The sequence below is a fragment of the Ylistrum balloti genome, unplaced genomic scaffold (genome assembly GCF_031769215.1).
Source record: "Ylistrum balloti isolate Yb309-2 unplaced genomic scaffold, AGI_CSIRO_Ybal_v1 Utg370924, whole genome shotgun sequence".
NCBI classification, from domain to species: domain Eukaryota; kingdom Metazoa; phylum Mollusca; class Bivalvia; order Pectinida; family Pectinidae; genus Ylistrum; species Ylistrum balloti.
This window is the reverse complement of record NW_026782523.1, coordinates 261085-319966: the sequence shown is the minus strand read 5'-3', so window position 1 is coordinate 319966 and position 58882 is coordinate 261085. Positions and strand designations below refer to the sequence as shown.

General features: G+C 34.8%; 1 protein-coding gene across 1 annotated transcript; it reads right to left on the bottom strand.

Moving 5' to 3' along the window:
• Nucleotides 1-5844: 5844 nt before the first annotated feature.
• LOC132559486 (histone-lysine N-methyltransferase 2D-like) lies at nt 5845-57094 on the bottom strand. The gene is made up of 23 exons (XM_060224113.1): nt 57017-57094; nt 46711-46785; nt 39137-39268; nt 34980-35036; nt 34245-34499; nt 32836-32840; nt 28558-28764; nt 28185-28254; nt 27401-27545; nt 27044-27115; nt 24552-24656; nt 23373-23525; nt 22010-22144; nt 20793-20882; nt 18543-18634; nt 18123-18180; nt 15095-15169; nt 13471-13629; nt 12142-12252; nt 11081-11269; nt 9252-9440; nt 6434-6487; nt 5845-6035 (listed from the first exon to the last, which is right to left on the bottom strand). The coding sequence occupies exons 1-23, from the start codon at nt 57092-57094 to the stop codon at nt 5845-5847; spliced, it is 2697 nt and encodes an 898-aa protein (XP_060080096.1).
• Between the last annotated feature and the right edge of the window lie 1788 nt (nt 57095-58882).

The window sequence follows — 58882 nt, the reverse complement described above, 5'->3', positions numbered from 1 at the left end:
GAAACAGCTGTATGATGTAGCATCACTGACGAGTTCTAGAAGGACGGAACAGCTGTATGATGTAGCATCACTGACGAGTCCTAGAAGGACGAAACAGCTGTATGATGTAGCATCACTGACGAGTCCTAGAAGGACGAAACAGCTGTATGACGTAGCATCACTGACGAGTCCTAGAAGGACGAAATAGCTGTATGACGTAGCATCATTGACGAGTCCTAGAAGGACGAAACAGCTGTATGACGTAGCATCACTGACGAGTCCTAGAAGGACGAAACAGCTGTATGACGTGGCATCACTGACGAGTCCTAGAAGGATGAAACAGCTGTATGACGTAGCATCACTGACGAGTCCTAGAAGGATGAAACAGCTGTATGACGTAGCATCAATGACGAGTCCTAGAAGGACGAAACAGCTGTATGACGTAGCATCACTGACGAGTCCTAGAAGGACGAAATAGCTGTATGATGGGATATATTTGACTCTACTTTATCCAATTCTTATCAAAGTCTAGAGTCTGCGATTGATATCCAAAAGATTGAATATCCCTATCCTAAATACAAACACGTAAAAGAGTATGTTTCTCTCACTTTAAATGTGATCTGGAGGGAACGCCATTTTTTCATTTTTTCTCAGGTGAATTTATTAGAAAAGAAGAAAAAACAGCAAAATTCAAAATAGCAAACAGCGCATGCGCCCAAAAACGTAAAGATGATGCTAAACATCGATCAATATTCAAAGTCAATAACTGTGTCGTGTTTTGTCACGCGACATTTAAATTAATCAAAAAGAATCCGTCACCCAAATGTCAACTCAAGAATTACATGCACATTAAATCATAGAATTATGACACTAAAGTTCATTTTTTATTTGATCCGTTTTTTAATGAAATCGTGGATAGATTACACTATTTCTTGTAATTTCTTGTTTTCTGTAATTAGCAACCATAGAACAACTTTTCATATCAATACGCTTGCGAAGCTGTATAACTCAGACATCCTTTGCAATACACATCCAATAGACAGGAATGTATAGTCCTGTAAAGACCAATATTACATAGGTATACGTGAGACAAGTATTGAAATGTGTTATTCACTCTTGTGTGTCTTGTACAACCCTCTCTTTATGGTTTATTTCACAAGAGTGATAGAATATACCTATTGTCACAAGTTCTAAGCACCAGTGTAAAATACCGAGATATTCGTCAATCAATAACTATGGGATCCTCGGGAGGTACTGCTATCAGCCAATTAAACGCAAACTAATAAAACAAAATGTTGCATAGTTGTTGCTCTCCAGAAAAAGACATTTTCAAATAGAGCAATTGAAATCAGCACTCTCATACAGATTAGAAAAAAGCTGTTCCTGTTGAATTCGTTACAGGGAAAAAATTAATCAAGCGATTCAAGAAGAGTTTGTCGTGTCGTTGATTTCCAATTCAGGTGTGTACATGCATGTACGATAGACACATTAATTAATTTTCTTATCTAAAGTCAAGAAATTGAAGGACTTCTCATGATATTTGAGACCACTTTTGATAAGCTCCTCGATAAATTCATGGTATGAAAACAAAAAGCAGTCAGATAAAAGAGGGACATTGTTTGTTCCCATTGTATCTGTTGGAAGATCTCCAAAGCCGTCAAAAATATCGTCAACAAGAATTCCGATCATTTTACCAATTTCATCCTCCGTATTTTCACGCAACAGTATAGAATGAAAGGCGTTCCGTGTACAGAGTGGAAAAATCGAATTTTTTAAATGTGTTATACATGTGTGTCTTTTTTTTTTTTTTTTTTTGTACAATCTCCCAGGTGGTAGACAGTGGTGGAAACTGCAAATGGGCTTTTCGTCCCCATGGTTTGTTGTCACCTGCATGCCACGTTTTCATTTATTCGGTCCAGAATATACACATGTACTTCGTGTTCTTACGTGAATTACGAAATTTTATTGAAATCTGTGGTCAGTGCACCTCCCCATCTAGATATGTCTTTACTTTAGATCATTTTGTCTTTTCCTCAGTCGCTTTCGTGGCTTCAAATTTTAAGCCCTTAGCGTCATTGATGAATCTTGGATGGACGAAACAAATGTATGATGCAGTTACTTAATTGTTTAGCTCTGCTGCATCTGACTCGAAGTGTGTATCTTAAAAGTGGGTGTTCAATCTTTTTGAACTTCTTTTAAATCCACATTTCATGAAATCCATTTTCAGAGTACACAGTATCACAATGCTACTGCAACCATGATTAAATAGTACTAAGAATGGAAGATTTTATAAACTTTAAGCTGAGCAACTGGACGAGCCAATAATAAAGCATTGTGTAGATGGATTCTTGTAGAGTTTAGGAATCCAGTATAAAGAAGGGAGGTCCATATCTTTATCTTTAATTTGCATACTGATTTATTGTTATATTTAAGTGTGTTTAGTCACTATTTATTTTCTTATCGGTGGGATTTCCTCCATTCATGAGCAAGCCTACTTCTTTTTATGTAGTATGTTATAATAACTACAAACATGGACCAGGTAACGTATTATCTGGTGGCACAACAACACACCAAAAAAAGGACCGTCAGACACGGGATATGCCCTCCGAATTGGACAAAATTAAAGCATAAAAATAAAGGGAAATAAGAGAGTTATGATTCTTGCGCACTGAATTCCTCCTCGTTGAGATATATCTGCCTATGAAGTTTTATATCAATACCTCTTTTAAGGTTTGTGTTATGCTCTGGACACAAGTTATGAAGGACGAATGGATGGATGGACGGACAAAGCGTCGACTATATGTTCTACCTTCAGAAGGCTTGATAAAAAGTCAACTTTACATTTTAACCATGCACATATAAAATGAAGAAAATACCACTTTTTAAATATCTTAACTTCGGTACCATGTTCCATGAAAAATACCGTATTGCGAAGAGACTGGACAAAGGGAGATAAATCTGGATACAGATTTAGCTAAATAACAACCAACAGTTCTGATATGTGTTTTATTAAAATAAGAATTGATGTAACGTATCTTAAATACTGACATTACAACAATAAGGACAAACAATAATCAATATCACAAAAACTTACAGTATCATAAATAACTGAGACAAGAATATCAAGTAAGATATTGAAGGATTAACATTAATTATATCTAATGTTATAGAATCATGACACCAAAACGGAGCGTTCCCTAAAATCAAGAAAGGAATATCAGCATGCTAGGAAAATCATAATCCAAACTCAAATTTACTAAAACTTTGCCATAATATGAACCAAAGAAAAATTTACACGGATACTCGTTAAAAAGGTACAAAGAGAATAAGACAATGTGTTCTGGAAGAGTAAGCGCCTTCTGCATCATCGACGGCACCCTCAAGGTAAGTCTTGTTCAATCTACGTAAGTAAAAAGCATCTAAATGAATCGATTTATACATATATAATAGTCTCTTTTCAAATGATTGATTATTCCGCCGCAATGGCCAATCAAATGACACGTGACAAAAAAAAGTGTGACCTTTTATGTTATGGGGTAGTGACTTAAAAAAGGACCAATGGAAATAAAGAATCAAAATGACAAGCTTTTAATTTCCATCTAAACTTCAAAAAGCAACGTAAGAGAGTAATATTTCACCATGAGCATTGTATTGAAAACTCTGTCATAGTAAACAGTCCATCTATTAGGTAGGTGTAGAAAGCTTAACAAAATCAGAAACATGAATATAGAAATGAACTTAAAAATACACATTCGCATTATCATGAATATCAGGGTATATCAAAATCATTTAATCAAAAATAACATGAATATTGAAATGAACATAAAATACACATTCACATTATCATGTTTATCAGCCTATATCATATATATCCCGCAATACTTAAGACTTTGGTGATTTTCAATATGTATATATAGGTATTAAAGAGTAAAACATGAAGAAAATTTGTGTATCGATTCGATAATAAAAAATGCATTCAACAACTTCCAGGCCAGACGACCATTTGTTTGTATATAACTGACTATTACAATCATGGACTGTCATGCAGTAACATTGGCAAAACTAGTTATAGTATATTTATACTACACAAACTTATATCTTAAACGGCTGTGCTTGCTACCCTCAAACTGTTATATCTGACGTTGGATAGATGGAGTATAATGAGTTTTACTACATGTAACAACCCAAACAGAGACATCCCGAAATTGACATCAGATAGCCTTACAAAAATGAAATTTTTAATATCGTGCGAATTTACTCAAACAGCCAATCAACAATCAAAGCAAGTACACGAAGATGTGACTTTCATTTAGAAGTTTACCCGAATAATACAACGACAGCATGACGTACTATTGTGAGTACGATGCATTTCGAAATAGGTTCACGAATGCCCACGTGACCTGTCGACCTGCCGTTCTAATAAAGAAAATTTAGCTACTTCCCTATTTGACCTTTTCTCCAAAATTTAAAATAATTGCATCAACAATGGTTAAACCCTGTTTTTCTGTTCACTAAACAAAAACATTGTCACTTTTAAACTATAATACTGAATATGAACTTTTCACACCAAGCCGAGGCTAGATGATAAGTTTTGCTTGACCTTGAAAGTCCAAACCCTGTTATATGTTCACCAAATAGCACTGTCATAAAGAAATCACAATAAATTGTACATCAGTCATAAAAACGAGTTACCAAAGTATGACTGACCTACATAACCAGCTGGAGGTGTTCCTCAGTGGTTCTGTCTGGGCATGATTTGTAATTAATAGAATGGCTGAACTGATAGCATCAAGATTAGGTCTAGAACATTAACATCTGTTAATTATGGCACAATTTTCATGCACTTATATTTTGTCATGTTTCAATTAAATTCAATTTTGAAGTTTTATGATTTTCCTTTAATATTTATTCATTTAATAAGTTTTTAGTGACAATTTTTGTTTTTTTTTAATTTTAATCATTATTTTATTAAAAATAATTTCAATATTTTTTTAATATGCTAATGATTCAATGGACACGTACTAAGGAGATTTTCTGGTTAACTGATATTGTAAATCACGATGAGTTTTTTTAATATATTTCTTTTCAGAAAGTTGAACAAATACACAACATATTCAATTTGACTATTTTCATTTTCTAATTTTGTATATCTGGAGTTTGTTTACCTTTTTCCATGCATCAAGACCTGTCATTTAAACAGTTTTATAGTTTATTTTTTCGAAATATCATCCATGAATCTTTATTAAAAATTATTAATTTATTAATTATTAATTCACAAAAAAGGTAGGAGAGAAACATAAACCATGAACTAAGTTTAAATTTACCTACCTAGATTTTTAAAGCTTCTGAAGACATTGATATCAGGGGTTTCATGTCAGGTTTTTTTTCGTAATTGTTTTCGCGTTGAATCATTCCATCATGCTATCAAAATCTTGCCCTGCTCCTAGTCAATAGTTTGTCGCTCGTAAAAATAGAAAACCATTCCAGTAATAGCGCATTGACACTATTCATGCAAAAATTTCCAGGACACCAATTGAGGTATAACGAAAAAACAGAAATAAAACTTATACATCAATCGAATTCAGTTGATATCATTCTTCTTAACACAAATGATTCCTAATAAGAAATAAATCGTCCAAACTAAAACGTTAATCTTGCTGCAGTTATTTTATTCCTGACAATTTTACCATATCGTGAGTTTTATCGCTAGAGAATAAGTAAATATCACAGTTTGTTACCTTAATCAAGTTATTTTAGGGAAACGCACAATCGTCCATCAGTTGTTATTTATAAGTATTGATGGTTTCGTTGCTGTCTACATAGACAATGGCCTCGCCAAAATCGTCCTTATCCAACTATGTATCACTAACCCACAATATCGTAAATTTCGTCTTTCGTGTCTTCTGCAGTTTCCACTGGTATTGCTGGAAGTGGAATGTCTCTTTTGTTTCGCACTTCAGGAGAAGTAACTTTCGGGGAAACTTTTGGCAAACCTGGGGACCCCAGCACCTTTTCTAAATCAAGTTTTTTCTTTAATGCCTGCACAGACGGATTTCCTGTTAAATAAAAAAAAACAGTTTCAATAAGCTTTCACTAAATACGCAAACACAATGACAGTGTATTCAGTGAGTATCACAAACTGAGGAAATTGACGATAAGATCTTGTGTCTCAACACGATTACTGCAATGCATTTTGTTATCAAACCAGACTTATTTGTTACAGTATAACACAGAATCCTAGCATATGAAACCAAATGACAGTTTTGTTTTCAAGCACGTATCAATTAATGAAACACTTTTATCGCAGTGTATGTTACAACTTTCAGTGAAACAACTATCCTTATTCCAAAAAATATTAGCTATCAATATTTTCATTTTGGAATCTGTTTATACATTGGAATACTTCAGCTTTTCTTTTCTGTTATTTTCTTTTTCAGGAGTAAGATATATTTACCTGACGTGTCCACACAATTGGTTGTTGTATCATTTCTGATCTTAACAGGAAATTCTGAAGCACAATAATGTATTGTGATATTAACCAGAGGTCCTGCTACTTAATCATATTTTTGTTGTTATATCTGAAGGTCATTTATCGATCGATTTTCCGATTGATGAAGTTCAACGGAAACCATTGACTATATCACAATGAATATACGACGTCTGCGTTATTGCACAACTTAATTGACCTTATGGTAATTTTGATTAGAAAACAACAATAATTGTGTAGATAACACTAAAGAGTATCCATCAATGGCTGAAAGAAAGATAAATCAATGTGTGGATATTTCAACGCAGAGAACGGAAATCAGTATTCTGATTTGTCAATTAGTGATTTTAAACAGCTAAAACGTTTCGTGTATTACAATGCACTCAACACAGTGTATATAAAATCACCCTGGTTAATTAGGGTTTTTCACAAACTATTGAAAAGACCTATTGTTTTTGTTATGTTTCTTATTCTTATCTTTATTATTCTTTTTCCAATATTGTGGGTTCGTAATCTTTGAAATTGTAAAAGCTAGACATACAGTCTATTCTATTTTTTAAGTAGGTCAAAAATCCAATATGGCCGCCATGACGTCATAACTTAAAAACATAAAAACGTCAATATCTCGAAAACCATTGATTATACAGAGCTTGTGCAATAATATTATTTGTAGAGAATTTCCTTATCTAATTTTTTGTCATGACATGTTATCAGAAAGTATGTCGAATAAAAAAAGCTCGCTGTTGGGTAAAGTTTTAAATTTTTTTTTTTCTTTTTTTCAATTTTGAATTTTCTTGAAATTTTCTTCTTCAGATCGATGCAGAACATCCTTCCGATGAATTTAGTGTTTTGTTTTTCGGTGAGTCTGTCCGATATCCAAGATTGTCGCCAAAGAAGTGAAAAGCCCGCAAAATTGTTAGCAACTTGTTCGTATCTTGAACATACGTCATATGCAAATTTGTTATTCCGTGAAAAAAATACATATTTTTGTCATAAACTCTAAAACCATTTGCTGAGGAACTAGGAGAGGAAATATGATTACAAAAAATCATTATAAAAAGTGTGGAATGTTCTGGAATCCGTTCTTCGATTGCTTGTCTATAGATGGCTAAAGGCAATAAAGTACAACAGCAGTTAAAATATTATTGTTTTCTTCTTGTAAGTTAACTGAATAGTGCCGCTTAGTAATGTTAATATAATACCACTATTAGGACATAGCGATGCGGGTGTCGAGATAACTATAATTTGTTAGTCTGTTGAAACAGAATATTCACATGCAGCTAACATATACGATTTCGGTGCAGGTTATAGGTTCGAAATCTGACAATGACAAACTATACGAATACAGTTTTCAATGTCTATTCATTGATTCCAGAGTATCAATATGAAATTTGTTGCGTTCTTTTCAAATGTTCAAATGTTTCCTTAAAGGAGTGAAAAAAATAATCAAGACTTTGAGGAGTAAAATACACAAGTTTTCTTAGAAATATATTATGATTATAACAAATGTATAAAACAAAAGAATTATGACTTTTTTCAAAAAAAGTCTCCAGCTGCTTTACCCGAAAACAGTGCCATGTCGTTTCCTGGTTGTGGAAAGGTAAAGACACTGTTTCTTTAAACTACATCTTATTCGTGGAACTGATATTTGAGAGTCTATCGATCACGTCAAAGGAAAGGAGTATCCGATGTGTTTTATCTATTACATTTATTTTCAATGTTTAAAGAGAAATGGAAACCAATCTTATCTATTACATTTCTCTTTAATGTTTAAAAAGCAACGAAAACCAATTGCCCATTCAAAACAATTCTAGCTTAACTTTTGATATTCCTGACCCCGATGCTCTTTAACCTACGGCAATATGAACCAAGGTCTCTTCATCCTGGTGCTCTTAACCTGCAATTTTTATTTCTTCTACATAAAGCAATGACTTGTTGTTTGGCAGTGTTGATTCCGCGTATCATCGCGTTCGTACTGATTTTATTAGCTATCGAGAAGAAAACAGGAAGAAAACACAAGGAAAGGATATTTCTTTTATAGAAACGACATCCGTCGACATATATTGATAGTGTTATTAAACGAGTGCCTGGTATCTTCAAACAAAATTCAGCACAAGTATATGATAATTATCATTTGTAATTTCAAATACATTGTTCAGTTATACAATGTATCTTTTTTGTATCAATACTTCTAAGATGTTTATCCCTTTCTTGCGAATTATGAAAATTCTTGTATACAATTTGTAATATAGAAAATGTTAACCTACAATTTTTTACCTATGCTTCCGTGTCATCGTATTATAGAACTAAATAAGTTAAACAGCGGTAGCGTATCTCAACATGTCTGCTATTTTCTAAATGATTTTGTATGTTCTTTATAGTGTTAGCATATAAGATGTATAAAACCACATAAGTGCTGCCATGTGTTGGAAAACCGGAAACAATGGCAGTTACAATTCTTACTCTGTATTTTAGTCCTTTTGTTCATCGCTTCGGCATTCTATTTCCGGTTCATCGTACAGTGACGATGATACATATTGGTTGATAATCAGTGATATTTCATAAAAAATCAAAATCAGTTAGATATGACAGCTACTTATCAGCACTCTTCATTATGGTTATTTTCTCCCTGATATAATTTTGTTTTCTTTCTTCGAGGTCAACACATTAATAGTTAATATAACCTTTATCTTACTATAGTGCAATAATGAGATCTAATTTTAACTAAAGGCACACGTTTTGAGATCAGACATGCCCACAACATTAAGCAAAACTCCATGCTCACCTTGCTGAGTATTGACATATTGACTAGGCTCATGGAAGCCCGGTATTCTAGTGACGTCACTCACAGCAACATTGACGTAAGAGTCATCCATCTGATCATTCCTATATTTTTCCTCCTTTACTTCGTTTACGTAAAGTTGACCAATCGCAGAAGAAACGTTTCGTGACGTGTGCACTGGTGGTGAATCGGCTGGTACATAAGAGTTAGTGTTAAATACAGAAGAGGGTTTGTTGACAGAGAGGAAACACGTGTAATTAGGACATTCAGTAGCATAGTCATCCAGGTTAAGAAAATGTCGTGGTTTTAGAGGAGTAGATATGTAGTTAGTACATGGAAAAGACTGCAACTTTAACTAGTACTTTATAGTAGTACTGTTGATGGATGGCATAATGCATATATGTGAGTGTGTGACTGTGTTGGGAGGCATATGTTTTTAAGGGGTGGGGGTATCGACAATCTATACTAAATTCTGTTATTTCTACACAAGATAGATAGTGTTAAGACGGTGTATCAACAAATAAACATAAATTAATGACTAATGTTACAAACTACGTGTTGACAATGTGAGCCATGTCCATTGGTGAAAATATTTAATTTTGTATTTTTCAAAGATAACTGTGTACATTTTCCTTTTGTTACCCTTGGTTTACGTTTTGAATTAAAATTAAGATGTATATGAAATATCTTATTTCAACAAAAAATATGAATTTTATATGTTTCATCAACCTTTTTATTATTAACATCATCATGATATAAGGCATTTTGGGCTACAGGTTGTTAATTTGTTAATATTACTTTACAAGCTGGATACCACAAGTAAAGGTGCATTGAAAAGTATGTTTTACTTGTATGTATTTGATAAATTGAAACAATGTTCATCAACTTTTACATAATCTACACAAATGGAAATATTGGTGTTTTGGAAATTTTCAAAATATGTATCAACACGTGAAAATATTCACTTGTGGTGAGGATTCAGTAGATTAATAATCCGTTTACTGAATTTAATAGCTTCATTCTATATCCTAAATTATACAGCATTTTTACATATGCAAGCAATACATATATTAGCTTTCCTTTTTCCTGAAAGCTCTATTTTATCACTGGGGTACATAATATATATGCTCTATAATGTTTGTTAAATACAAAAGAAACGTTTAACAGCAAAAACCTATTTTACGTTCTACATGCGGTACAAAACGAAGTGAATTTTCTACATTTAAAACGGTTCGAAATATTGGCAAGAAACCTGACTTCATACGATGACCAGAGCATCAAAATCGTGACTAAACACGATTACTAGAACAGCAAAATCCTGACTTAACACGATGACTGGGACAGTAAATCCTGACTTAACACGATGACCAGAGCATCAAAATCTTGACTAAACACGATGACTAGGACAGTAAAACCCTGACTTAACACGATGACTAGGACAGCAAAATCCTGACTTAACACGATAACTGGGACAGTAAAACCCTGACTTAACACGATGACTAGGACAGTAAAATTCTGACTTAGCACGATAACTAGGACAGTAAATCCTGACTTAACATGATAACTGGGACAGTAAATCCTGACTTAACACGATAGCTGGGACAGTAAATCCTGACTTAACACGATGACTGGGACAGTAAATCCTGACTTAACACGATAACTGGGAGAGTAAAATCCTGACTTAACACGATGACTAGGACAGTAAAATCCTGACTTAACACGATGACTGGGACAGTAAAATCCAGACTTAACACGATAACTAACACAGTAATGTATTACGATCCCAGGAACAGAAAACAATTGTTGATTTCGTTTCTTTATTGTTAGCTTACCGATTTTCCTTTTCGCAAATTCGATTTCTCCAAATTTTCTAGTGAGCGTTCCCACGCCACCAGGACGAGAGTCATCTATCTCTGATTCAACAGGTTTTGCTTCCGCCCGATAACTTCCGGAGTCAAAACTTGCACTCGACTTTGGGGGGACGGACTTAGGTGGATGTCGTTGAATCATGGAGGTAGACACTGACCATGAGATACCCCGGAAATTGATATATTAAGGTTTTGTCCTCATCTTAATTTTCAATTTCATATATATATGTACGTTTATATTTTGTCTTTGATAACGTGAGATATTTCGGAAATGTACAAAAATATAATTTTCGAATGATCCGGCCGTGTGGATCAGTTTCATACGTAAGATTTATGTTAGCAACGCTAATGGTAGATTTGTTTATTAGCCTATCAACCTAATTCAGACAAATTTAATCATCTTTCCATCTTATTTAGGCCAATCTTTATTTTCTTTAAACGTCTCATAGGTCCAACACATTTGGCAATTAGCATCATTGAGAGGTCATGGAGGAACGAAACGACTGTATGTTTCATTTATGATTTTGCACCACTATATCCAATTTCAAAACAATGAAAATGCTATTCATATCCTTATAGTCATACGTACAAAATCTCTTTTAGGAAATAATTTAGAAGCTATTAGTGAATTAAATAGTCTACATATATTGAAAACTACCAAATGTATTATTGCATGCATTTCGCGAAGCAAAATAGTGAATATTAATACATCTATTATACGGAATGACCGACAAAAGAGGCCTCGGTTCAAAAATCGAATATAAAAACCTCTTTTTCATTATTCAATAATACAATTTTAAAATTAAAAAACTGTGCTATTTACATTCTGTTTTGCTTCTTTTCATTTTAACGGCATTATTTTCTAAAGTTTCTTACAAACAAAAATATTGACGTGGCAGATCATGCATAACTCAAACAATTCACGTCAGGTACAGATTGGATTGTGTGGAAATGTTACAAGCATCAAAGTCGATATATTTTGTTTTGACAAGTCAAAGTGTTATCTTAAGAAGCATTGGCCTTACCTCTGATATCAAGTGGACTTTGTGGCTTGGGTCTGAGTTTAACGTTCTTCAGATGATCCTCCAGGTTAGGCACTGACTGAGATCGCATTTGTTTTGACCTCTCATTCTGATCTGTGATATTAATAAATAAAACCAGCATATTAACATATAAATGTATACGCTAAAAGTGTCGTATATAAACTAAAACAATATCGGAGTATTTACATATAACTGTTATGATAAACGTGTCGTCTATAAAATATAACAAAATCGGAGTATTTACATATAACTGTTATGATAAACGTGTTGTCTATAAAATATAACAATATGGGAGTATTTACATATAACTGTTATGATAAACGTGTTGTCTATAAAAAATATGTCTTATTAGTAAACAAAGGCTTGTTGTGGATATATTAAGACTTACAGAAGAGATTATTTTAAATTAGGGTTTGAAATGAAAATTAAACGACGATCATTAAGCTGATTAAGCACCTAGCATATACATGATATACACGTTGACAAATAAGTAACAAATCTGATAACAGTCTAACCTCAATAAAACTAAAAAACAAACGCTGTACATTTCTTGTCATAGTTTTCAGCTCTAAATTTAAGAAAAATCAATTTGAGCGTAAAATTATATTTATGTCTTTGTTTTTCGGTTTTACATAGAATAACGTTTTTTCTTTAAATGATATTACCTAAGCTTTATATGGAGTAAATCCGTACAAATTACACGTTTATTTTACAATAGGGTGAATAAGAGTGGTTTAGAATTTTGCAAGAAGTCTATAAAAATGTTTTTATTTTTCCAAGGTAAATCTTTAGGTAATATATCAGATAAATTATAAACATAGACTATGCAAGATTTTCAATCATGAAGCGAATACATATAGCATAATCCTTTGAAACAAACCGCCACACTCATAGCGCATGCATAGTATTATACAATTCGCCATATTTCAAACACTGCAATGAAAGTAAACAGCTGTAACCAATTAACAAAATATACATATATATATATATATATATATAAATGATTCAACTACCAGTTATCACAATGTGCTGAAAAGAACGATTAATAACATACTGGTAAAAACAACAGGTGCTCGCAATGCTGCATAATTAGACAGAAAATGGATCAATGTTCAGGACTTGCTACATTGGAATAATCAATTTATGGTGATAACTTCGTGTTATATCACATTCCTCTCCAAAATCCAAGCAGGTATATACATATACCATAGGAGTTTATGTTTTACTGCCAATTTCAGCTAAGTAACCAAGGATATTTGATATACCAAGCACAGATGATATATTTGCAAGTTGCATGTGCATTTAAACTACCAGGCAGTCTCCAGATATGAGGAGCGGTTGGTCGACGTAAATTTGGAATCTTGTGTGCTACGTCATCATCATCTGCGCTTGATAACCGCCCTTTCCGCCCTGTTACTTGGATGGCATTACTTTTTGTATCAGGTGACTTACTGGGACTTCCCCCAGGTCCTGAAGATGGAACAATTTCAATCAAGACATCGAAACCCTAACATTGTTTCGACAATATATGTATATCATTGACAATAAATGGTAATATCCATTGAGAACTACTTCATCAAACATTTGGTTGTTTAAAATCTAGAAAACTATCAGATGTATTTCTGCAAAATTCAAATACAAATGAAAAAAACTTACTTTCATCTTTTTAATACTGACACTATCAACAAACATCTTTCTATTGTTTCAATACAAGTCCAACATAAAATTATCATCTGCTTAATCTGTAGTTCAAAAAGCACACCACAAATACAAACACTATCAAATACGAACACTATCAAATGCTTTCTATGTGGTTTCATTACACACGCTATCAAATATAAACACTATCGAATGCTTTCTATCTGGTTCTAATACACACACTATGTAATATACACACTGTCATATGATTTATGTGTAGTACACTATGAGGTGACTTCTATCTAGTTCCAGTATTCACAACATCCAATATTTATCTTCAAAATCAACGTCATGACATAACAATTTTTTAAGTTCAGGAAATTAAAGGTAAAGACGCAATGCAAATTGAAGGCAAGAATATCAAAAACTTGTTGTTTCTGATTTGTAACTTGACACATCAAAGGGTTAGCAAAGTATGAGTAGAGATCATACAGGCACAATTGACAAACTTCAGAATATCGAAAACCTGTTTCTCATTTGTAACTTGACACAGCAAAGGGTTAGTATTGTATGAGTAGAGATCATACAGGCACAATTGACAAACTACAGAATAGAAAAGGCTTGTTTCTCATTTGTAACTTGACACAGCAAAGGGTTAGCAAAGTGTGAGTAGAGCTCATACAGGCACAATTGACAAATATCGGATTAAAACAAATCTATTTTAAATCTGAACATTCAGAATTTTAGTTTTAAAGTGATATTAAATAACTAAATGTAAAAGCCATGAAATTGCTGTCCACCCGCTAGATTAAGACAGAAAACACCCTGAAGGCGTTTGAGAGCTACATATAGTCATTTAACAGGAATGAATAAATACAGAGTGGTTTGGTAGTTTGATGTCGATAGACTTTAATTTTTATTTATTTTTTTTTTTTTTGTCAAACTGTTAATAAGGAAACAGATAATGTCTATTCCTGTCAATTAAAATATTGAATTTTTTTTTGAGTTTTTTTTCAGTTTACTTGCCTTGGATAGACATTAATCCATTCATGTTGACATATAACGTCATCAACTTTTTTTTTAGAAACAATTAGGAAATCCCTCCATTTTAGCATTGCAATTAGCGGCTTTTGTCATGAATCCACAGAGGCCTATAGAAAACAATAATGGATGGCAGACTAACATTTCAAATCATTATCCGCTGTTCCTGTCTGAACGTTCGTTTATAACAATATTAGTATTGGTTAGTAATAAAAACAGTTTTAAAATAACATCTAAACTGCATATACTCGTATACCTATCACAGGAGGTGGAGGAGGTGGAGGGGGAGGCGCCGGGATCCCGGAAGCTGGAACAGGTCGTTCTTCTGTGTCTGTTAATGATCATATTATAAAGGTTTCAATTATTACATTCCTGTTTCTATGTTCTCTGTAATGTTCTATATAATATCACTGATACATTCCTGTTTCTATGTTCTCTGTAACTGTTCTATATAATATCACTGATACATTCCTGTTTCTATGTTCTCTGTAACTGTTCTATATAATATCACTGATACATTCCTGTTTCTATGTTCTCTGTAACTGTTCTATATAATATCACTGATACATTCCTGTTTCTATGTTCTCTGTAACAGGTTCTATATAATATCACTGATACATTCCTGTTTCTATGTTCTGTGTAACTGTTCTATATAATATCACTGATACATCCCTGTCTCTGTTCTCTATAACTGGTTATATGATATCACTGATACATTCCTGTGTCTATGTTCTCTGTAACTGTTCTATATAATATCACTGATACATTCCTGTTTCTATGTTCTCTGTAACTGTTCTATATAATATCACTGATACATTCCTGTTTCTATGTTCTCTGTAACAGGTTCTATATAATATCACTGATACATTCCTGTTTCTATGTTCTGTGTAACTGTTCTATATAATATCACTGATACATTTCTGTCTCTGTTCTCTGTAACTGGTTATATGATATCACTGATACATTCCTGTGTCTATGTTCTCTGTAACAGGTTCTATATGATATCATTGACACATTCCTGTTTCTATGTTTATGTTATTGGAGGTTTTTATTGTTAGGCTGACATATATATACCAAGTTTCATTTTAGAACTTCATTATTTCCTCTCACCCTTATGAATCTTAAGTTTCTCACTTTTCATAAAGAATGTTAATGTTGCTTTACAAATTTTCCTTCCACATTTGATACTGAAAACGTCTTTGACACGTTTCAAAATATAAATATATCATTGAATGACAAGAACTTTGTAAAGACAGACCGGTAAATTGCTGCTGAAACGAAAGTATTTCATTGATGTAACATCATGTGCATACATCTTTAAGGTCTCTTAGAGAAAAATGTGAAATTAAACTATAACGCCATGAATAACAATCATGAACGTCGTGCTTAATGAAGTTTGCATATTTGTTTAATATTTTATCACCATGCTCAATAACATACCCAATAATATGTCATTAATACATAACCATATATACAATATAAACAAGATATGTGACATCATATGAATAATACATGTATGCAGATTATAAAAATTTCCACATAGTGCGGTATATAATATCAGGAGAAGAATGGACATTGGGTAATATATTATTAAATGTTAATCATATATTTTCGTTGGAGTTTTTTTTATACTTTTTTCGTGGACACTTTATGTATAAATATATCTTAATGAATTGACATAAGAGCACCAATGAATCCAATGAAAATAAATCTCCATGATTTTATGGTAGTTAGTGTGCGAAAATAGCTGGTCACAAATAATGCATTGTACAATACAAAACCTGATACACGTCTGATATAGAAACATGCATTACCAAAACAAAACATAAATAGCAACATATCAACACAACCATAATCCAAACTCTAAGTCAATAAAACCAGGGCAAAGTATTTAAAAAATTAAGATTTACATCGATACTCCTGCAAAGTACAAGGAAAATAAGATCAGGTGTTCCGGAAGAGCAAGCGTCTTCTGCTTCTTGATTAATCCAAGTAAGTACTGTCATGTTCTCAAATGGGAACAAGATATCAAAACAACGGAACAAGATATACAACAACGTTTATCATACGGCTTGGTGGAAAGCTGTCCATGTTGATTTCGCTGTAGTGAAAGATCGGGATAAGCAACTGATTTAGAAGAATCTGGTGTGTATTTGATTACCAACCCTTGTTGTTATATACAAAATACGTGGTAGATACATTTCTTGTCATTTCAAGGCATGACGTCATCAATATAGCTGAAATATTATACTAACTGACTTTCCAATGCCTTTATCTGTTTTGATAAGCTTATAAATAAATTCATCAGTTCTCATAAATCTGTTGGAAGATCGTACCACCAAACTCATCGAAACCTTCATGAACCTTGTTCTTTTCTGATTTATAATTTCGTCCTCCGTATACATAATTTTTTATTTGGACGTAATTTTTGCGAAATACTCTTCAGTATAGCTCACAACCGTATATTTATACTGCCGCTTACCTTTCCTGAAGGAGATAGAACTCACAGGAGACCAAATGCGTACAGGGTGGAAAAAATCAAAAGTGTTTTTCAGAAGACTTCTTTTGTACAGAGTGTTGAAGATTGGTCAAAAGTTCTTATGAGACTTCAAAATCCTCATATCATGAATACCACTTATTGAGTTAAAAATAAGGCTGTAACTCAGGTGAAATAGTACTTAGAATGGCGGTAAGTTGTTGTGACAAAGACTTGGTAGAAAAGTTAGACGATAAAATGTTTTATATTGATACTTGTGAAGCTAAGGAATCCAATGTAAACAGGGAAGGTCCGTATCCTTAACAGTAAATGGGATTATTGTATCAATTTGAATACTTTTGGACGTTTTGTCAATAAACAGTGCACGACGTATATATTAAACAGCTACAGGATGCACTTTTATTCATAGTTTGACTCTACTGTTTCAAACTATAAATTTCATTATAGAGGTTATTCAGTTGTGTACTCTTTGTACAACTCTGAATAACAACCCCATGAATTTGTAAAGTATTGTGGCACTTGAAATACAACTAATACATGATATGTCGATTATAAAAAATATTCAATCAGTCAGGTAGTAAATTGTTTCCTGACAATGTTACGATGGACGGATAGAAGAGCGTACGGAAGATCGGACGGATTAACGGTATGAGTTTAACCAAGTACTTCTTCCCGTGTTATAGGTATATGGAAATATGTAGGGACGTGCTACGAGAGTTTGTTATTTGTATATAGAAGCAAATATTTTTAGTTGCATTGTGCCTGAAATAATTAACAATACGAATACCATTGCGGGCCGGAGGACTTTGCGGGGCTTTAAATGATGGAGGTGCCTTCGACGGTATCTTCGCGCCTGTAATTTTTTATTAAAAAAAAAAATATATATATATATATATAATGCTTTCAAAATCCGAATACAGGGGATTATTTTTTCGTGACAACGACATATAGCATATATATGAAAAGCAACAGTGAATTGTACACGCCAAATGTCTAAACAGAAAGTAATCAATTATTGTATACTTTCAAAAAGTGTGCGTTTATTTTGGAATAATATTGTATTTAACGTTAATATACTACGTGAAATGTTTTCTGTATTTTACAGAGAGAAGTACAAAATTACATTTTGGATAAACTCGTATGATATATATTCATAGAAATGATAACGTTAGTAGTACAGCTGTGTGTTATACAGTAATAGCTACACACCTTTGGAGGAACTTTGGGGAGGAGGTGGAGCCAACTGATCTGGCTGTGGCAGTTCGGGGCTATGCATACCCATTGTTTTTCCAGAAACCACTGTGAATTGATTGCATTTTTGTCAAGAAGTTTCTTGTGTACTTTTAAAATTAAATGATAATCCACAAGAATCCACAAGAATAATGCTGCTTTAAGAATAATACCAAATGTTTTTTAAATACAGGGAATTACACAAAGCATTTAAAACATAAAATAGCGTCAATAGTAGACAATGCCGTAGACTATGCTTCAAGTTAACACTATTATCAAATCTTACTTACATCTTAGACAAATTTTACAACAATGACAATTTATATTACTCATGTATTGAGCCGAAATGCTTCCTATTAACATGTAAATAAGTGAACCAATACTTAAAATATATAATGAAATTAACTTAATATATAACCGCCTAGAACTCGACATTCAATACCTCTTCCAGGCGGGAACATGTACAACTTATATCCGAGAAACTGTACAACCTCTATTTCAGAACCTGTACAACTTCTATTTGGGAAACTGTACAACCTCTATTTGGGAAACTGTACAACCTCCATTCGGGAAACGGTACAACCTCTCTTTGGGAGTCTGTACAACATCTATTCGGGAATATGTGCAACCTCTCTTCGGGATTATGTACAACCTCTATTCGGGAATATGTGCAACTTCTATCTAATAACCTTAATTCAGTAGCCTATACAACATCCCTTCGGAACACCTCTATAATCATAGTTTTGTATCCAACTTCCTGATTAAGACTTCTTAAAATCCCGCTAAATTTTAACACTTTCTAAACCCACATGTTTCACATATTCCATGGCTATGTTTACCCTAATGAATATATTGTAGCGGCGATATACAAACAAGCGTAAATAATGCTAATTGTTGACTGATTTCCTCTGGTATCTGAGCCCATATTCCACAAGTTCAGTCAAAGATAAAGTATCTGTTCGAACTCATAAGTTATAAAAGATATTTTGATTAATAAAGTTAAACAAATTTATGTTCTTTTCAAAATCATTTGGAAAAAAAATAGATAATTATAATGTGGCTATGATAAATGAGTTACAATAAGTATAATGACTAGTATTATGATTTACATGGACTGGGCATGACCTAACATTCTATGCATAGAGGCAATTTGATAGAAATACCCGTTAATTTCCGAATACGAATTGACTTTCTTTGGGAATGAGAGAATTCATTTCACCATTAAACCGGATATGGGGTGATCTATTCCATTTAATTGTTTGTAATATGAGCACTGCAGTGGATGTGATGTACATGTACCAATAAAGATGGATAAAACTGACTTTATGGTAACTTCAAATGCGTGCTGTCCTTTAAGACACAAAATGTACAAAGTAATTTTATGTTTGTCCGATATTTTAATTGAACTAGAGATATGTGTATAATACTTGCAAGCAGAACGTGAATGTGAATAGACCTTTGTAAATAATTCCAGCTTTTGACGCAGTTGGAGATAAAAGGAATCTGTATGTGATCCAGTTGCCATAGAAGCCATGTCATTTGTTAGGGCAAATGTACATATTAAATAGAAATTGTTAGTAATTCAATGAGTGTATGGTACCAGGAGATTTCGAAGGTATCTCTGCAGAATTTATTGAACATGGTTCCTCCGATGACTGCTTCGTGTCTGCAAATCGTAAATTGTATTTGTGAAGTACTTACAAAACGCTGTTACATGTTTTCCCTAATCAAGCTTTACATTCCATTTCACCCCTGATACCTGCTAATTCGTATCAGTCATAAATGACATGAAATAACATGTTTTTGTTAATCTGATGCCAAATTCTTACGGTGAAAATCAAATCGCAGGTATATACTTTCGACACGATACTAGTAACAAAATGGAATTACAATTATGATATTGATTGACTTCAAAATCTTCATCAGACCATTCAATACCTTCAGCAGACCATTCAATACCTTCACCAGAACATAAACAAATCCACATTGAACCCTGATCTCTACCAGAGTTATCGTTCCTTACAATCACCATAGGTTTTAGTAGTACATCAGAACAAATTATGGGGATGAAAATTGTGATTTCATACACCGTGAATATTAATATGTATGATAAATAATTTCATGAACAAAACAGAAGAATATATTGAAATACAGAGAGAGAATGGATAATATGACCAGGGTTAAGTAGAAAATATTAGGAGTAAGTAAACGATATTCATCAACACACCAGATAACATAACAGGCGGTGGAGCTGGTGCCTTATAATTTGGTGGTGGTATTTCAGAACTACTATCGTCCATTGTGTGCCTGGATATCACTGCAATTTAATTATAGATTTTGTGGTCAATTACTTAACGTGCGAATCATAGATACTCAAATCGGTAAACTTTTTACGGGGAATGCAACAGATCACTCCGTTGATTAAAAAATTATGTTGCTTACATTGTATGAAATAATTAGTATGTCTACTATATGCTCTTATAAAAAAAGTATACTTTGGCTGCAATACGCACAAATGGCATTTTATCATTTTTCGAAGCTATCACTTGCCATGTGTGGTATAAATTTCTCAAATTGTCTCGTTATTCTGAAACATCAAATTTAAACTTCACTTCACACAATATTACAACTTCTTAGAGCTCCCTGTTGAAGTTTTGTTTTTTTGTTTTTTTGTCTTTTTTTTTTTTTTTTTTGTTCTTTTATTTTATTCTTGATTAACGTACTAGAATTATGTTTTATGCTTTTCATGCATGTCACTGTCAACATAACAAAATATTCATGAAAACAATATGAAAATAGAAAATGGAGTATCTTTTGTTTTTTTTTTTTTTTGTTTTTGTTTTTTTTTTTGTTGTTTGCCTTTTGCGCTATAAATGTATTGGAAATAACTTGTTATGTTTTCTTATAGAGAAAACATCAGTCTTGTTTTCCAGATTTCTACTTTATTTTCTTTATTTTCCAACAGGCTAGATACGTTAATATCTGATAGATACGAATATTTTACCTTAGAGTTAAAATGACTTTAATTTCGTTTTCCTTCCAAAAAAATGTATGATGAAAATAAACTCCAATCATATAAGTTGATTTTTAATGTTGTGAGCTCGTGTATGGTAAATATTTGATTAAAAAGTAGTTAGATATGTTTTACCCAAGAATATTTACATGTAGCTGTTATCATAAATAGAAATATCATGATATGTTCTATTCTTTTAGTGTCAGTTTAAAATAGCACACGACAAGTACTGATGCAATAACTAAACTTCATCATTGTAAATCACAGGTATCATCCCACAGCTTTACTCAACATTCACATCCCTGATACCGATCAAGTATTTATCAAATGAGTGCATTTTAGATTTATAACATTATGATTGCCAAATTCTGATTCGTGAGTAGGCTGCGTGGACGAAAGAATTATTGAATTACATTACAAGGACTACAGACCTTGGTCAAATCCAGGTTTGTCGTTTTCATAGCCCAAAGGCGAGTTAACTGCACAAGGCGGTGGTGGAGTTTGCTCCCTTTGTTTCGGTGGAGTGACTACTTTAGTGTGAAAGTTGGGATCTCCTTGCCATGAAACTATTCAAGGAAAGAAAAAGTGTAAGTAAAAAACGTACTTGACAAATGGTGAAAATGAAGATTGAAAACGCCGCGCTATGGAAAAACATGAACGTGCTGCTCAAATACATTGAAAATAATCGTCTTTAAATTTTGTACTGCTTTTAAATTCCCTGTTAAAGTTATTATAATTTCACATGTAAAGTTGCCATGTTCAAATACGTAGTAATACAAAAAAATAATCTAATGCAAAGAAACCGGGTAGACTTATACAGGTAGGCACTCATGTAAGTCAGATAGTCCTAATTCCCGGAAGACCTTTCCTTGATTTCATGTCCGCGGAGACAACAGATCTGATCCGCTCATATATAGACATTGAAAAACTGTAAAATGTAGATAGAAAGCCCTACTAAATATCAGAACTGAATGAAATTAACATAACAACAGTTTGAAACTAGATACGCTCATGGAAGTAGTTTTGAGAAGAAGCTGTCTTCCTCGTCCTGTGTAGCGTGTTGTTCTTTCGGAAGTTTATTTATGCTTAAGACACATCGATCTTTGGTGTATTTTTGTTTTTGGGAACACATTTTTTCCATTTTTTTTTTTTTTTTCAATTTTTCTCTGATAATCAAAAAATTGATCCACCAATCGAATGTTTACAGAATCTTGATAAAAGTTTTCTGAAAAATCAAGAAACACTAGAAATACTCTTGTAAACTCATAAATATTACTAAAAATGCGTAGGAAAGAATATTCCGTAAACTAAGTTAAGGACAAACAATGGAATATTTATCAACGATTTCGATACAGAGATACTGACCTGAATAATATAAAATATAAAACGATATGTAAAATATATAGTAATCCTGAATATCTTCTTATCAAAACATTCAGGAATGAACAGTTGTATGATGTAAACAAATAATTCATATGTCTTATTTCATCCTCGTTTTGTTATTGCCTAATCTAAATACCTGGTTTAGTTTTTTAGAGCAGTATTTGATACCGAATTATCAATTTTAGTCATTTTTTTTCAAATTTTAACATCTAATTGCTATATAGCCATATGGTCATTACCAATATATATTGTATAAAAACAGGAGTAACTGGATAACTTTTGGAACAAAGCATATTGGTGTTATTTTGGTGCATGTGTTACTATGCTACGTTCGCTGTACGAAAATAAATGCGAAATAAAAAGCTTGCAAATAAAATGTCGTTCTAACAAAAAGAGCGCAGAATTACCTACCTGCTGTGCGTGGAATTTTGTTAAGCTGTCTCGGGTCTGGCATACTATTACGGACTCCGGGTGGCAGCTCAGAGCGGGCCACCCTCCTCATAGGAGCGACGGTATGGCTACCAGTCTTTTCATAGTGCAAATGTCTGTTGCTACGAGCAGGTTCTAAGGTGCAGATATGTGATATAGATGTTCAAAAATATAATAAAATGGAATAAGTACTGTTAATATTTTTATATAGCGTTAGGATACCTCGTCATTCCGGTCTTCAACATATGGTTAACACTACGGCTATTGACAATTACAATTCGTTATGAAAAAATTATTTTATATCACTTTAGTCATGACAATCTTGACAATCATACTAACTTATGATTGATTTGTTTTTGGAGAAAAAACAGAAGAAATATATTATGTATTTCTAAATAAAATACAGTGATCTAATCAAATATGTTGTTCTTGTAAATTAACGAAGAATTGAATATATCGGCTGAATAAACGAGGTTCTGTCATTCATTACAGTGTAAACACATATATCCTGACACGATCTACTTTGTTAATTGACATTGTTAGAATTAGTTTGAAATACAATAGTAGAGTATACAGGTAGTTCAATTCTAGAAGATATTCAAACTGTAAATTCGAAATACATGTCAAATGTATCGAATAATGAAAATAAAGCTTTCCAGATGTCTCATGTTTATATTACAATATCTCGTGAAATTCCCTTCAGCGTAATAATGCAAACTGAATAAATGTTCTATAATTATATAAAATCTGGTCGTGATATAAAAAAACCTGTTCAATCACATTGGAGTTTTTGTCAAATCCTTCAACTTGATAATGATTGAATGTAACCCCCAACCCCAATCCCCCGCAAGAAAAGCATGATGTGTAACTCGGTATTGAGATGTAAAGGGCGATAATAATTAATAACAAGTTTGTTAATGAAACAATATCATAAGGTTGAAATGCAGATGCTAATAGATAAAGAAGCAAGTTTAAATGTATGATAAATCTTAGACTATATATCAATTGATAAGTATATATGATATCAGATAAGCCTGAATATACATTGATATCAACAATGTACACACTTCTAATTTACTAACTAGCGGTACTAGGATTACATTGTAACAAAATGCCTTGAAATATTCTATAATATATAGTAATATTGAAATAAGACCAAACCTTTAGCACGAGCATGCTCCGCATTATACTTTTTCATCTCGTTTTGAAGTGTTGCACCCGTAACGGTTTTAGGTCGTGTCGACACTGGGGCCTCATAGTCGTAATCTTAAATCGAGAACGTGTAAATATTTTAAGATAAACTGAATATTTTTATCGTGTAATATGATGAATGTTTTCAAAACATTTTAAATATATATATATATATTTAGTGTCTTTATTCTCTGCTTAGACACAGATTGTGTGAAGTACACGATTTTTTATTCTATGCTTTTCCAAGAGCAGATGGTATGATAAATTACAGATTCGGGCTACATATATTCCTGTTTCCCTACAACAGAAGAAAATTATCCCTGTCTTAAGTAGTAATAGCATGGAGTATTAATTAGGCCCCCAGATTTAGGTCACGTTCACGGAAAAAATAGAGAGATCGAGTCTTTACTGTTATAAAGAGGCAAATACATTATTTATATATATCATAACCTGATAAACCCGATAAGGACACGGATGTTACTTATCTGTATAGACAAAACAATTTATAAAAGAAATATTTCCCACATTCTTAAAACTTGAGTAATTTTTTTTACACCTTTGGAAAATTATTCTTGTAATTTAGTCAAGGTGGTTGGTTTTTTGTATTTTTTTAAATCTGAGTCCAGAAACAGTTTGTTCTAAACCAAGGATCGTGACCTTAACCCTTATCTTAAAGTTTTACTGATTTTATTTGACTCCAGACAATCGGGTATTTGACCACTGCAACCTTGAGTATGGGTCAAGGTAACTTATTTTGACGAATGTCGATATCCACCCAGAAAGGTATCAGCCTGTTCTCATGACCCTGGTTCTTTGATTAATCAAAAATGATGAATGAAGATTTCAAAACATTTATATTGGCAAAATAATTATACCAATGTTTAATGTAGTAAGTATGTCACGATAACACATTGCCAGCCTAGAATTAATTACTGTGAAGTGATTTTTTTCTCTCATTAAGTAAATACAAAACGAAAGCGATGAGTATACGTAATGCTTTATGATAGCAAATGGCACTTCTAAATTAGAAATTCTTATTTGTCAATGTATTACAATTATCAATATCACTCAAAAATAACAGTGTAGCAAGTCTGCTCTTTGTGTGTCATTTACCATGCAAACAAAATCAGCAATGTATTTTCTTTACATATTTTAGATATTGATAAATATTGGACAATGTCATTATATTACCCTTTTGCCACCTACTTTTAATGCTAAAATATGTAATTGTTTCTTTTCATCAGCTACATGTATCATGCATGCAACTTTTAAAAAGAAAAGAAAAAAGAAGATTGTGTTTCAATTAATGGAAGTGAAATTTCTTAAATTCTGTTTCTTTCCTGTAGATAAGCTCTCCCGGAATTTAGTTGCGTATACAAGGTATATTTCAGTATATAGTTGTGAAATTATATAAACATATAAAATGTTAGTAACATCATTTGACAAAATGTGTGCTTTCAGGTATTGTCTAGATTTGTCGGATTTGTGGCACAGAATGATGAATCTGGTGTAAACATATTACATTTATACACATCTTAAATATACAAAAAAATATTTGAATATTTCACTCCTGTTTGAAGTTTTTATACATCGGTTACAGAAGTTATCAGGTGTACATTGGTATATCGCTTCCCTCTGTAGATTTCCTGTCAATTTATGCGGTATTTTTCCATAAATTGTGCTGAGAAGTATTTATTTCATAAACAAAGAAAAATTGGCGTTGAGGCTTGATGAAAATTGTAATCCTATTTACAGACCTAGACACTTAAATAATTTACACTGTTAGTGTTAGTGGTATTATTAGTGTGTCTCATTTTATACTTACCGCGTTGATAATGGTGTCCTTCAACATTTTAGTTCGTAATTATCAACAAGCATATAAAAGAGTGTGACCGACGTTTACCTTAATATATAGGACTTAAGTGAATGTTTATGTCACATGAGATTTAAGAAACGAGGCTTAGAAGTCTTTAATCTTACATCGAGACAAATGGTATTTAAATTCACATGAAACAAAAACAAAAACAATTAAAATAACGCTTTGACAGGTTTTGACTTCAAAATGTTGGGTGCTGAACTTAACGGGGGCAGCCATTTTGTCGCGCCATTTTCAATTCATGACGTAACATCATTGTTCATATCATATTACAATCAATTTCTGACTGGTGCAGCGTATTAAACTACTGACACACGCCAAGCTATTACATGGGCGAATTCACTACATAACAGATGGATTATGTAAAGAAGAAGAATAAAGTAAAATTTATAATTTACATTCTGTTAGTTTTATCTAACTAGTGTTAACAGGTAAAATATATATTACTTTAATAATGAAATATGAAAACAAAAAAAGCTCTATAGCAATATGTGGTATATAAAACTATCAAAGTTATGTTCCTAAAGTTACATAAAATTTTTAAGATTATAGAAAGATTTTAATAAATCGTACGAGCAACACTCACCAGGTGGTGGTTCTGAGATTTTCCGATCTCGTGTCTTCGCTGCAACTGCTGATTCTCCAGGATGCTGGTCCACTGAAGTACAAACAACAAATACACCGACTATTATACTGAATATTCCGGAAGGGTGAGCGTCAACAGATTCGTCATTCGAACTCGAATTCTGTGAAACTAAGGGTGAAATATGAACATGGAGAGTGCAGTAGCAGTGCAAGTCGAATAAAACCGGACGATAACGCAGACCTCAAATCAACCACTACAAAAATGACAATGAAATAAGATAAAGCGCGGATGCACCGCATCACCACAAAAGGCAATATACAAGTGATTATCAGTACCAACATTTGTCCAGTCGTTTACCATTTTTCGGCAGATATGTCGTGTAGTCGGAATCGGCCTGCCCGAGAAGGTTGAAATCATTGGTAGTTAGAGTTTGTGTACGATCTGATCCATTTAATTTGATGAAAAACATCATCACATCAGTCAGGTTGCTCATGTCAGGATGCTGGAAACAGAGAAATTAATAGCTTATAACATAGGTAAACAGTTACAAAAATGTATTTTTATCTTTACTACTTAGCAAATACGGTAATGAATGACAATGACACAACATCTCTTTTGTATGTCTAGGTCTCATCAATGACGCTACATCAAACATCTGTTTCGTCCGTCTAGGTCTCGTCAATGACTCTACATCAAACATCTGTTTAGTCCGTCTAGGTCTCGTCAATGATGTCACATCATAAAGCTGTTTCGTAAGTCTAGGTCTCGTCGATGACGCCGAATCAAACATCTGTTTCGTCCGTCTAGATCTCGTCAATGACGAGGTATTTGCCTCATATATCAATGGATTTCGTAATTTTCATGAATCTGATAATGTCAAAAGAATGTCAAGTGCATTGTATATTCTGGACCGTGCTGCTATTCAAATATACCACAAGGCGTGGCATGCAGGTAACCGGCATATTCGTTATGTTAATCTGACATTAGAAATATGAATATGAAACAGGAAGAAAAAAGTGGATGGTATAACAAATATTTACAACCAATTTGTTTATGGAACAGGTTTAATTTGGTTTAACATATCAGTCTAACTGATTCAAAGGAAAAGACTTTGATTTTTTATGGTTTTCATTAAACTTACCGTGGTATCAACATCGATTCTAAAACCTCCGACCGTTCTAAGGACCTTGAAGTGGTCACACACGGGTGCTCTGCATGTAAAAAACATAAATCAATTAAAATACAGTACATTAAGTACAGACGTTTTCATGGAAGCATGTAAACCTTGGTACCAGATTTAGCGCCAGATTTTTTTCCTTAATAGTCATTAAGATATGGAATAAAGTCGGATGCATAATGGCTTCTAAAGATTTACAATTGACGTTGCAAACCAGTGATGTAGTGAACGGGTCTTTGCTAAATCATGAAACTTGATATGAGCAGCTGTAGTATTTTATCAATGACTCGATCACTATTGTATCAGGTTTAGCGATGATACTAGCAACACAAATTACCTGTCTTTGATCTTGGAACAGTAAGAGATCACGTAGGTACCATGAGATGCCGCCTGAGCGCTCTCCCTCATCAGAGTATTTCCATAGGTTGTACCAACCTTGGTAAATATGGAAAGGGCCTTTTCGCGGGAACAGTTCGGAACGAACCAGCTGGGATACACATCGTCGCCCAGAGGATTGTTCGAAAACTTGTGCCTCTGTGAAATTGTTATCAATAACGAAAAGAATAAATCTTAATTATTATCTGTAATATATATGTATATAGATGAGATGAATTAACAGTAACAGCAAACAGAAATTCTGTCATGCAAGACGAAATGAAAGGAAAGCTTAAACCCATCGCAAAAAAAGGAAAGAATGCCATGAACACCTAAAAAGCAATCCATTGTGTGTGTTACAATATACAAAGTACCGTTTTCGGAATAAAACAAGTTTGTGAACTTATTTAGCTTTACCCGGTAGTATAAATATAAGACACATGAATAGACGTCGAAACTGAATTCAAACGAAAACCAAACATGTACTCAAAATCCGGTCCCATCGAGATAATTTGGAATAAAAAAAAAGAAATCTCAGAGGGATCTTTGCGTCCACCATTGTTTGTTATTTATTTGTTTTTTAAAAGATGGTGTTTTCCTTCTTTTCTCTTCTATTCTGTTTGTTTTCTTAACCATATGTAATTTTTAAAATCCTGTAAGAAATTATGATAATGATATTTAACTGTCACATCTAAGATGGTCTGCTGTCATCCATTTCTGTTTTTTAATCAAACAGCGACAACCAGGGAACAAGATGAATCTACATATGAAATTTAGCAAGATCCATCCAGCACTTCTCAATAGATAATGAAAACAAACTTTCATTGTAAAATTCTAAAATGACCACCTGTCAGACCTATTTTGAAGTGGATCACACCTAAAGTCAAAGGGTTACATGCAGAGACCAAGAGGAACCTACATATGAAATTTAAGAGATCCATCAAATGCTTCTCAATGAAAAGCGAGAACAAACTTTCATTAGAAAAATCCAAAATCGCCACTAGTGTCATTTTTTAGCTGATCACTCTCAAAATCAAACGGGCACCAAGAGCAACTTAGGTATGACATCTTAAAGAGATTAGTATTTTTCAAAACATACCGATAAAAAAACATTTACGGACGGACGGACGACTGGACGAACGGACGACGGTGTAGATCCAATAAGGACAGTTGAAGCAGACAATAAAACTAGAATAGAACAGATTCAATTATACTAAATTAGAAAAATTACTTACTGTTAGGATGGAAACACTAACGAAATTAAGTTTCTGAACATATTTATCATATTGGTATTATGACCTTATGAATGTGAAAACGTAAAAAAAAATCTTATAATTTACTTTATAAATTGCTTCCATGTCACAACCCCTACCGAACCAGGAAAACCCGCATTGTTTGACGTTTTTACATGGGAGCATGTCGGAGAAAAAATAGTGGGTTTTTTGTGATGAAATGTCATGATCGTACTAATCGTCTAAACAGCTGGATAGATAACTTAGAAATTTGTGATATTTACCCGAAGTTGTTAAACTTCAGTTATTCAAATATAATTACATCAACTGTCCATGGAGCAATGTGTTTTGAAAATCCACATAAACGATGTGATAAGAGCTGAAATAGCTTGGGGCGATTCGGTGCAGATAACTGCGAAGTGTATCACAGATAACTGCGAGGGTGTATCACAGATAACTGGGAGGTGTGTCACACTGCGAGGTGTATCACAGGTAACTGGGAGGTGTATCACACTGCGAGGTGTATGAAAGATAACTGGGAGGTGTATCACACTGCGAGGTGTATGACATATAACTGGGAGGTGTATCACACTGCGAGGTGTATGACAGGTAACTGGGAGGTGTATCACACTGCGAGGTGTATGACATATAACTGGGAGGTGTATCACACTGCGAGGTGTATGAAAGATAACTGGGAGGTGTATCACACTGCGAGGTGTATGACATATAACTGGGAGGTGTATCACACTGCGAGGTGTATGACATATAACTGGGAGGTGTGTCACACTGCGAGGTGTATCACAGGTAACTGGGAGGTGTATCACACTGCGAGGTGTATGACATATAACTGGGAGGTGTGTCACACTGCGAGGTGTATCACAGGTAACTGGGAGGTGTATCACACTGCGAGGTGTATGAAAGATAACTGGGAGGTGTATCACACTGCGAGGTGTATGACATATAACTGGGAGGTGTGTCACACTGCGAGGTGTATCACAGGTAACTGGGAGGTGTATCACACTGCGAGGTGTATGAAAGATAACTGGGAGGTGTATCACACTGCGAGGTGTATGACATATAACTGGGAGGTGTATCACACTGCGAGGTGTGTGACAGATAACTGCGAGGTGTATTACACTGCGAGGTGTATGACAGGTAACTGCGACGTGTATCGCACTGCGAGCTGTATCACAGGTAACTGGGAGGTGTATCACACTGCGAGGTGTATCACAGGTAACTGGGAGATGTATCGCACTGCGAGGTGTATGACAGGTAACTGCGACGTGTATCGCACTGCGAGCTGTATCACAGGTAACTGGGAGGTGTATCACACTGCGAGGTGTATCACAGGTAACTGCGACGTGTATCGCACTGCGAGCTGTATCACAGGTAACTGGGAGGTGTATCACACTGCGAGGTGTATCACAGGTAACTGGGAGATGTATCGCACTGCGAGGTGTATGACAGGTAACTGCGACGTGTATCGCACTGCGAGCTGTATCACAGGTAACTGGGAGGTGTATCACACTGCGAGGTGTATCACAGGTAACTGCGACGTGTATCACACTGCGAGGTGTACGACAGATAACTGCGAGGTGTATCACACTGCGAAGTGTATTACACTGCGAGGTGTATCACAGGTAACTGCGAGGTGTATTACACTGCGAGGTGTATCACAGGTAACTGCGAGGTGTATCACACTGCGAGGTGTATCACAGGTAACTGCGAGGTGTATGGCAGATAACTGCGAGGTGTATCAAAGGTAACTGCGAGGTGTATCACAGGTAACTGCGAGGTGTATCACACTGCGAGGTGTATCACAGGTAGCTGCGAGGTGTATGACAGATAACTGCGAGGTGTATCACAGGTAACTGCGAGGTGTATCACACTGCGAGGTGTATCACAGGTAACTGCGAGGTGTATCACAGGTAACTGCGAGGTGTATTACACTGCGAGGTGTATCACAGATAACTGCGAGGTGTATCACACTGCGAGGTGTATCACAGGTAACTGCGAGGTGTATTACACTGCGAGGTGTATCACAGGTAACTGGGAGGTGTATCACACTGCGAGGTGTATGACATATGACTGGGAGGTGTATCACACTGTAATCAGTTTAAGTGTATAACCACTAAGCAATTATAATTGAGAAACAACAGCTAAAACACTGACAACTCACCGGCCAGTCCGCTACAAATAAATCTCAATGTATTTTCTGTTTACACCATCAGTGTGGATGGCTCTGTTGTCGAACTGTTTTATATAGCGAGTATCAAAGGAAAGAACGAGGATGGAAAAGTAGTCAATATCACTTTTCAAACGCCGCATTTGATTGGTCAAGAAATAAAATTGACCAATCAAATACGTCATTTGAAAGGAAAATTGGCCTGTCTTAATTTGGCAATGCCAGCTGATTCAGTTCTACACGAAAAGAAGTGTGATCTGTGAGATTGTAGTTGATGTGGATAATTAGCATACGAATCGAAGTTTGTAAACATATATATGTAACCGAAAAATGTCACAGGAATGTGAATTCAGTATTTGTACATGTCAACGGCGTTATCACTGGATACCAGCCTTATTTGACCTGAATTTCAGCGGATGGACATAGCGACATCGCGGAAATCGCCGTTCTTGATTCGTATTTACAGTGAGGGAAAAACGTAGAAATGTTTTGGTTTTTTCCCTGTTTTCCTCGTAGGTAATGTATTTGTGATAAGTTTGGTACCAACGATGTAAAACTTAAATGTTTTTGGCCGAATACTGGCGATTTTTCTGAGACTGGTGAATTTCTCCGCGATATTTCGTTGGTCCCCTGTACTAGTTATTGTATACAAGCCCTCATCCACAGAAACGTTGTTACAGACCCCTGTGCTCATAATCGGTTAAATTATAACCACACGCACCTCTTACAGTTTACCGTAAATCAATATAGGTTATAGATGGTAAATTGAAGTGTTTCGCACCTTAAAGATATTATGACAGGTGTCCCACTAGGAACAAGATATATGGTCTCCATTCATTTATATTAACAGGTATACAGTGGTTAGTTTTAATCTAAACAAAACCAAAATATGAGCCTGAAACCAGATTAATTTTAACAAAATTGACACGACATATCTATCCATGAACATTCTGGTATGAACAAACTTTTTTCATGGTGTGGTCATATAGAGCACACGTTTGGAAATCCTTCAAAGTCTTCAACCTTCTTAAAAATATTGATACAGAAAAAACACCCACCCTTTAACACACAGACTTAAACTATAAACCTGTTATAACAAATGCAAAGCAAGCTATCTGTTAACCTTAGGTTATGTTTACTCGGATGGAAGCGCGCAAGGGGTCTAACTGTGATAAGAAACTGTGGTACCCGTTGAAACTCGTGGAATCGAACCAGTTTTAAGATAATAGTAATGTATCAGAGACACACATTGAATAACACATTTACAGACAAGGTAAGATTGACAGTAGAGCTAATGTTTAAAACTACATCTTGTGGCTTTTCCCATCCTTACATTTTGAACAAATGATCAACCTAAATGTCGAAATCTAGATGGGGAGATATACTTGCCCAATAATCCAATAAATTACACAATGTTTAAAGATTTGATCATTCAAAAGAACGCCATGTACCTTTAAATACCACAAAAATTCCATCGGTAGAAGTAAGCAGAACAAATCTTAATATCTACATCAAAAACAGTCCTTATTTTACTGTCAGATGTTCCGTGTTGGACCTCTACTGAAATCCAAATGTGTGTTAGTGACATTCCCAATAGAAGTCACATAAGACATATATGGGATTTTTATTTTACATACATTGACTGTTGACAAAACACAATTTCATACACAAAAATCACCGGATACTGTTCTCAGCTAATAATGTTAACATGCCATAATACTTAATCTTAAACATACACCCAATTTTACCGTCATCCAATTATGCCTTTAGAGTGAGAGCCTAGATTTTCTCTAACTGCAATTGCGTCAGTCACGTGATTTTTTAAATATTGCTAGAACTAGACATTTTGGGGCGGTAGAATCGATACTCTAAAGCGAAAAAAATGTTATGGGAGTATTCTATCGGGACAATGTGTAAAAACAGGGAAAATATGTTGTCACAATGCCATATCAGACGTTACCTTCAGTTCTAAATCTATAACTAATCGATAGACTGTTATATCTGATTCCAATCTTTGGTAGTGTTACTGTACGGTCCATCTCCGCGGAGATCTATCCCGTCAAGGTTCCGACAAGAACTAGTACTTTCTTACATGGAACTTATTTTAAGAAAGCCAGAAAGAATAAAGCTGAAAATGCGCTTAAGATGTATCATTACAATCTCCAATCGTGAAATAAACGAGTTTACCGAAGACCTGTAACGCATAACATTCATATCCTGCAGCGTTCTTACCTTGCCACTCCGTCCGTTTGTACTAAAAGTAGAGCTCCCTCCACTTCCGCCCGACCCCTCGGAGGCGGAAGTGCGTTTTGTTATGCTAGTTACCCTGCTGACGGAGTCGTGTGGTATACCGCTGTCTCTACTTAAGTCGGTGCGCGCGCTCAAGTGACCGTCTGGTTCTTTTGGACACCGTTTTAATCCCCCGAGGATAAATTCCATTTCTTGGATGTAATCTGTTGGAAGGTCAAGGTCGGGTGGTATGCTATCCTATAACAGAATTACAACAGAGGAATTAGGTCTGGTGACAACACACCCTATCAGACACAGAAGAAAAAGCATTGGTAACCGAGATCTGCCGACTACAATATACTTTTAAAAGTGTAAGTAGTCTTTAGTAAAGTTCGTGCTCTCGGTCAGGAAAATGTTTCATTTATTAATTAAAGATTGCACAAAAGACACGTACAAATTTAGAGTGAGATACAATAGTGCCAAATACTGAATCAAAATGCACCATATAGTTGTTTCGTCCTTTTATGGGTCGTCATTGATGATAATGGTTTAAATTTTGAAGCCTAAGAGGCCACGAAGGAAAACTGAAAGTGATCAAAAGAAATAACAAACTTAATGCGCGGAGCTGCAGTTACTACATGATTTGATAAACTTCGTAATATATATATACATGTATCTGGTATTTTCAGAATCTGTATTGATCAATCAACAGAAAACCAGACAGAATATAATTGTTACCTTGGATACGATGGAGATGAACCCCCTCCACTCCTCCATTGCCGACTTTTTAGCGGTCTGGAAAATAGTTTCATTAATAATATAGATAGCTTTAACCAAAGCCTCATGTCAAAACAATAATAACAAAAGGGGAAAGTGGGTCAGGAGGAATAATTATGTGTCAGACATTTGATTTGACCTTAGATTTAAAAAAAAAAAAAGAACAACAAACATATTCAACCCTGTAACTATTGAATAGATTTGATATTTCCAATCATATATAGACAAACAGTATGAACTATTTTTGTAACAACATATGACAACTATGTATCTGATTCACGAAACAACTTCTTAGTGAAATAATCTATTGTCACTAAACAACGTTGCTTTATTGACATTGAAGCTGTTTTGGCAAATATTCCTCAACCGTTAAAGCTATCGAAGACAATTTTCAAACTTACAAATGAACTTTAGTAACTAATATCACAAATATTTTTGTGAAAAAATGAGTTATCAAAATACACATGGTGGTATATCTTAGTAATGTTGTAAGCATGGCAAGGATTCAGAGTATATAATGTTAAAGTTCTCTGAAGGAAGGACCCATAAGAACAGTGGCACTCATACAGATCAACCATAGACCAGAGTATTTCACATGTTTTCATATAACCAAAAACAGAGACCACGTGTCAAATATTTATTAACATATAGATAAACATATCATAATATTTTGTTTTGACCCAAATGATCTTAAATTTAGATTCCATAATAAAAAAGAATACAGGTGTTGCTCTTTTCAAAATCATATCAACCCACTGAAATTCTAAATTGTTGGATGATTGTTCTTAAGTGATAAACGTTACATTGACAATAAACCTTTCGACGACGGGAACAATGGTGCTTATATAAATATCTGGGCTGTATAGAAGACAATTTATCAAATAGACAGATACACTTATCATAGAAAGGCTTACAGTGATCAATAAACAGCTTTAAATTCAGCACATAAAAACAATTTAATAAAGACAATAAGTGATGCTAGGGTCTATCAGTTTGGGATTCTTGTAGGGAAGTGAAGAATATTGAAAATGGTCAAATGTCAAATAATAGAAGAGGAAGTTTAATGTTTTTACTCAGACAATTTAGTTCAGTATAGAAATGTCTTGGTATATACTGTTTTATTTTTTCAAAGGTGACAACATTCTGTAGTCAAATATGACAAAATTGATGCATATATCATGGATTCTAAAAGGTAACATTCCTCTCCCATCAGAAAATATTTCTTCATGAAAGAATTTTGAGGATCTTAACATCAATACATTGAATGTTTTCTTTTGAAGTTTGACATTCAGGACTCGGACAGGAGTTTAGATACAGGTGTAAATATTTTGGCACAATACAATAAGTATTAAATATAATCAAGAGTATAACATCATAATAACAACCATAAATATTAAACTATGTAAACTTTACACACGAATAAACCAACAGAACCGTACAACACTAACAGTGATCAGGTGGTACAAAAACTAACAACATGCCACAAATAAATATGTAATGTATTAGCCAGTATAATGGGAGAATCTTGTTTAGCATGTCAACATCCATGACGAACATACCAGAGTTTTGTTTCAGAAAGTTAAAACCTTTCAAAACAGCACAAAAACTTTTCAACGACGAGGCGTCTATATTTTTTTTAAAACCTCATACAATTTAATAAAGATATGAACAGTAATACCATCTCAGTTACACATGTGACAAATCATTCATATTTAATATTTCAATGTATAGCTATTGTAGCAAGACTTTCTGGGGGGTGGGGGGGGGACTGTTGTTGGTTTGTAGTGAAAAGATCAAAATGAAATGATAATCAACGTACAAAAATCAACATCAAAACACACACAAAGTTTACCAAATCGCCTGACAAGATTAAGTATTCTGCACTTCTATTCTGTTAAGTTTTACCCCATGTGTCTTCACTCGAGACACATATATCATCGTTTGAATAAGTCTTTGATGCAAATTCTTTGTAATATGGACGCCTGATTCAACAAAGTATTCCAAAACACAAGTTCTATATACGTATAAATGTACGTAATTTATTGTCTTGAGATTTTCATTTTTTCTACAATTTTACCTGGAAACATCTGTAAGTATTGTGGAATGTCACTCACATCTCTGTTCTCAATCTTACATGGTTCGTGCACAGAAATTTAGTGACATGCTGACCGTAGGTTTTGTCATCGCGACAGGGTAAACTAAGCCTGTTTAGTAAAGCCTAGGAGGTTAATAGACATAATGATCACACAGAGGAAACCTAGAAACTGGAGACATTGTATACTCAGAGGAGCTAAAATTACTTCATGACAGCTCCCTACACATAATAATATTATTTCTGATTGGTTTTGTTCACCATGCACCTTTTAACATTCCTTTTTTTATAAATATAGGTTTTAATGCAGCCTATGGCTTATCTAATTTTTTTAAATTTAATTTTTTCCTACTTATATAAATCTTCATTAAAATGTCAACATTCACTTCATACTTCCTTGTTTTTCAATAGAACCACAGAGCACCTTTTGTATTCATGGAACAGTTAATGCCAAGCAATTTAGACACGGCTTTGTTATCAAACTATATCCATCGTATATCCTTATTATTCCGTGATTCTGGTATAGATTTGACATTTCAAGATTAACATAACAGGTATGTTATTGTGCCTTCAAGTCATGCATCCTTTTACTTTATCCTTGTCTGCAGACATTATTTCATTTATTATATATAAAAAGGCCTAGACTTGCTTGATAAAGGAGGAAACCTACCTATACATTATTCAATCTTCTCAAAGAATAAACACTGGCTTACTGTGCTTCATTTAGATTGCCTACTAGTTACAAGGTAGAAAAGGTGGACGGCTGAACATAATAGTGACCGAATGTTACTGATAAACTGGGAAATTGCTGACTTGGTTTCGTTTTGAAATGGGGCTGAATTTACCTCAAAGAATATTATAACAGGTCATACAGACCTGGCAAAGTCCTTTTATTTCACTTTCTGATATATTGATGAAAACTTGCCTTAAAATAACAAAAAAATTATTGACCACGTTCATCGTATATATCCACCGGATTTGGAAATCGACAGACTCTTTTGCGTCGGCTGTTTATTTGGATATTTTCCTATAATGAAACCGAGACGGGAAGCTATCCACAAAGCTGTATGATATGAGTGATGATTTCAATTTCACTATTGTGAATTTTCCATTTTTGAATTGCAACCTCCCTTCTTTCCAAACCTATGTTACTTACATGTCGCATGGTATTAAGGGATGCAGGTTGTTAAACATTATGAGGAAGTTAAACAGTCGTCAGAAGTGATATAATTTTTTCTGTGTGCGATAAGGAGCTGAACGTGTTTGATGCTCATACGTTTGCCCGCTGGCTCCGTTGTTGTTTACCATGTTTTCATTCATCACTTTCAATGTACTTGGATTGGCAAAATTTACATGGCGGGTGTCGTTTAAGAAGCAGAAGACGCTGAACTTTCCGGGACACCTTGTCTTATTCTCATTGTACGTATCCTTCCTTTTGTTTACGATTTGCCCCAGTTTTATCAAATTTAGGTTTGAATTACGATTCCGATGATATTGATGTTATTTTCTTGTTGTTCTTGTAAAATATGATAAATTATCATTGGTTATATCTCATCACGGTATATCACATATCGTGTTTGCATTCACGGGTGCATGAATGTCAACATGCCAAAGGTAAATTTAACGGAGCGCGTTATGTCGAAATCGCTTTATCCGGTAGGAATTCATAATTCACATAAATATCAGAGCAATGCTTATATCTGTTCTTTTAAATTTCCATTTTGACAGAAAGCAACCCCCATTTGTATATATTACTTGTAGTATTTCTGATTCCCTGTTCATTAGTTGGTAATATACAACTGACTTTGGTAAGGTTACATCGTAGGAATTCCATACAACGGTAAACGTGTTGTATGAAAAATATATTAAACGACATGAAAGTTTTTGCACATATTGGTCATTTTAGACACACAAAAAATAATATGCTTTATAAAACAGTTAAAAGCAAAAACATCAAAGAATTCAACATCTTGTCAAATTAGATAATCCATTTATACAGGCGGTAGACAATGTTAAGAGTATTTACCTTGAATTTAACGTTGGACTCAATATTTCTATCTCTGGCAAATATCGTAAATACATAGCCACCATATTTCTTTTCCTCTTTTTCTCGTCTTGTAAATACAGTGTTGGAATTTATAGGGAGTTTTCCAGTATGCTGAAATAAAGAAATGAAAAAATTGGTAAAACGGAAAACCAGAAGTATTCCAACAAATAGAAAATGTAACTGATTATCAACATGTTTACAAATGACGTACAACTTAAATACATTGATAAACATTTACATTACAACACTGTGTATTGACTGACAATAAAAGTTATTTACTGTAAATGGCGACTGATTTGATGTTTCATATGAAAAATAATACATGGTAACAATCATTACATTAAAATCGCAGTAGTCATATAAACCATTGTAAACCATTGGATAAAGATCATGACAATCATTAATTATTAGTTTATTTATTTACATTCAGTCATGCACATTTATGTTTCCAGAATAACGCTGTTGATGAATATTTTGCAGGTTATAAGATGTGTGAACATGAGTGTGATTATTACATATATAGAACATAATATAACAATCAAAACCAGCAAATTTCATTGTTCCTTCATGCAGAGTTAGTTGCTCTTATGACCAGGAATTGCTTGCTACGTCGTTTGTTTGCCCGGGGAAATTACGTCGTTTTCTCATAAATGACGGCAATATCAACATCACAGAGGCATACAGCTGTGCATTATGAAAAGACGGCATTCAAAATCAGTATTGAATGCTTGTAAACATATAGATATTGTATAAAGCTTATGTCAGTTAAAACGACCTGTTTATAGACTCTGGCACCAGATAGAATAGGATATATTTTATATATGTTTTGGTACTTTGGCGGCGAAGGTATTATGTGTGACCCGAGTCTTATATTTCTCTAAATTAGCCTAGCTTAGAATAGCTGTCGAAGCAGCTCAGTAATAGAGAAAAATTCCTAAACAGACATTTACCCACATATGAACATGAAGCAACTCAGCCAAGTAACATATCTGCTCAAACAATGTATTACACAAAACAGACATGATCTACCTATATTTTGAAATGTGTTTTATATTGTGAATGAGTGTCTGTGTAAATGATATGTACGCGTGTATACCTCATAATAACGCTTATCTTATAAAACCCATGCTCACTATAATTGTAAATGTTTGATCGTAAAAGGTTTAATTAAGTCTATTGAGAAAATTTTGGTCACATTGATACAGTAATAAAGTATATTTGAATGATACGACAAAAACATTTCCACTTAGCATCGTTTCTGTTAAGAAAAATACATAACTGCATATCTACATATTAGAACAACTCCGCCTAGCAACGTATCGGTTCAAAAGGTGAAAGTCAACTTTACAGAAAATGAATACCTTCATATCTGTATTGTATAATAAAACAACGATTCTTTTCAAAAACGTAGTATGTCAAAAATACTTTTTGTGTTTATAATATTCATAAATTATTTATATATAAATTTATTTATACATCTATATTAAAATTCATTTGTTCAATATTGTGTAGATATAAAGTAACAGGTACAAAATTAATGATGATAAAGTTCATCAAATGGAAGTATATATATTTACATTATATACAGCAGGCCATATACTAATACAATAACTAAAATATCATGCATGACCATATCACCTCACAGATGTATGAATTCCACAGATAAACTGTTGTCGTTTACAGAAAATGTTATCAAACAGAACGGCTTGCCACAATCTACTTGCTAGAAAATCTGGTTGTAGAAATATACAAGTTCACATATTTAATTCATCGCGTATCACACATGTGCATGAATGTGTTTTTTAACAAGTCTTAATGATGCTTGAAGCGTTGTAGCACCATTGAATTTACCATCTATGTTTAGTAAACCATCTGCCTTATTAATCATGATTTCAACCTAAATTATTGAATTTTATTTCTCTCTGTAATTATTATTTCAAGTATTTACTCTACTTTTTGTGTAGTCTGAATTAAGGACAGAAATGTATAAAGAATACTTTGTTCGTACTGTGGGTATCTAGCAATGCATGTAATACAAATATTTAATATTCTCAACGCTGTCGTTCTGAAATTCGACATCTTACGAAACAGGCTTGTTATCTATATGGTGGCGACACTGAATACACCTATTGCAATCTAGTGAAGCAAACATCAAACTTTAAAAGATATAAAGAATCAACACCATAATGACTTTAAAACTGCACATATCTGACACGTAGTCTGGACATGAACCAACTGATCGTGTGATCAGTATAAGCAGGGTTGATTAACTGAATTGTGAATATTACATTACTAATATCGATTATTTCTTCTCATTAAACCACCACCCTATCAGAGGGTATCTGAAATTATAAGGACGATGAACTGGGAACATGAATAGATAAAAAGTGTTAGACAAGCAGTAATACCTACAGACTAATAACACTAAGTTATAGAAATCATCTAGTCCTAAGTGTTAAAAACCGATAACAACATTAAGAAATATCAGCTGTGGTTTAACCAGTGTCTATACACATGGATGGTTTTGTTAGCAGTCATGATCAACTTTCTAGCCTCTCATATCACCTATCCAATCTACTAGACAGATTTTATGGTTCATTAACATTATTTAAAGTTACCCTAACAAGACTTTTGTAAACAATCATTTGAGAAGAGATATGTCACTAAACACGACCATGTCCCTTTCCATTAGAATTAGGTTATTGGATAGCGCCTAATACATGTAATCACTTAAACTGCATCATACAGCTCCTTCATCCTTCTAGAACTCGTCAGTTAAGCTTATCATACAGCTCCTTCATCCTTCTAGAACTCGTCAGTTAAGCTGTAACATACAACTCCTTCATCCTTCTAGAACTCGTCAGTTAAGCTTATCATACAGCTCCTTCATCCTTCTAGAACTCGTTAGTTAAACTGCATCATACGGCTCCTTCATCTGTCTAGAACTCGTCAGTTAAGCTTATCATACAGCTCCTTCATCCTTCTAGAACTCGTCAGTTAAACTGCATCATACAGCTCCTTCATCCTTCTAGAACTCGTCAGTTAAGCTGTATCATACAGCTCCTTCATCCTTCTAGAACTCGTCAGTTAAGCTGTATCATACAGCTCCTTCATCCTTCTAGAACTCGTCAGTTAAGCTTATCATACAGCTCCTTCATCCTTCTAGAACTCGTCAGTTAAGCTTATCATAGAGTTCCTTCATCCTTCTAGAACTCGTCAGTTAAGCTGTATCATACAGCTCCTTCATCCTTCTAGAACTCGTCAGTTAAACTGTATCATACAGCTCCTTCATCCTTCTAGAACTCGTCAATAAACCTTGGAATGTTTGAAGTGTAAAGTAGATGGTGGACGATATGCCGAGGAATTGTATGAAATTTGATTTAATTTTCAACTTTGTACAACATTTACTTAGAATAATTAAAAATTGTTAAAATCAGACACAAACAAAAAGCAAACAGAAATGGTAAAAAAATCACTGTAAATACAAACGGTATCGACAATGCGATCATTAAGCAAAGACACAATAATATCAATTCGTAAGGACGAAGTATAAAATTTCAATCTGTACGATCGCGCTCTGCATCTCGAACATTTTCTGACAAAATCGAAGGAAAGAGTGAAGCTATATGTTTAGAACAGTTTCCAAGACAATAAATGACCAATTACTGACTGAAAATCTCTTACAATCAGCGACATCCAACTTCAAAGCCATTACAATACAGTTATATGACTTCGAGATGCGTTTGATGTACATCCACAAGGTGCCGCTCAGGGAACCCTCCAATTGTGCCAAGAAATATTCCAGGATTATTTACACAATACACAATGCCAAATACACAAGTACAGATACATCAGTGTCATAACGCCGGACAAAATACACCATTGTCGATACACCAGGATAATTACGTCAGTGTCGATACACAAGGATAATTACGTCAGTGTCACACAAGGATAATTACGTTAGTGTTACACAAGGATAACTACGTCAGTGTCACACAAGGATAATTACGTCAGTGTCAATACACAAGGATAACTACGTCACTGTCAATACACAAGGATAATTACGTCAGTGTTACACAAGGATAATTACGACAGTGTCAATACACAAGGATAATTACGTTAGTGTCAATACACAAGGATAATTACGTCAGTGTCAATACACAAGGATAATTACGTCAGTGTTACACAAGGATAACTACGTCAGTGTCAATACACAAGGATAATTACGTCAGTGTCAATATACAAGGATAATTACGTCAGTGTTAATACACAAGGATAATTACGTCAGTGTCAATACACAAGGTTAATTACGTCAGTGTCGATACACAAGGATAATTACCTCAGTGTCAATACACAAGGATAATTACGTCAGTGTCAATACACAAGGATAATTACGTCAGTGTCAATACAAAAGGATAACTACGTCAGTGTCAATACAAAAGGATAATTATGTCAATGTCAATAGACAAGGATAACTACGTCAGTGTCAATACACAAGGATAATTATGTCAATGTCAATACACAAGGATAATTACGTCAGTGTCCATACACAAGGATAATTACGTCAATGTCAATACACAAGGATAACCACGTCAGTGTCAATACACAAGGATAATCACGTCAGTGTCAATACACAAGGATAATTACGTCAGTGTTACACAACGATAATTACGTCAGTGTCAATACACAAGGATAATTACGTCAGTGTCAATACACAAGGATAATTACGTCAGTGTCAATATACAAGGATAATTACGTCAGTGTCAATACACAAGGATAATTACATCAGTGTTACACAACGATAATTATGTCAGTGTCAATACACAAGGATAATTACGTCAGTGTTACACAAGGATAATTACGTCAGTGTCATTACACAAGGATAATTACGTCAGTGTCGATACACAAGGATAATTACGTCAGTGTCAATACACAAGGATAACTACGTCAGTGTCTATACACAAGGATAATTACGTTAGTGTTACACATCGATAATTACGTCAGTGTCAATACACAAGGATAATTACGTCAGTGTCAATACACAAGGATAATTACGTCAGTGTTACACAAGGATAATTACGTCAGTGTCATTACACAAGGATAATTACGTCAGTGTCGATACACAAGGATAATTACGTCAGTGTCAATATACAAGGATAATTACGTCAGTGTTACACAAGGATAATTACGTCAGTGTCAATACACAAAGATAATTACGTCAGTGTCAATACACAAGGATAATTACGTCAGTGTCAATACACATGGATAATTACGACAGTGTCAATACACAAGGATAATTACGTCAGTGTCAATACACAAGGATAATTACGTCAGTGTCAATACACAAGGATAATTACGTCAGTGTCAATACACAAGGATAATTACGACAGTGTCAATACACAAGGATAATTACGTCAATGTCAATACACAAGGATAATTACGTCAGTGTCAATACACAAGGATAATTACGTCAGTGTCAATACACAAGGATAACTACGTCAGTGTCAATACACAAGGATAATTATGTCAATGTCAATAGACAAGGATAACTACGTCAGTGTCAATACACAAGGATAATTATGTCAATGTCAATACACAAGGATAATTACGTCAGTGTCCATACACAAGGATAATTACGTCAATGTCAATACACAAGGATAACTACGTCAGTGTCAATACACAAGGATAACTACGTCAGTGTCAATACACAAGAATAATTACGTCAGTGTTACACAAGGATAATTACGTCAGTGTCGATACACAAGGATAATTACGTCAGTGTCAACACACAAGGATAATTACGTCAGTGTCAATACACAAGGATAACTACGTCAGTGTCAATACACAAGGATAATTATGTCAATGTCAATAGACAAGGATAACTACGTCAGTGTCAATACACAAGGATAATTACGTCAGTGTTACACAAGGATAATTACGTCAGTGTCATTACACAAGGATAATTACGTCAGTGTCGATACACAAGGATAATTACGTCAGTGTCAATATACAAGGATAATTACGTCAGTGTTACACAAGGATAATTACGTCAGTGTCAATACACAAAGATAATTACGTCAGTGTCAATACACAAGGATAATTACGTCAGTGTCAATACACATGGATAATTACGACAGTGTCAATACACAAGGATAATTACGTCAGTGTCAATACACAAGGATAATTACGTCAGTGTCAATACACAAGGATAATTACGTCAGTGTCAATACACATGGATAATTACGACAGTGTCAATACACAAGGATAATTACGTCAGTGTCAATACACAAGGATAATTACGTCAGTGTCAATACACAAGGATAATTACGTCAGTGTCAATACACAAGGATAATTACGACAGTGTCAATACACAAGGACAATTACGTCAATGTCAATACACAAGGATAATTACGTCAGTGTCAATACACAAGGATAATTACGTCAGTGTCAATACACAAGGATAACTACGTCAGTGTCAATACACAAGGATAATTATGTCAATGTCAATAGACAAGGATAACTACGTCAGTGTCAATACACAAGGATAATTATATCAATTTCAATACACAAGGATAATTACGTCAGTGTCAATACACAAGGATAATTACGTCAATGTCAATACACAAGGATAACTACGTCAGTGTCAATACACAAGGATAATCACGTCAGTGTCAATACACAAGAATAATTACGTCAGTGTTACACAAGGATAATTACGTCAGTGTCGATACACAAGGATAATTACGTCAGTGTCAACACACAAGGATAATTACGTCAGTGTCAATACACAAGGATAACTACGTCAGTGTCAATACACAAGGATAATTATGTCAATGTCAATAGACAAGGATAACTACGTCAGTGTCAATACACAAGGATAATTATGTCAATGTCAATACACAAGGATAATTACGTCAGTGTCCATACACAAGGATAATTACGTCAGTGTCGATACACAAGGATAATTACGTCAGTGTCAACACACAAGGATAATTACGTCAGTGTCAATACACAAGGATAATTACGTCTGTGTCAATACACAAGGATAAAGACACCGTTGTCAATATACAAGGATAAAGACACCATTGTCAATATACAAGGATAAAGACACAGGTGTCAATAAACAATGATAAAGACCCCAATGTCAATAAACAAGACATGATATACCTGTTATATACGTTGTAGTACAGCATATAGCTATTTCTCTTACTGATGTTCAGAGAAAATTTTACATTATATCTTTGTTATCAGACTATTAATCTTATAGGTGTACCGTTTTATCGGATATTTGCCGGCTCTAGCAGCTTGTGTCATCGTTCACAGACGAACAATCTGTTACATAAAGCTTTACCTTGTCACGCACACAGTCTTGCAGCTATTTATTTAATTTGGCAAGGTGCGAATCAAAGTCTGCAATCAACAAACCCTCAAACCAGTCATTTCGAATCGAATACAACAAGCAAGGAAGAACGGCATCTCTTAGTTTTTCGTTTTTTGTTTGTTTTTTGTTTTGTTTTATTTTTTAGCTGTGCGATATGCAAGATTCAACTTACCGTTTCCCCTGTGTGTTCTCTCTGGTCCGTAAAGAAAAATATATAACCATTTCTCTTCAGTACTGACCACAGGTGCTACAATGGAAAAACATAATTTTAAAAAAAACTCTTGAAATTGTCAAAAAACAGCGGAAAAATCAGCACTTACATGAGAGATATATGAATTTGCTTTTCAAATAGTATCAACGAGTAGCTTTGTTTGATTGTTATCAATATTATCTGAAAAATAACAGTATATATTAACATATTTCGGTATTCCGTCCTCATATAACCTCGGGTGTGGTACTTGCCGTCATTCTAGTATTTAGTGCAATTAAGTTGTTATATTTATCGATGTGCGAGATACATAAAAACACACTTATATAACTTGTAAACTATCAATATTGTACTTAGAATAATCAATAATATATGAAAATTGATTTATTGAAATCAAGCATTATTATATCAATATGTTTATCTCATGAAGTTAACAAATAAACAGTTGGTGGCCCTAATGACCTTTTATGTGTTAACGGGCCGTTAAGAATGTCATAATAATTATAAATATAATTTCAACCGTTTGACGGGTTGGAATTAGGATGAAATTATTTTCTCTGTGGTATGAGTCGCCAATAGGGGGCGCTATGTGTATGATTTGCACGTGTAAATCAAGACTAGGGTCGTACTGTCGCGTGTTACCTGTACGTGTAATTCAGGCGGCATAGGTAGGGACACACGGACGTGGAGATTTTCATTTTGCGGTAAAATGTAATAGTTAAGGATAATGTAAAGGAGTGACATTTATATTCATACATTGTATATTGTGTATTTGTAACAAATTAGTGTATGATTTACATATTTGTTTGATAAATCAGTCGCGATGCCTCTGTCGCCGTGAAATACATTTTCGTATTTTGTGTTGTTTATCCTATTGGATAATAAAATAGAGAATATTAACAATAACAAATAAACAGAACAGGTTTTTTAAATCTACCATTATAGCGTCACAACGTTCGTGTAATCCGGCGTCACGCGAGACTTGCGATAATATCATGTATAGGTGTTACAGGTACCGTGCTGTGTATTCTACTTGTCACAAACATAACTACGTTATCTAATATGGTACTGTATAATTGTACTGCGTAAATTTTGTACATACCGTATTTTCTATTTTAGATATTTAGTGTCAGTCTTTTCTGCCAGTATGTATTTTCCGAATTATTCTACTTTGCCTATATCTATTTTCGGTATAATTCTCTTTTTTAATCAGAATGGTGTTACTGTTTCTCGCCGACATGAAAATATTCTTTCCGTTCACATATGTTCACTTTCTTTTTGCAAACAATAATCATTTTCGGAATAATTCTTTTACCTAACAGACTAGACAAAACTGACGTGACACAATTTTTTTATGAAATCTGTTGTCATTAAAATGCAGAAGATGGCAATCATAACCACTCAACCAGTTTTATATCTATCCGTTTAAGTCAAATTTAACGAGTTTTTGTCGGTACCTTTAAATATTTCTCTCACAAGCGTCAACCCAGAAGAGCACAAACCGTAGAAAAAAGTATATTGTAAAAGATTTATAGAGGCTGATATCCGACTCTGCTTCTTTCAGGGGGTGATTTGTTTAGGAACAGGCAAGACTCGCCTTTCCGTTTAACAGCTAATCTACAGAAGACAAACTCTTGTTTAAGATATTGGTATATAAACATGTTCAGTTTTGGTACAATGATTTACAGGACAGAAGAAGAAGAGGGTTTGGTGTTCTACGATGCTGTGGTCACATGAATATTATCACGTGATTTTCTGACTAGCGCTAGCTCATGCTGAACTTGATGTAACATTTTAGCATGCATATAATTCTTTGTCTAAAACTATTATTTACGTTGATATTTTGTTCTTGTTTTCTTAAGAATATTTACCCATTATAAAGGTTTTAATCAAAATTTAAAAAATAAATCCTTGCTAAAATTGGTCTTGTCATGTTAAAGTGGACAATGTGAGGTTTCATTATTTTTCAGAGTAATATTTTAGCTTTGTGTTTGAGATTACTATTTGGGCTGTCCCGAATCTGTGTCTACGCACCAAAGACTAGCTTTACAAGATGTGAACTTTTCATAGTGTTTACATGTGGTCATGTTATGGAGGATTTCCGAGTTGGAATTTGCTGAAATGTAAGTATTTTGTTACCATGACAGTGTTGTTGATTGTAAGATAGGTGTTTAGAATTAAATTTCTTCTAAAAAATTTGTAGTGTTAGGTTGGAATTAGCAGTATTTTTGCATTTTAAGCATTTTTTCAGTAGGTAACCATGACAATCACATGTCAGGGGACAGTTTTGATTTGCATAAATTTTATCTCTCTACTATTAATGCAATTGTTATGTAGTTTATAAATATATATACATGTAATGATGTATTTTTCATAACCAATCTACTATACCTGTATATCTCAAACATGACCAATAATTTCAGGTAAAATGCAAATTAACTGTTTCCTGCTACCTAAGGTTTCCATCGTCGGTATCGTTCGTCGTATGTATAAATAGATCACTTCAGTCTTCACTCGTGTTACCTTTTCTCTTTCTTCTTCCTCTGTACATGTTACTGATACTGTTACTGACTTCCCATTGCTCAGCTTTGAACATACCTGGGTCTAAATTATTTAGCGTTTTTGTATATTTAATTTATTTCTGCAATATTCGATAATTAAGTTTAAATTAAACCCGAACTCGTACACGAAAAGTTACGCCAGTGCTGAAGAAATACATTATTATATGTCAAAAGAGACAAACATTGTTCTTCTAACCTCTCTGTGCCTAAAAGTTTGATAAGTAAACGGAAAAACTCGCTTTCTTCAACAACCACAGCTCCAATCACATTTTGACAGAGACCGCAATGTTACATTTCCGTTCCATTTTAAACAGTCTGTTATACATTATACATCAACTCTCGCGTGATAGTGTAATTCTAATCGTGCTTTTAACAACTTATCAGATACGAGTTATCAGATCAATCAGATACCTAACCTCACCCGGCTCTCTAACTTACACAGGTAAACTTGTCAATCACACAATGTCAACACATTCGATAAATAAGGTCTTCATCAAATTAGCCCAGATATCCGATGCTTAATGCAATGGCCTGTTTGTGAATGTGTAACTTCTGTACAAAGGTGTCAAATACGTAACAAATGACCAGTATAAACAAGAAGGTTGTACAAGACACACAAGTGAATAGCACCTTCTAATAATTTAGAGTTAGATACAGTACAGCCAAACAATGAATTAAACTGCATTATACAGCTGGTAAATTCTGAAGCCTATGAGGCACCTGAGGAAAATTCACAGTGACCGAAAGAAAAGACAAAATCTAGATTCGATTTCATCCCCAACTCGTACGATTACCAACAGATCATGTATATTGCAACTTATAAATTGTTGGTTCTCACTATATGTATTGTAGCATCTGGGAACACGATACCCAGTAATTTAACCCCGATTCATAAAACTAACCAATGTACATGCTTTCGGCGATTCAAGTGCCTTGACATATCATTGAGATTGGTTGTAAAGGTAATTATATCTTTCATGACGTATATAGTATCTGAAATGTGTTTTCCTTTCACGAAATTTTAGAAAGCAACTCATGGAGTAATTTAGGCTAGCAAAAATTTAAAATTCGAGACGAGTTACATGCAATGAAAGATACCTTTCATCACATAACTAAGCAAAAATGAATTCTGACAGGTTTTTAAGTTGAAGTGTGAAGGACAAAATAAAACTGAGGCAGACATTTTGGGTTTCTTTTTTTAATTTTGCATTAATAGCGTTACGTTACAACCCATATTATGCCATTATCACAATTCATTTCTGACTTGCGTGGTCAATGAAAAACTCTCCGGGGCATATTACACGATGCAAATTTATTACACTGGATAACAGGCCGATATGTTATCAAAACTTCAGTTGTTACACGGGGTCTTTATATTGAAAAATACAATCGATTCCATTTATAAAGAACCTATCGACAATTTCCCCAATAATTACTGAAGTATTTGGCGTTCCTGGTGTATTGCTAGTGTAATGTATTTGTAAACGGGTTGCAAAGCGTCCATTTGATCAGACCTAAAGGTGGTCTTACGTATTTTAACGCTGGAAAAATTCGGTTACCACATCACTATCGTTAATACTAATCGGCAATTCTTAAATAGCATGGCAAGACCATACAAAATAATCGTCATTTGTTTTATCATTTAAGTTTTAAACGGATTTCTCTATCTCTTTCTATTGGAAAATAGCGAAAAAGGAATGTCTTGAACAAAAAATTATATAAAGTACGCAAGTGAAAGCACCTTTTAATTCAACTTAACAGTTAGATACTTTAAAGTCGAAAGATGAATTAAATTACATCATACAGCTGTTTCGTCTTTCTAGGACTCGTCGATGATGTTACATCATACAGCTGTTTCGTCCTTCTAGGACTCATAAGTGATGTTACATCATACAGTAGCTTAGTCCTTCTAGGACTCGCAGTCTAGTAGTTGGAGCTATATAATCACTAGCTGCCACTAGTAGTTGGAGCTTCACGTCAGTGAGTCCTTCTCGCTGCTAATAGTTGGAGCTTCACGTCAGTGAATGACTAGTCTCGCTGCTAGTCTCGCTGCTAACAGTTGGAGCTTCACGTCAGTGAATGACTAGTCTCGCTGCTAATAGTTGGAGCTTCACGTCAGTGAATGACTAGTCTCGCTGCTAATAGTTGGAACTTCACGTCAGTGAATGGCTAGTCTCGCTGCTAATAGTTGGAGCTTCACGTCAGTGAATGACTAGTCTCGCCACTAAATAGTCTCGCCACTAATAGTTGGAGCTTCACGTCAGTGAGTCACTAGTCTCGCTGCTAATAGTTGGAGCTTCACGTCAGTGAGTCACTAGTCTCGCTGCTAATAGTTGGAGCTTCACGTCAGTGAATGACTAGTCTCGCTGCTAATAGTTGGAGCTTCACGTCAGTGAGTCACTAGTCTCGCTGCTAATAGTTGGAGCTTCACGTCAGTGAATCACTAGTCTCGCCACTAATAGTTGGAGCTTCACGTCAGTGAGTCACTAGTCTCGCTGCTAATAGTTGGAGCTTCACGTCAGTGAGTCACTAGTCTCTTACACACAATAGTTGGAGCTTCAACAATCAGTGAATGACTAGTCTCGCTAATAGTTGGAGCTTCACGTCAGTGAATGACTAGTCTCGCCACTAATAGTTGGAGCTTCACGTCAGTGAATCACTAGTCTCGCTGCTAATAGTTGGAGCTTCACGTCAGTGAATGACTAGTCTCGCTGCTAATAGTTGGAGCTTCACGTCAGTGAATGACTAGTCTCGCCGCTAATAGTTGGAGCTTCACGTCAGTGAATGACTAGTCTCGCTGCTAATAGTTGGAGCTTCACGTCAGTGAATGACTAGTCTCGCTGCTAATAGTTGGAGCTTCACGTCAGTGAATCACTAGTCTCGCCGCTAATAGTTGGAGCTTCACGTCAGTGAATTACTAGTCTCGCTGCTAATAGTTGGAGCTTCACGTCAGTGAGTCACTAGTCTCGCCGCTAATAGTTGGAGCTTCACGTCAGTGAGTCACTAGTCTCGCCGCTAATAGTTGGAGCTTCACGTCAGTGAATCACTAGTCTCGCCGCTAATAGTGGAGCTTCACGTCAGTGAATCACTAGTCTCGCCACTAATAGTTGAAGCTTCACGTCAGTGAGTCACTAGTCTCGCCACTAATAGTTGAAGCTTCACGTCAGTAAATCACTTATTAAATGTCTTGTTGGTGAGATATTGGTTTTCACGTCTAGGGGAAATATGGTTAAGTTGTGATTAAAGGAGCAAAACACCATCTTAGATAGATGTTTGAAAGATATTGAATCAATTATTCACCACGAGATAACTTTTATCGTGGTGTGTATGTGATAACCACTGAGCGTATATGAGTAATCTCAGAGCTATTTTCCCAGTGTCATACTCTGAGAAGAATTGTAGTCGGTACATCACTGTCCCGCTATATATACTCCTAGAAATGCGCAGGGTAAACTTTGAAGATGATTCTAGGCAAGACGTGGAGTATAATGTTCAATATTTTAAAGTAAGGATGAAGATTATTTCGTACAGAACAAACTTTAAAATCAACTAATTGCATCTGGTAAATGATTTAGGAGTAATTGCAGGGAATTGAAAGAGAACTCTGTAATCTGAAATCGAAATGGACTGTGTGGGAGCTGGGTAGTCAATATCGTGTATGTCCCCTATTTGTTTTCTCCACAGCCCTGATTCTCCTAGGCATGGAGTTCATGAGTGAGTTTATCCTCCTCATTGGAATGTTGATCCATTTTTCCAAGACGGCTGCTTTCAGTTGGGCCAGAGCAACAGGGGGAGGCTGGTGTCGTTGAACTTGTGTATCCAGCTGGTCCCACAAGTGTTCAATAGGGGATAGGGACTGTATGGCGGCCAGTCCAGTGAGTGTATATTGTTGTTCGTAAGAAAGTCGCGACATATCCTCGCTACATGGGGCCGAGCATTATCCTACTGGAAAAGATGAACCGGTATTCATCAGTAAACAAGACGCGTCTTCACTGCCTCAATGGGAGTATTCTGGAGGCATGTGCCGCCAACGAAGCCACACGACGCTGGCGGTAAGGGGCAGACCTACAAACGATTGACATGCTCGCATACCAACTTCCCGCACATGTTTGCTTACAGTTTTTGCATAGATAGAATGGTTATGAGTACCTATGGTATGAAGGACAGATTCAGTGGCAGTAATGTGCCGCTTGCGCACATGCGCGAGACGAATAAACCTGTCCTGACGTTGTGACGTCACGCGCGATTTAGGTCTGTCAGCAACATATATATTAAATGTACATGCATATCATGTAATCACAATGCTATCTCAACACTATTTCTTATCGATATCGATCGAAGAATGATTAATGCTAGTCACACCCCCTAAAGACGGCAGAATGACGTCAGGCCTTTACTCAATTTCCTTATGTCGATTGAATAGTTCAGTGTGTAGAATATCGATCTTAAAGTCACGATTTGTTCATACGGTGTCCGTAGACAACAAAACAAAAATGTTTCCGCTGGGATTCGAACCCGGAACCACTAGCATACTGATCTGACGCTCACAGAGACGTATCTAGCCGATATTGCAGCTAGTGATTTACTAGTATTACATTCTATTCAAAAGAATGAGATACTTGGTTAGAAGTTAAGGGAGGGTTTAGGCTTTCTATATGACAATGGTCGACATATTAAAAACTGGCACGAGAGTAACACATCGGAATGTGCTGTTGATTTATCTCTGGTCCGGAGAACCTATTTCTTTAATAATGAAGTAGTGGTAGAAATTCGATAGTGGGGTATTATTTGAAGGTAAACTTTCAGTTCTGTCTTTTTAATCCCTGGTCTATCTCATTCATTAACTACAGAGTCCAGGCTTTCGCTGTATAGTGAGTTTTAGAGAGCGTCTGGAGAGTTTAACACAAACTACCGAGTTTATCATATAACACTAGTTATTACATCGACTAATATGTCTTTATTTAAATAATAAAGTTAATTTTAGTTTAGTTTTACTGCAGTTAAAGATTGAACTCGAGTGTAAATGTTCATCTGTTGATAATCAGGGTTTTCTGACAAATGCCAGTTGTGACCGAGTTCGTTGGGTTAATCTGCCACACCCTGTAAATCGCGTGTAGAGCAATTGTTCAATCTACGAAGTGTAGACGAGGTTCGTTACTTAATCCTGACCCAAACAATGACCACCCTGGACTACACTCGACAAATTATGACTTACCTACAGCGTGACTCTCTCAGTTTTCACTTACATACTATTGTAACTGTTTACATATACATAGCAAACAACAAAGGAAGGTCAAACTTTCGCGAAACAAAAATCTGGATTACTAAATTTCACTTTAATATTTGAGACGTTTACAGTATGTAGCGACGAATTGTTCTGTGTACTAATGTGGACAATACTTTGTAAAAGGTTCACTGCTGAATACAAGGTAATCAGACCGTGTGTTACAAACCAGGAAGTGAGTAAGATAGTCTGGTCTTGTGCCACATTATGACTTCTAACTCAGTGGATTTTTATCTAAGAAACCGTTCAGGTGTTGGGTAATAAACAAAGACCTAAATACATACTGTTTAGAAAGGACATAAATTTGACACCATATGTATCGAGTACGGAATTCTCAAAGTACGACACATTTTGAATAAAAGAGACAGAACTTTTAAATACTTTGATAACAAAATTTGAACAAGCAACGCTGCATTTTAATCTATTCTATTTTCAGGGTAAACTAACACCTCATACATGACGTCATACAGGGTAAGCCAACATCTCATACATGACATCATACAGGGTCCATCAACATCTCATACATGACGTCATACAAGGTACACTAACATCTCATAAATGACATCATACAGGTCAGGCGAACATTACAAATAAAATGTCATACAGGGTAAGCCAACATCTCATACATGACGTCACACAGGGTACACCAACATATCATGCATGATGTCATACAGGGTAAGCCAACATCTCATACATGACGTCATACAGGGTACACCGACAACCCATACATGACGTGATATAGGGTACACCAACATATCATACATGACGTCATACAGGGTACACCGACACCTCACACATGAGGTCATACAGGGTACACCAACATCTCATACATGACATCATACATTGTACACCAACCTCTCATACATGACGTCATACAAGGTACACCGACACCTCATACATGACATGATACAGGGTACACCAACATCTCATACAAGACGTCATACAGGGCAGGCCAACATCTCATACAAGACACCATGCAGTGTACACCAACATCTCATACATGACGTCATACAGGTCAAGCCACCATCACAAATAAAATGTCATACAGGGTACACCAACATTTCATACATGTCGTCATACAGTGCAGGCGAACATCACATATAAAATATCATACAGGGTAAGCCAACATCTCATACATGACGTCACACAAGGTACACAAACACCTCATACATGACGTCATACAGGGTACACTGACACCTCATACATGACGTCATACAGGATACACCAACATCTCATACATGATGTCATACAGGGTACACCGACACCTCATACATGACGGCATACAGGGTACACCAACATTTCATACATGACGTCATACAGGGTACGCCAACATCTCATACATGACGTCATACAGGGTACACCGACACCTCATACATGACATGATATAGGGTACACCAACATCTCATACAAGACGTCATACAGGGCAGGCCAACATCTCATACAAGACACCATACAGTGTACACCAACATGGCTTGATAAATTATAAATGCATTATATTTCATGGTTGATTCATGTAGATAATGAATACCATACATTTCACGGTTAGCCCTGGTTAACTTAACCTATACATGGGCTTCACATTTCGTCCGGGTAAATTTTATACTAATTCTTCAGTTTGTCGATGATAAATAATAAATGGCCTTTATACTTCACGACCTGTCCTTAGTTAAAGATAAATATCGCGACCGACACGTGATAATCCCTGCATTGTATGACACCTACCGAAAATAGGGGTATTGTTTTCTCCTCGTCTCCGTAATCACTTGAACTTAACGTCCAGGTGTATTGTTAAGTATCCGGGTACATCGAATAGTTAATATGCTCTGACATGAACACCACACATATATTCATCATTCAAAAAAGGGAACGAAAGCAAAATGATGAAACAAAAATTACAGAGTGCTGACATACATTACAGGTAGTCTGTTAAGCCCCTATACTAGGTGTATGCCCTATCTGTTTCAGATTGTCAGTTTTACGGCGTTTTGACAATTAATAAGGCCACAACGTGTCTGAGAACATGTCTATGGTTGTTTACACACAATAAAAGTGATATATGACGCCTGATACTTAAACAAATGTAACGATTAGGTAGATATTGTTTACGGCTCCACGTCTCTCAGAATTCTAACTGAAATCAACCCTGTCGTCACATTCAAATCATGTTAATATTTACCTGCCGATGAAGAAAAATAGGTATAAAACCCTTCTTACCTGTCCACATGTTTGTTTAAACATACTAAAAATACAACCCTATTGTAAACATATTTACTTTTACTTGAGATGCATATTTCATGTAACAAGAAAATCCAGATAGCTAAGTTTCCTTCTGAAATATAAAGCTTGTAGAACTATTTGAGAGTACGGAACCGTGAGACAGTGAGCAAAGGTAAAAAATAAAAGTAACATGTAGTTCTTTACCTACCTCTCGCTTTTCTTTACCCTTCGTGTCTTTAGTAATACGCTCCAACCATCCACAATGTAGCGTGTTATTCTCCGACATTTTGGAAATGTTGACATTTATCAAAGTTAAATCCTCACTCCAGAAACATGTCTGTCCACTGGCATCCCAGAACTTTCCCTACCAGGAAGTAAAATATACTCAGAAGCGTACCTTTAATTCGACTGTGTGTATATATGTGTCACACACACCTGTACTAATAGGGGATTGTATATGTGGCTAAACGACAACTAAACCTGGAGGAATTGTGCAAAGCTTATTATCTGAAGGGACACGAGTGCCAGTACTCCCATCGTGATTACCTACGCGTAAAGAGGTCTACATATATATCCCTATATACTATTTAGATACGAATTCAAGCCTCGTTGATTTTAAAAACCAGACAAGCAACTTCTGTAAGCGTGTCTCAAAATAGAACACCAAGGTAAACATCGCCAGAATTTAAATAGCACAGGCCATTCTTTGATAGGTATAGAAGTCTGAACTTCCTGGTCCAGAGTGACCCAAGTGTATAGAGCGACACTTCAACAACACTTTTATAAGTTCTACTAACGTGTGTGGTGTGTCACCTACATCAGCAATGTGACAGCGCATAGTCATTGAGCCGTAACACTTACTGGTTGTGCTATAAGGATTTAATATATAAGGATTTAATTCTATTCACATTAATTCTGGATTCTTATCTACAATTTTTTTAGTAAAATTGCGAAAATTTTATCAATACTCACACTTGTAAAACAATATTATGTAAATAATGGAATAGTGATTATAAAAACATCACTCCAGGTAAACAAAACAACGGCAAAAGAATTGAATTGGTGTTCATATCACAAATATATTGACAGGTATACCATTGGTTTTCTAATTGGGCACATCAAATCAATCTTAACCTATTTCCTCAACAAACAGCTTATAATACCCAACTCTAAACAGTGACAGTTATGGCATGGATTATAGACCAATTCCATTTCTATTTCTAGAAACAACTTTCAATCAAATACACGTGCTTTTCAGACTTTTGGTTTATCAGAAGGTTACTTCTTTTCGCAAACGTTGCCAGGAACTATCTGTCAAACACCATGCTTTTGCGCCTTTTGATTAGTCAAAAGAAGTTGCTTTAGGGTTTCAACAAATTCTACCACTGTGACCTTGAATAAGGATCAAGGTTATTTCTTTTTGCATTTTTTGCCGGATTTCATCCTAGCAACTTGTCAGTTAATTATCATGCCTCTATGCTTCTTGGTCATCTAGAAGTTGTTTTAAGAAAAGAATAATAAGAATCGTCGAGACATATATATATAGGCCTATATAATTATTCCACTTCGGAATGTAATCTGACCATCTTATTGGATAACTGTCGTCACATGGTCATCGCCATATTTCTATGTCTGATGTCTTGCCTCTTAGGCTTCAACATTAATGATAGTAGGCATCATTGTCGATTACTAGAAGGATGCAACAGTTTTATGATAAAATGTAATTAATTATTTGGCGCTATTATATCTAATTCTTGAATTCTATTAAAAATGTGCTATAAACTTGCGTGCCTTTTAACCAAGTTCTAAAACGCAAAATCCTAGTCCTAAACATGAAGTTTTTAGTGGAGGAATGCCGAAGAATCACACAGCACAGCTGTTATGTCCAAGATTCTGCTATTTTCCCCTACCGCTACACTGATGCTGACTGCTTGTTGATACACGTCACCAAACCAGCTGCTGTCGGTCTCTCCCAACTTCTTCTTAGGAACTAAAAGGTCCAAGACGCGGATATTGCGCCTGCGCTGGCTATCAAGTTTGTTCAAATGAACTTACTTGACCCACTTGGAAGGTG

Bases quoted from the DNA above. Each gene is read 5' to 3' on its own strand.
- LOC132559486 (XM_060224113.1), bottom strand. From the start codon at position 57,094: ATGTCGGAGAATAACACGCTACATTGTGGATGGTTGGAGCGTATTACT. The intron at 23,526-24,551 runs GTTTGGTCTTAT...TCTGCACCTTAG, and splicing joins GGAGCATGCTCGTGCTAAAG to AACCTGCTCGTAGCAACAGA. The intron at 9,441-11,080 runs GTAAGCTAACAA...CTTATGTACCAG, and splicing joins ATTTGCGAAAAGGAAAATCG to CCGATTCACCACCAGTGCAC.